This window comes from Pelecanus crispus, chromosome 9 (assembly GCF_030463565.1).
Source record: "Pelecanus crispus isolate bPelCri1 chromosome 9, bPelCri1.pri, whole genome shotgun sequence".
Taxonomy (NCBI): domain Eukaryota; kingdom Metazoa; phylum Chordata; class Aves; order Pelecaniformes; family Pelecanidae; genus Pelecanus; species Pelecanus crispus.
This window is the reverse complement of record NC_134651.1, coordinates 24,719,930-24,791,131: the sequence shown is the minus strand read 5'-3', so window position 1 is coordinate 24,791,131 and position 71,202 is coordinate 24,719,930. Positions and strand designations below refer to the sequence as shown.

Below are 71,202 nucleotides of genomic sequence, written 5' to 3'. Positions count from 1 at the left end.
ACAGTGAAGAGCGTCACTTTGAAACTGTCAGATAAACTAACCAAGGCGAACAGTATACATCTATGTAGTTAACTGGCCAAGGAACTCTCCATGGTTTCTGTGTGTGCATTATATGAAATAAAGGTTTTCTAGTTCACATCCCTAGCAGTCTTCTTCAGAGGATTGTATATCCAAGGTCAGCATGTCTTTCTGGACAACTGGGTACCTTTAATGAATAACTGAACTTTAAACAGTGAATTTAATTAAAATGCGTCACTTCACTAAAGAAAATATTCAGCACTTGTGACATTATGCAGTACTGCACTCAGTGCAAAGATACAAGACAAACAAGGAACATCTGGGGTTTGTACATCACCCTGCATGACTTAACTTCCTATTACTTTCTACCTTTTTCTTTTTAAATACATATTTATATTTATATATTTAGAAGAGATTAACAGGCTAAGCAAACATTTCAGAACTGCCAACAGCTGCTCAGGTGGAAATCTTGCCATTTTGAGATTGCAACCATGCTCAACTCTTCAGAAACAAGACTTCCTTCATTAAGCGTTTGGTTGGTCTTTCCTGAAGGAGCAGCGAAATGCCAGTGCTTCTAACTTCACAACCCTGAGAAATGAAATGGGTCCGAAATGCTGCCTAAAAGTGCCTTTCATTTTTATCACTCTCAAAACCAAGATGCAACAACAGGAAAAGCCAGTAAGAATTCACCTGTTGTTTCAAAGTGTGGGAGCAGCTCATGACAGCACCTGAAAGGCAGTAGTGTAAAGCTTCATATTTTACATAATGACAAACAAGAGACACTTTACTCATCTGTTTCTTTGTGGGGAAGGCTCACACTAGAGAAAAACCAAAAACCAGGATACAACTGCTTGAACAAAATCATCAAAGAAGGCCTACAAAGGAAGCGGGCACATAACTTTTTCTCATTTTTATAATGCATAGAGGACATGAAAGGGGTTTTTCGGTAGTTCTTTCCTATTCTAAAAAGAATTTTTTGCTCCTGCTTTTCTTTTACATTAAAAATCGAAGGCTCTGAGGCAAACAGCATCAAAGACATGCACAACTCAGGATCAAGCATATTGGTAAGGGCATTTGGTTAGTGCCCATCTTGCATTGGATCCTCAAGGCTGCAGATGGAAGTCAGCAAATCTGAGGATTCAAAAACCAAACTAAACCAAACCTAGTTCAGCTGCAAGAAGTATTTTTAAAAGGCAAAAAAACCCCCCCACCTCTAAATTGCTAATGGTTTAGGTTTTTTAAAACAAACAAACAACAACAAAAAAAACCCAACAAAGCCCTCCAAAAATTCACAGCAGAGGAAACTTGTCCTTGATACCTGAAGTGAAATTAGTGATAAATAAAAACACCTTTTCATTGCCTTTGACAATAATTTATATTGATGGGTCTGTGGCTGGATATGTCTTGCAATTTGGTCTGTAGACAGTCTCTCTAGGTGTGTCTGGAAGAAGTTGCTCTTAAAGAAAAGGAATAATCAATTTGTTCATCCAGTAATATCTCCTGTGCTATTGGGACTTTCAGTGAGCAGCAGGGGGACAGTGATGGCGTAACAGCTTGGTCTGTTCTCAGGCTCCAAGAAATGCTTTAAGCTAACTTGCATCCACATATGTTTCAAAGTAGAAGTTCTGTCCCTAAGCTGTGCGGATGTAGCAGTGCTGGGCTGCTGCTGAAGACCAAGGGCTGGCCCATGACACCATGTACCCAAACCTGAACCAGAGCCACTTCTTTTGCTCAGTTCAGATCACAGGCGGGCAGGCAAGCCACCAGTTTACACTGAAGCTAGAAAAAGAAAATTACTCCAGTGTCTGGATAGGCTTGGGACCCGTTTAAGACACAAGTCTGAGACATTTGATCACAGCCTATGAGCTCAGGCCTAAAAGATGAGCTCGTATGGTCCACACAAAAACAAAAAAAAAGAGACCCATCAACACACTCTGGAAAGACACTTAAGCATTACCACATCTTGAAGTACTTCACCTGCTTTTCTCCCTCCTTTTCCCTTCCCAACATGATATTGTCTTGCACTGCCAAGTGACGTTTCCTGTCCAGAAGCCTGCTTTCTTCCCTAGGATGTGTGATAAATTGGGCAATGCTTCCATGAACAGACTTTAAGTTACCTTTTGAGACAGGCTTGAATCCCAAATCCTTTTTCTGCTGAAGGGAACGGCACTTTCTCAGTCAGCTGGTCTCTTTTCTGAGTAGAAACGCAGCAGCAGAACTGCGGGAGAAGGACTGGAGACTTTTTCTTGTGCATCAACAGAACCAACTTCAAGTCCATTGTGCCTGCAAACATGCCACATAATTTCCTCCCCTGCATACTTCTTATAGGAGGAGGAAGCCGCCTTCTCTCTCAGACTGGTTGTTGGTGAAACTATCTGCTTAAAAAAAAGCAGCATCTTCTTATTTGTAAAGCAAACACTTTGGATTTGGAAGTCAGTAATGCCGCATCTGATGACATTTTGCCAGTTTCTTTCTCAGGGTAGAACTGAGCTTTCAAAACTGAAAAATGATTATAACTTTTCCCCTGTTCTGCATGTGTGTTTTTGGTGGATTGCCTACTGCATGTTGAGTTAGGGATGCTCAGCGCCTGCTCATGTTCTCAGATTCATGTGGCTATGTTGCCCTAGTTAGGATTAAATGATCCATTACACCCCGAGTCACCCTCTGTTAATGCCTGCTATATGTCTTCTGGCATCAAGTTTTAGTATTGGAGCTGGTTGGGAATTTTCCATAGGGGAGATCTTCTGAAAGAGAATTCTGTTTCTGAGAAAACAGAAATTTTCCATGAGGGGAAAAAGGCTGTTTCTGCCAAAAAAAATTTAAAAAGGTTGGTTTGTAAAGAGCATCGAAACACAGTATTTCATTTTGAATTGACTTGGACTAACTGAACTGCGCAACGCCCCAGAGGATCCACATCAATTTTGGATACTTTCAGATGGAGACAGTCCAGCCAGAAAGCCCAGTCTCAGACAAAGCAAGAGCTGTGACTACAATTTTCAGATGGCCCCGTGTGACTGCCTCACTTCTGACAGCCACGGCCGCAAGTGTCGTGGCTGCCTGCTGTGCAGGGCAGAGGGTGGTGTTCAATAATCCTCCCCAGTTACAGAGCCGGGTAGAAGGTTACAGCAGTCCCATGCAGGGATCTCCACCTGCAAGACACAGGCCCAGGCACAAGTTTCCCAGTGATGGAGGAGGCACTTCCCAGTAATTCCCAGATGCCTTCTGAGCTAGCATTTCTATCTCCATGTCCTTTCCTCCCTGCTGGAACCACCTCCTCCTCCTCAATCCCCTTCCAGCCCTGAGCCATCCTGGAGGAGAGCATTCTCATCTCTCCCATCCCCTTTCTCTCTCAGCTCCCATCCCTGCTCCCTCACCCCTCGTACCCCAACTCCCACTCCAGAGTAACATACTTGTTGGCTGGTGCTACTCAGCAGCTCCACATTGACACTGAGAATAGTTGTAGCTGTCTCCTCCTCCCCATCCTGCTTCCTTTTCTGGATGCCTTCACCCCACAGAGGCACAAACTCTGCTTGGCATGAGTAAACTGGGCAATGCGCACATGTAAAGCCACAGCGGCCACCCCCATGCTGCTTCCCACCTGTAAGCCTATCACAGGGAACACGAATGGGGAACAAATCCATCGGAAAGCAGACTCCCTCCAGTCCTTTGGTCACAGAGCAAAAGTTTCTCCTACAGCTGGGAAGCTCCTACGGCTTGGTTTTCATTCATTTCTTTTTGCATTATAAACAAAAAAGCATGATCCTCTGTACTTGGCTAAAAGGAGGCCCTCCTCTGCCCACTCAGTACTGATCAGGAATGCCTTGAGACCTGGACTGTCCTAGAGGCCAGGTCTAAAGCCCTCCAAGCCACCAGTAATCTTCTTTTACATTTCAGCGGGCTCTGTATCAGGCCACAATATGCACAGAAACATCAAGGAAGCCAGATCCAAAACCTGAAACTGATGTCACCAGGAACAGCCAGTGTCTGGCCCAGATCTGCTTCTGTGCCCTCCACTGCTGTGGGGGCAAAAAGGGACAGAAAACTATCCCCTTAGGCACAGGAGTTTTCTCTAAGGTGTGGAGAACCTCAGATCAGAACTGCCAGTACTCTGGGTAGAGATACTTTCTCACTTACCTTCTGCCTCCTGAAGTTAAAGGCCACACTGTAAGATAAGGACAATCAGATTAAAACCATCTCCTGGATGCCACAGGATTTTTGACCCTTGATCTGTGGACTTTCTTTTCCCCCTTCCAAAGAAAGCAAAACCTCCTTGTACAGTGAATGTAAACCTGCAGACATTGCAGACCTCTCAGAAGCAGACCACACACGTCCAGAGGTTCAGCAGCTACAGGCTGAAGGACCTCACTCCAGCAGATTCCTCCAGACAGCATTATTTCCAGCAGCCTTCAAACAGCTCTGAACTGTGCCATAGGATAAGGTTGGAGTGGTGTGGAAATGTTGGCACAAAAAACAGTTTCACTCAAGAAAAACAGTGACATGGGTATCATCACCCAGTGCTCTCCAGGAGAGGCTGCAGGCCAGTCCTGAGAACAGCCTTCAGGTCAGGCCATGAAGCCAGTTGTCTGGGCAATGTTTCGAGCTCATTTGTCCCTTTGGTGTACCAATTTAAACACTGTTCAATTTGTAATTGCCTTTTCTTGGCCTGAGAGCGCTAATGAATAAGACAGACAGACAAGACAGGGTCTGGTTGAGATATTTACCTTGCATGCAAATTGCAAAGGTCAGTCTGAACCTAGGCACGAAGAACATAGATTAGTCCTTAAACCTGTCACTTCTGGTAGCAGCACAGCAAATCAAACTGCTGCAGCAGAAACAGTCTTTGTAAGGACTAACTGACCGAGAGAATAGGAAATCAAAGATCTGATCTCCTCCGCCGAGTTCAGAAGATTCAGTGCAGACTGCTGTCTAGTCACAGGATGACACAGACACCATTTCACTGTTTGGAGAGCAAGGTTCACCTGTAATAACACCCTGCCAGCTAGCCAGAGATCAGAAGGAGACTGTCCTAGCCACCTACCTACAGCACAGAAGTGACAGGAAAGACTGCAGAAGCTCACTTGCTGACAGAGCCCATCATTGACAGCAGAAACCCAAATATAGGGCTTATACAAACAGGGCAGCAATTTGAAAGCAGAGGTAAAACACTGGCTGCTTTATAAATCTGTTAATCAACTCCAGGTATTTATAGTGCCCCACACAGCTGTGGTGTGGGTGTTGATAGCACCTGGCTTCCTAACATTACCTGGTCAACCAACCCCCATGCCAAACCTGTGACACCTCAACCGTTAGTAAGATTCACCCTGGTCAAACTATGCTATTTGTTCTCATCCCTCTCCACATCACCATCAAAATTCACGTGTGCCTGACACAGTGCTGTGAGCCCCATATGTGCTACACTCATAATCTACTCTCGCTTTGCCTATTCGCTATTTGCTAATGATATACAAGTAATGGCCTATAGGAAACCACATGTTGCCTGCAGCAATGATATCAGATGATAAACTCTTTACAACTGGAGAAAAAATTATTAGACATAAATAACTGCACTTATTACCTGAGATTCAGCAATTACAGAACATTTCCCAAAATATCTGAAAGAGCCCCTTGGAAAAAGGGCTGAAAAGACAAATGGCAGAAATTGGAAGGGAAGGGCAAGAGTGGAAAGAAGTGATTTGCCAAGAGGATTGGGATTTTGTAAGCAAAGAATCAGACTCGGTAAGAAAGGGATTAAGTAACAGAAAACAGAGCTGCAGAAAATATTCTTTTATGGACTTGGAAGTTCAGAAGCAAGGAGTGGGAGCACCAGAAGAGATAAATTAGATTTACAAACTATCATATCCCCAGACCAGAAACAGTCCAGCTCATGTGGCTGACTAAACACATTTATCTGAGTCAACGACAGGTAACACAAAACTGCTGTTCATGCTGCAGTGCTGTGTAATGAGAATGTTGACAGCTTGGCTGCAAAACTGGGTCTTTTCTGACCCTTTGCTTCACTGCCTTATCTTGCTCCATGTTCTTCTCCTGGTGGTTTTTATCTGATGTGGAAGAAGTCTGTGGGATGAGGCACAGCCAGGTCAGCCAGGAGACTGCAGAAAGGTGACTCCACAGCACAGGGCAGTTGTAGTGGCAGCAGTGCCAACTCTCCTCTGCCCAGGAGCTGGCAACAGAGCCTATGCAGCTGGTGGAAGCAAGCTGAAACCACAAGCCACACAGTAGTATTTCACCTTGGGTGTTACCTGCCTAGCAGATGTTTTTCAAAACTGGATTATGGTTTACTGCTCATTCTGAAGAGCCATCAGCCAACATAAATATCAATGCAATTATTAGCAATTCCTAGGTTTTGCACATCTTTATTAGTAAAATAAGACAGACTTTCTTTTTGGAAATGGGAAGTCTAAAACTGTCAGTAACTCACTGTACTCATGAATTTAGCCTACTTGCTTTTTCCCATATCAACCTTATACTAGAGCACACTACAAACTACAACACCACCTGTGCACAACTGTCATGTGTTACTAACTACTAAAAGTGCAATGTGCAGTCAAGGGAAATTTTATTTACACCAGTCAAGGCTAGAAGAAAAAACCCACAGCTCAGAAGAAACATTCAGCTAAAGGAAATGAACTCACAAGTTAATGCTTTTTAGAAAGGTTCTGTACAAAAGTTTAAATCACCCCATGCTACCTTTCAGTTCACTCTTGTATCAAAGATACAAAGGGGAAACATTTCAAAATTGTAAAGTAGCAGTAAAGAAGGATGCATGTGGTTTTCCATGATATTTTAGTAATTTCGTTTTGGTCACCATGCCTCTCCCCTTCCACCTGTAGGTTTCACCCAAACTGGGTGAATACCCAAGAGAAGGGAAGACTGGCATTAGAAATTGGAGAGCTGGGCTCCAGCTTCCCAAATTAACACCAAGAAGCAAGAATACTTTCAGCCACTGTCCATCATAGCTCTTTCACTCTTTGTTCTTCCTAAAATATCTGCTTCTTACATTAGATAAACTGAAGCCAAAATTCCAATCCTGTCTGTATAGTGAGTACCATATTACATATACTGCACTCTGATGGCCTACAACCTAGTATGGCAAACCATTTCATCTTTTAAATTAAAACCCAGATATTTACAAGCTATTCACAACCTCCAATTATCTTATGCTTCTCTGTAGGTTTGTAACTGTTCCTGCTATGTTAGCCTTATCTGTGCTTTTGTTCTTTATAGAACATTGCTCCGATATAACTTACAACTAAGATTCAACCCTAACCTGCATGTCTGTATTTCATAAGGGCTCCTTAAATATGAAGCATGTGCACCATCACAAAGCTAAGCCTAAAGGATTTCCCTACTGTTCTAACAGTCTGAAGAAACATTACAAAAAACTAGCTCTGCCCATACACTGGTTTTGTTTGTGAGATTGTTCTCCTACTTCTTTAAGAAATCATTTCCACGGCAAAAACGTTTTATGTAAAAAATGTAAAAATGTAGTACTACTGTAAATCCTTAAATGTGATTCATGTAATTTGGTATTAGCTGGCATGACCCAGCACTCTGTAATTCCAGAGATGGAAAAAGATGAGGAAATTCAGCTGCTGCAAGCAAGTTTTACAGCCAGGTGAACCTTTGCACCTTTTAGTTTCTCCAGACTGTATTTCTCAACCTGTCTAGATGCCTAGAAGCCTGCAATACAGTCTGATTTCTCTTAGTGACACATTTTCTTTTAATTCCATACAATCTGTAGAGGCTGTTAAAGAATTGAGGCCAAAAACTTGGCTTGCTTACACCTCAGTTTTTTAAACACTGTACTACACATACTGCATACCTTATTTAGATGCCCTGAGTTATAGTTACAAAGGCTTATATATTAATGTTAGAATACACAACACTCTTAAACTTGCCAAAACAGCCTAAAAATCTATACAGCTTCTATTCTTGTTTTTCACTCAAAGTAAATGCAAACCTAATCTCTCCTGCAAGTCTCTAAATAACACTAAGCAATATTAAATTCAGTTCAACATCTGTTTTAATAGTAGAATCTTGTTAAGCAACACTCACATTTTTATCACCCTGAGTTTCTTCATGGTGGGATGTGAGGCATTCCCAAAGGCTGCCACAAGAAGAAGAAACAAGAACTGTAACGGAATCCTCCATGACAGCTCAGTACAAGGAATTTGCTGGGGAAGAAATGGAAAAACACCTACTGTTGATTTAATTTTACGCAAGAAGAGCGGACAACTACAGTCATAATCACTTACCTTAAATAGTACATACATAGCTGTTCCAACAGATATACAAAGTAGCATATATATTTATCACTTGTTTTTTCCAAACACATCTAAACACATCCCCTCTAAAACATATCTAAACTATATCTTTATATTGCAGCACATTGTTTTTCTTCCTTCACTCCAAACATGCCCTCTTGATCAATTCTTCAGTGTTAACCATTATTAGGAACACGTAAGGCAATTCAGCTAGTGTCACCTCCAGACGTGTGACACTGTCCCTTGGTGGATGCAGTCCTGCGTACCGGAGTTATGCTCAGCCCCACCACAACACAGCTGAAAAACTCTCCTGTGATAGATGGTGAGGAAACCTTTAGCATGAAGGCTCCATTTATGAAAAGTGACAGGAAGTCAGTTCTGGCCAGGGCATTTCTGAGCAAGAAAACAAAATATCCTTACTTTTGTTGTGTAAGCCAGAATCCAGTATGAACCCTCTAAAAAAAGAGCTTGCCTTTATATTTTGTTGTGAATGACACTTACCAAAAATCTAATTATATGTTGGCTGTAGAACTCAGGGGTTTGTGGTGGTGTTTTTTTTAAATAGAGGCGAGTCAACAGATATCTTTAAATAGCAAGCAGGTCTTTTCTCTCATGAAACAGCCAATTTCCTTCAAAGAATGCAGTATTTTGAAGTGTACCTCTCCTCCCTCAAGTTCCTTCCATATTTTTTTTTTTTTTTTATTTTGACCTGCCTCCAGTCACATGAGGTTTAAACTGGATCTACCCAGGAACACTTGTAAATACAGATTACGTACACCAGAAACAACTCTTCACAAGTTCAATGTGATCAGATTAAGCTGAACACTGATTTAAAGAGATAACATGCAAAAGAATAGGGTTATTTTGTCCTCATTATGATACTAACCATTAACTTGAATTGCAATATGCTGAAAAGCTAAAAGAAACAGCACTTAAAACAGCCTTACAAATGCCAAAACCTTTGGAGAATGGAGTGTGGATATATCACGAGAAATAACCAAAATGATGACAGAAAATAAAGGTACTACACCCAACAAGATGGCACCAGCTCAAGTAAACAGCCATGTAAGGGAAAGCAATACGGACAGGAAAATTATTCAACAAAGCAGCTAGCAAAGGTCTAGAATAAAGGGGAAAAAAAAGGGTAGCAACAAAAGGAAAACCAACGAAGTTGCCTGATAGGAATGACTTGGCAGGCCACAAACAGAAGCAAACTTACTGAAAGCTGCTTTGTCCATGACCCGCTCCCATGGGCTCGGAGGGCAACTTTTACTCTGGTTCCTGGAGATGGCAGCTCATAAGGCAGGTCCTGCTGATCAACTCTGTGCAGAAAACAAAGTTTCAGAACTCAGTGCAACATCTCCTTGCATTTCCCATACCTCCTCCCCCTGGGGCCGTTTCGCCCAAACTCCCAGTCAAGTACCCAACTTGACGACTCTTAATTAAAATTCGCAATTTGTTTGACTACAAGTCTAAACTACTCCTTCCCCTTGTAACCTGTGATCTTACTGTCAGTGAGTGAGAAAAATACTAACATTTTACATAAAGGCTCAAACAGGTGTAGCCTCTAGTGGGGGCTATAAAAGACCAAATATTTTTGTCTACAAGGTAAGTACGTTCCTGGCAGGAAACCAGATTTTTCAGTAATTTTGCTAAACAAAAGCATCTGAAGATTCTGCATCAAATGCTGCTGAATGTTTGGGTTTTTTTGTTTTAAATGTAACACACTCTCATGACGTTTGCTACCCTGCATAACTTGGGGCGTTACCTGTGAAAAAGGGACAGAGGCAGACAGCTTCAATGGCAAAGAGACCACAGGATTTCCTAAGGGAAGAGTTACCAGTTGCACGCACTTTCAGCTCCTGAAATTTAGAGAGAAGGGAAGGGCCAAAACTTATCAAGAATTCACTTCCACTAATCCTATCAGGCTCTGTCTCTAGATGTGATGCAGGAAATAGCATCTCCTCTCTTTGCCCTTGGTCACGCCAAAAAGGAATAGGATCAGCAAATAATGCTACAAATAGGCAAGAGAGGCTACCAACAATTAATTAAAATTGATTATATCTCTAATACAGCACTTTGTCTTAATTCCTTAAAAATGTTTTTGCAAGCCAGAGTTTTCAATAATTTAAAATTATTTCACACTTAGAAGGGAGAAAGCTGAACCCCTCTAAGGCAATCAAAGAGAACAGATACACATCCACAGGAAACTCATCCTCTTCAGTAATACAGTAAAGAACACACATTTTTCTTCAAAATTTTATTTCAATTTAAATTATGGGGCCAGCCAGATTTTTTGGATAAGAAATGCATTTTCCTCAGGACAAATGAAATGCTACCATGGAAGTAGACTTACAATTCTATACATCTCTTTTTTTTTTAAAAAAAAAGGCAAAACCAAAAACCGCTCACATTTAAATAACTTTTAGTAATATCCTTAAGCCTTCAAGCAGATAAGAAACCACTTCCAGAACAACAGTTTTTTTTAATACAAAGAGCACGTCAAATGAGCTTTAATTTAAATACAACTTCTTTTCAAAAGCCAACATTCAAATGTTTCCACATATTAAAAAAGTCACCATAGCCATTGTTTCCAAGGCCTAATATAGAGTAAACTCTATCCCAGTCCAAATGTTTTCACTTCTTTACATATACAAACCTTTAGCACATCTACGTTTTTCTAGAGAGGAAGCCTTATATGTTATGGTGAGTAACTTGGCAAATAATGTTCTCCTCCACTCAGCTATGATAAACCAAAATATAATAGACTGTTAGTACTGAACTATAATACCACCAACATGGCCAATTCTGCCTGCCTGTGTAAGTGATCTTCAGTAAAAGCAAGCTATTTTCTTTCCTGTAGGCAAAATGAATCCGTTTGCAAAGGACACATTAAGAACCTTTAAAAGACCAATTATAATGTTAAGAGCAATTTTAAACAACAGAGTGAAAACACTCATTTTTCTGGAGCTATTTGACCTCCCTTGTGAAGGCTTTCAAATCAGCTTAAACATCACTATACATGTTTCATCTTGCTGATTGCGCAGTATTTTAATTAGGAAGAGGACAGAAAGCAACAAACATTTTCTATAGCATTCTCAATCAGATTCAGCCATGCAGAATTTGAACTTTCAGCCTCCAATCCATAAGTTTGCTTGGTTGTGATCTTAGCATTACTATATGATGGATAGATATAATTCTAATAACATCATTTAGCTATACTTAGTAGATTCCTTTTGTATGGTCACAGTAACAAAAACATGGTGCAAAATCAGTTGGTTTTTTTTATAAATACTGATAGTTTGCAGCATTAAAGAACAAAATCAACAAAATTAAATAATTTTGTTACACTAGGACATCTATGAAATTGTTTCTTGAAGTTGGAGGGAATTATATCATTCACTTTCACAACTACCGTACTGAGTTATTTACTGTAAGAAAGAAATGATGCACTGCAGGCTCCCTAGAAGTAAGAGGAATTGACACTAATTTAGCATAATCTTTGCCATTTGCAGAGCTGCTGAACACAATGCTAGTTTAATTGAATAAGGCCAATATTATCCAGTAAGAATGTAGTATAAAGGGTTCCAGTTCTCTATTTCAGCCTAGCCTAATTGATGGCACCCCATTAGATAAGTGAATACAAAGAATTTGTTTGGGTGTTTTCTCCTTTTAATGCTGCAGTACTTAAGATTGTTAAATCAGCATTTCCATGTGATCTGAAGTATTCAATTACATATGAGCATTCATTTTGCAAAACTTAATATTAGGTAATAGTTACAGACTAATACAATAACATTCCTCTGCTGTACAAATTAAATCATATTTTAAAGAAATGAGCAGCCTAGGAGTTATATACAAAAGAAACCAGCAAGCATTGTTGAAATGAAATGCAAAATGTCACTGCTAGGTCTACTGTCTGAAATACCTTTAAAGTAAAATTAACAAAAACCCTTAGAACATATTTCCAAGTTTACAAGTCAATTCTCAGAAAAATCAAATCTTGTCAAAAAAAATTCTATAAAGCAGTGAAAGGCATATATACATTTTCCTTAGGAACCTTGAGATTTCGCCCTTTTAAAAGTTGCTAAGTTTCAATATCAGTTTATTTGCAAGACAACTGTTTATCCCAATAAGCCACATCTTAGATACATTTCCCCTTTGATTACAAATAAAGCACTGCGCATTTTTTTTTAAAATCAAGGCATATAATCTTATACTATGGTGCCAGGTACGCACAGGTCACATTGTGCTCATATCTCAAACAAGGTAAGTGCAAACATACAGATTTATTCAGATTTGCAAGCATGCAACCTGTTACTTAACTACATTAATACCTTCTCTCCTAAACCAAACTAGTATCTATATGTTTGCTTTCACGAACCTAGAATCTTTCTTTTCAGGACTCCTAAAACAAGCAGTGTCTTTGAATTCTGAAATGACACAAATATCAAGAAAGTCCACATTGTGCAAGAAAGCAGCAGCTATGTTTTTCAACTTGGACTAAAAAAGAAAAGAGAAAAACAAAAACCGTTCACTGAACAGCAGATTAGCAGTAATGTTCCTCATGAATCGATAAGAGTGCCTGATGCTGAATATCTAACAGCAAATGCTGAATTTGGGTTTAATATTTTAAGGGTTTATTGGAGATTAAGCTTCTTGCTGTGCTGGTCTCTTCAAATCCCTGATCTGTTTAACTAAATACGTCTTCTCATCATTAAATTGTTCATCCTCGGTCCTGTCATTCTGAAACTTGCTGAGGAACTCAATAAGTTTGGTCTGGTTCTTTAGAAGGATGTCTAATATAGGCTGTGTCTTGTTAGGATTGGCTACAAACACCTACAAGAAAATAAAAGGCATTTAGCATAACAGTAGGAAACAGAAGATTTAAGTTAAAAAACATACCTAGACAACAAAACACTGATGACAGTAACTTAAAATGATGTTTTAATTATTCCATATTCCAGTATCTCGGCAGAAAAATAATGGAGTAAATGCAAGTTTTAAAATAAAATTACTCTTTTTTTTAAATTATTAGAAGCTGAACACCAGTACCAAAGTAAATTCGTGGTAGGTGATCAGCCACAACACCCTCTGCAAAAACCACTGAAGACCCTCTGCAAAACCACTGAAGACACCTCACCATTAAATGCTGTAGCAAATGCATGGTTTCATATTATATACAGCATCAGATTTGTATCAAAGTTCACTGAAAATATATATATTTTTATACCTCAAATTATATCTCCAAGCTTTTAGCTATTTGGTTGTCTGCTGCTAAGTCAGAACGTATCTGTTATAATGTGCAAACTACAATTTAGGCTTTGAAATTTAGATGACTTGACTAAAATACTGCTATCCTTCATAGATCATGCAGCATGATGAAAACACTTTTGAACTCCAAGATGCTTCATGATTTCACATGAAATCATGCATTCCTCCTTACCTTACTGCGCTTCATCTTTCTTAATTCCAAAATTTTCTGAGAGAGGTTACACTGACAATCATATGAAAGTCCCTAAGTGGTTTCGAAACAATTTTCAAGAGATACAAAAATAGCTGTTTGTAAGGATGGATCATAATAAAGACAAACATTAGCTCGCTCTCTATTTAACCACTTAGCACACATTAAGATAAGCTTCATTTAGGCTCAGCTAAGTAGTTTACTCAACTGAACAACTTCTGGTGGGGTTTTGTTGTTTCTTTCACTGTGGGTTTTAAACATACCTTAAACACGTGAAAGGCCTCAAACTGAATGTTACGACTCTTGTCTCGTAGAAGGTTCATCATTAGTTTGAGATTTTCAGGTTTACTGATGTACTTCGTCATAATTGTGAAGTTGTGTCTGTCCAACAACAATTCACCAAGAAGCTAAAAGTCAAAAACAAGCCCGAATGAACAAATGACTGACACTGGACATAAGAAACAACTTTTTCATAAGTGCTTTGAAACACTCTGACGAGTTGACACCAGTCTATAAATACAGTAACAAAGAACTCAAATGTCCGGAATTTCTAAGTGCAGGGTGCATTTTCCTCTTATTTCGATGATGCAGTTTCTCCTTTTTCTCAACAAGTGAAAAAACTGCCTTTTGCTCCCCCCTTGCTATGAACTGGAATTGAAAGAAAAGTCTTTTTCATTCTTTTTTCCCCATGATTTCATTATTTTTTTCATTTATACAGAAGCTATATATCACCAATAAGAATGTGGTTTTAAAAAACAAAAACCCAAACAAACAAAAAAAGAGTTAGTACATCAAATGAGAAATATTCACACTTCTTTTGCTACCTTCTTTGTCCAGAAGGCAGTAAAAGGATATTCCCCACAAGTACTGCCCTTGCTACAAGTTATGTATTTTGTTTACATTCACTATTTCTGACCTACTTGAATGTAAGATTAGTATTGCTCTAGTCACACCATGTGAATCTGTATTAAATTATTTAAATGTGTCCAGATTTACTGAAGGAAAAAACCCAACAAAAATAAATATAGTTGCATATAGCCATTCCTGCATAGGGACAGAAATGACTTGGTGTGTGCTAGACACTAAGTAATGGAAGGACTGGACTAAAGAAAACTAGCTGATCCCAAGAATGAAAACATATGAAAAATTAAAATAAACACTATCCAAGGCAGTTACTGAAGCCATTTCAATTAAAGTCAACCCACCTTGAAATTAAAGGAATTATCTAACTTTACATTTAAGAAGAAAATAAAATTGCCTTACCTTAAGTGACTGTCTCTTTGTCACATAATTTTCCGAATGAAGTAACTTCTCATATTCACTGAAGAACTAAACACAGAATAAAGAGAAGGGTTAGGACCTTTCCAAGTGTCATATGCACTCTTTTTGCAAATGATTATAACAAACTGGAGAAGATGCAAATCCATAACAAAAATGTAAACAAAACCTGAAATCTCAGTAGGTTCCTGTAAGTTGCTACTGCTTAAACATTGTATATGCTTTAAAAAACAATTATTTACTCTTCTAGGAGCCTTTAATGTTTAGATTGCAATATGGTGGAAGTATTTATCTCATTATTTCTTAAACTGTAATAGTTCTTGGTACTGAACACTGTTCATTGATTTCAGGAGTCCGCAGCAGGTGGAAGAGGGCTATCTTGTATTCTTTGGTTGTTATGGGTTAGTACGGACAAAAGAAAAAGACAAGGAAAGGGTTCCCTCTAGTGGAAAAATCAGATCTAGTCTTCACAGAACTAGATTTCTGCTGCCTTCTCTTGTTTGAACACCTTTCTACTTTCAACAATAAGGTCCTGATCTTAATTTTACTGCTTGGCAGAAATTACTGTAAGTTCAAGTGGTTTAATATTGTATGTAGATTTTCCAAAACAAAGCTAAACAAGGAATGAAAATACTGATTTCTTCAAATAAGCTACACAGCACTAGAAATTTCTGAATATTAAAACATATCTGCTCACCCTATCATAATGCTGTTCCAAAAATTCTGCACTTAGCAACTTGTGTCTTGTAAGCAAATCCTGTAAAAGAGCACAAACCCAATATTTTTACTAAAATATTTAAACAATACATATACATTCTCATTAAACAGTAAGTACACGTAAGACATCCAATAGAAAATTTTGCAACTGCACTAAATGAAGAAATTTAGGACATGAATGCCGTTACCTGGACGTTGCAAAGAATCTTGGCATCACTTAGGAAAGGTCTGCTACATGTTATGTTAATTCACACAGGCAAATAGCCTGTGGAATTATCGCTGAAGAATGCCATTTATGGATTAAGGCTATGCTCTGCACAGAACTATACACAATCAAGGTTAAGACCCACTGATCAATATTATGCTTATAGTCCCATAACTGGTTGGTTTAGGACAGAAAAAAAATTCCCCAGACAAAGCATTAGCATCAAATATACTCAGGTTTGTAGCAGAATGAAAAGGAGTTTGCTCACTTGAGGAGCTGGAGACACAGATTTGAAAGTCCCTGGAACGGAAGTGCACATATATTCAGCTAACACATGATAGTTTAAATCTTGCTTTCTGGAATAAAAGTTATTTGGAACATAGTATATATATATTCAAAGGAATGTCTTGCATTCTGAGAAATAAGGAAGAATAGTGTCCAGCTTACCCATTTGCATTACACCTAGTTTTTTTCCTTCTCCCTAGTTCTGTTTTGCCCAAGAATGTAACACACAACATCTGGGTTCACATAGCAGAGAACTACAGAAATAGTAAGTCAAATGTTGTAGGTAAATTACCTTGAATGTGGCAAATGCATCCGAAGCAATGTCAAATGTTGACATTTCCACATATCTGAAGAAATCATAGAATTGTTCTGACCACAAGATTATTTTAGCAAGTGGTTCATGCCTGATGCATTCTCTAAGCATTATTCCACAATTTAGAGCAATTTCTGGAGATTCGTACCTATTTGAAAAAAAAAAAAACAAAACCCAAAACAACCAAAAAACAAAAAACACACAACAAAGTTTCGTTATAAATACTTTCACAAGTTAGCATTGCAGCACCCCACTGCTAATTATGGTTTTCAGTGCCATAAACAAAATTTTGGAAAACTAGAGGTACTTATTAAACTCCACTTATAAATACTTCTAGGAAATATTAATGAAATCATTGCCAGTTAAATGCAAAATTATAGCCAATACAAATGACTTTCACAAACTAAGAAACAAGACTACATAAAAAGATTTTCTTAATACTCAAAATCAGTTTTCTTTTTTCATATTGGTGGGATTGCAGACATCTGGAAAAGCAATGATTTCTGTCTTGAAAGCTGTTTGCTTAAACGTAACAGCAATTTACATAAAACCATCCATAATATGAGCATCAAGGGTTAGTAATACTGGACATAAATTCATGTCTCCTCTTTCACTAAACCATTTTTCAGCATCACTGGCTACTCTACATATCACAGGCTTCAAGCTTGAAATGCTGACAACAGTGTCCTCTGGCTGCAAGGACAATATTGAACACCTTCTCTGCGCCTGAGTCTTTATTGCCTCAGGCAAAGTATCTGCACCTTCTTACAAGAGACCTCTGGAACACATCCATCACCAGTTTGATGGAAGTGATGACACCATCCCTGATGGCTTCATTTAGATATTGTCGCTACATATTCTTGGCAGGCTTTCTTGCTCAAATACCACAGGGTTCTCTCGGCTGATTTTAGCATATGCCAACAGCAGCTGCCAAAATCTCACAACTGTGTGTTTAAGACACATTTGATAGAAATACACCTTTGTACTTGCTACTACCTCCTCGTTTTCCCAAGCAAGCTCATAGCAGGACCCTGGAAGAAGATGGGACTGCCCTTCCAAACCAAGAACTCATCTCAGCCTGCAATATAAGCTACCCCAGTCTACAGAAAAGTTAGTTAGTGTGGCCAGCAGGAGCAGGGAAGTGATTGTCCCCCTGTACTCAGCACTGGTGAGGCCGCACCTCGAATACTGTGTCCAGTTTTGGGCCCCTCACTACAAGAAAGACATTGAGGTGCTGGATCGTGTTGAGAGAAGGGCAACAAAGCTGGTGAAGGGTCTGGAGCACAGACCTTATGAGGAGCGGCTGAGGGAACTGGGGTTGTTTAGTCTGGAGAAGAGGAGGCTGAGGGGAGACCTTATCACTCTCTACAACTACCTGAAAGGAGGTTGTAGTGAGGTGGGTGTTGGTCTCTTCTCCCAAGTAGATAGCGATAGGACGAGAGGAAATGGGCTCAAGCTGCGTCAGAGGAGGTTTAGATTGGATATTAGGAAAAATTTCTTCATGAAAAGGGTAGTCAAGCATTGGAAGAGGCTGCCCAGAGAGGTGGTGGAGTCACCATCCCTGGAAGTGTTCAAAAAATGGGTAGACGTGGCACTTTGGGACATGGTTTAGTGGGCATGGTGCTGTTGGGTTGATGGTTGGAATGATGATCTTAGAGGTCCTTTCCAATCTTAATGACTTACTTTCATTATAAATAATCCAGCCACCAAGCCAGGAAACATGAAATTGCTACTGTACCCTTAATTGGTTTAGTGATGGACTTGGTAGTGTTAGGTTAATGGTTGGACTGGATGATCTTAAAGGTCTTTTCCAACCTAAAGGATTCTATGATTCTATGCATGCTCTTTCTAACTGGTTCTGGAGCAGTCAAAGCTTCTTATATACCTTCCTGCCTCCCACCTGAAGAATCTTTCATCCTATACCATTGGAAGCTAATTTAAATTCAACAGAATAATTCAGGAGTAAAGCATCATTGTGCATACTAAGCACTAAATATATTACCATACAAAAACATTTTCTTATGAATTAATTTTTATGTTAAATCCTGCAATACTCTCCCATTTAACTTGTCATGGAGATTTGAAATCTACTGAACTTCTTGCAACTCACCCCATAGTTTAAATTTACATAAATTTCACTCAGTTGGATACCAGATGTAACATTTAAGTTATTAACGCTAACTAAATGCCCATTTCAAACATCCTGACTTATGAATATGTGTTTCAACAAACCCTGTCAGAATAATGCTCTCTGGACAACACAGGCTGAAAATTAGGACAAATGTGTTACAGCCCTCATTCAGTCACATATCAATGAGAGCATGCTGAGAATGTAGCTTCATCTCTCTGCACTTCAAATGTCTTTGCCTCCTTCTGTAAGTTATTTTGAAGAAGTACTGAATCAATGTTTTCTTTTGTGTTATGCCACAATTAATAATCCTTTTGCCCCTCTAACATTTAAATCTCGTTTCCCCTAAAATCAGGGCTGTAATGCAAGGGAAAAAAAAAACAACAGAGCACTCCTGGCAGATGACTGTACACCTTACATTCGTACAAACTGAAGCAAATATTCCATACTGCTTCTAGTGCTAAACCTTTGGAGTCAGAATGAAACTAAAAGATGTAAAACTCCTGCTTTCTCCACAGAGAAAGTTTCTTGTATGATCCATTTTCCAGTGGCTTACACAAATGGCCAGGATTAAGTAAACATAGAGATAAATACAATAAAATAGCCTAATACGCCACGTATGTGGCAGGTTAGTCAGCATCTCTAATTGCTACTATCAACTAGGGAGAGGGAAAAGGAAAAACACAGTAAAGCTTCCTGCTTAAATGTTGAAAAATATACTTGATTATCCTGTACATCTCAGTGCTACCAACATAACACAGGCAAGTACCTCAATGAGAAGCATGGCCTTTTCATACATCCTCTAGCTATCCCAGTAGGTAGAAGAAGTAGTCATCAACTGCAGTAAGCTTACCCAGCAGCTTTAACACAAACTATAAAACTAGTATTTGAAATAACTGCATTTTTTTAAATGGTTTATTAGTATTTGATGAACTTTTCTATCCCAAAATAACACCCTGGAAGTGCAATTTTCAGAACTTTCTTAGTTAATGTTATTACAAACATGAACAATTCTTTTCAAATGGAGAGAGCACATCGTCGATTTTTTTTTTTTAAATCTTATTTTAACACGAAAATTTTAACACCTTTCTACTTTCATGTGTTTGAGACCCACAGCTCTACATGTGCAACCACATATTCAGTATGGAATGATTCTCCGATATCCAGCACACCAAATAATACAAGAATAGAGGCAGAATCAGCCACCTGGCACGCACCATATGCCCCAAATCATTCTTTGGTTGGTCAAGTTTGAGTTGGTGCATTTGTGTCACTACAGGAATATAAATCACTATGAATAAAAAGTCTAAAAGCAAATCAAGACCAGAGGATAGGACAGAAAACTGGAAATGACAGTGGTTAAAGGAAAAAACCAGCCTTTAACTCTTGATGAAGGAGTAGGTTCACAAGGAAACAGTTTAAATAGAATCAAATAGTATTCTGAAAGGAAAATGCCTGCACTACCCCAGTAAGAATATTTTAGATTACTAACAGTTCTCAATTTTCAGTCATATTTCATGCAAAAGTATATTTTTGGTGGTTTATTACTCAAATTTTCCTTTACTTAGGGGAATTACAGGCTCCCCCCCCCAAAAAAGCCCAACAAAAAAATCAAACATACTGCAAAGGAAGAAAAAACATTTCAGAACTCACTGCTTCTCCGTGAATTTAAAAACTTCTTACTTCATGTAAAACCATATTTATGCTTCACAGTGTACATACCCTTTTAATAGCATGAACAATATATTCTGTTGAGTGCAGATGTATTCAACTGTGGGAGTTCTTGTACCAATTTGCCGTCTGAGAATGTTGTTGAAAATTTGCGCAACATCTTTTTTGCCCTGTCAAAAACATTAGCAGTTGAACACATAATATTTAAGTCCACTAGGCAAGTAACAATTAAACATTATCATCACCTCATGCATTCATACCGTGTGAGTTCTGCAGTTCAGTCAGCCTCTGTACTCTGATCGTAAAGAGATCAAATATTCTCTTTCTTTATACCCATTTCAAATATGCCAAAGCACTCAAAACATTACATCACGTTGCAGCAAGATCACGGGTAATTTACATTAAGTAGTAAAGCCAGTTGATGTTTCATCAGATACTTCTATGTAACATCAATCTCCTGGGCTTGTTTTATACTTGTTTTTGCTAATAACATACCAGTTTTTAACTGTGCTCTTGCCTGCAAGTGTGTTTCTTCAATACTCCATTACCCTCTCCCCTTGCCTAGGAAAACGTAATGCCACCATTAAGAGTGTGCAGAGCATTTCTGACTGCAGTGTTAACACACAACTTAAAACTGTAACTTATGGAAGTTAAACAAGTAAATAAAAACTACAAAGAGAAATCATCCACTGACTTAAAATGCAAGACTCACATTTTTCAATAGACAAAAGAAGTATAAATAAGACCAAGATGCTGGAATTTAGCACAGATTATACACAAGGCTAGCACCAGACAGTATAAAAGGAGCTGGGAACGTTCTCTGTTGAATATATACACATCTCCTATTTATTTCTTCTGTCAGACCATAGCTAAAGATGACAAATTGGTATGGGTATCTGACAAAAAGCTTATTATAAATATAAGTACTTTTTACTGTCATTCACATACACCATTTAAAAGCCAGATTTCTGCTATTAACTTTCCATTTTGGATTGCCATGAAGGCAACTTCAGAACTATGCGTTATCGGATCTACTCCAGAAAAAGCTTAGGCAAACTTGTATTAAGCCTGGACTTGCAAATAAAGGCCTACTAAGCAACTCCTGCTGAAGGTTCTCTGAATGTTATACACAAAAAACATACATAGATAATGTTTCTTAACAATCTCTAGCTGTACTATAAATCCCGAGCAACAACAGCAAGCTTTTGAGTGAAATGCAAGGCATATTTAACTAGCAAGAATTTTAAAAACAACAGCAATTATTCAAAATTATTTCAGTTTGCTAATCAACATCAAGAAGACTGCCTAAGAAAAAAATTGAATGTTTATAAAAATGTAGGACTGTAGTTTTACAAATGGCATGTTTGTGAATTACCATGGACAGTTTTGTTAGAGTGTTGTTTTCAGGATATAAGAGTTTGTTTGTAAACGCTTGTTTTCTCAATTACAATTCCATTGAAAGCCCGCCCAAAGCAACACCAGAACTCTTTGTTCTGAAATGAGTAGAGCAGTGTTTCCAGAAATTGCTTTACTCAAACTCCACATAATATAGTCATCAACTCTCATTCACTAACATTGCCAATTTTGCGCTGGATCTCACAACTTGCTTTGGATTCACCAGCAAGAACAGCATTTCCTTATTATGCACATAATTGAACTGATAGTGGTACACAGTAATACCAAAGCTAGTTATTGTTAAAAGGATGCATTGCTAAGTGATCTCATGGCCTAAGAACAGCAAACAGACACTGAACCCTGTGCCAATAGTCACGGCTGCAAGAGGTGAGAGGGCCACTGTGCTAGTATTGTCTTCCAAGCAGAAGGATTCAGGCTCCCTTATGCAAAAGGCGTTTTTGTTTTTTAGTGTTTTCCTTCATTTAAAAAAACAAGAACAAAAAATAACAGTTCCGCAAGGGATACTATCTCTCCTACAGACACACTAATGCAAACCTGCAGGAGATAACTGGCAAGTTTCTAAGACTGGTAAGTAGATGGTTGGGTTGACTGCTTTACTTGGAAAGCAAGCTTCCAGATAAGGGTATCATTTTAAAGAGGCCGTTACATACAGCAAGGCCTGGACAGTCAGTCAGTTTCTCAATTAAAACATTACATTTGTTACTTTTATGGGGTTTTTTACCATACTATTCAAATTCAAATACATTTGAGACAGTTTAAGAGTGAACAGTCCCTGTCTATTAATTAGCTGTCTATTCCTGTTCTACAAGGAAACCTTCTTCAGGAATTAGAGTGACGTTTTGGGGGGGGGGGGGCGGGCAGTGGGAAGACATTTCCTTCATTGTTGAATGACCTGAAGCTGTGGTGGGGCACCAGAAGGAACAAATGCTAGACCAACTCTTCAAGTTTAGGAACCAACAGGAAATCAAGTTCATATCTCCATCGGTAATGGCGAAATCCTTTCCAATGCAGTAAACCCTCAAGCATAGAGATTTGGGATATCAAAGCCAACATTTGATTGACTTTGTAACAGCTGGGAAGCTAGTGTGGGTTTGGAGCACAGGTGTGCTGACATTAATTCTAGGTAACAACAATAGCTGGACAGTCTGCCAGATCCCATCCTTAAAAAGCAGACATGGTCCAGCCTAGAAAGCTGTGTGAATGACTTGTTCTCTCTCAAGGGGGAACCGTCATATCCTCGTGTAACAAAGCAGCAGAAAGTCCACAAGCAGGAAACTACTCGCAATCTTTTCAAGTCCCCTTAGAATAAAATGAATAGTTCTCCTTAATGAGAGCAAGCCTGTACAAATTGTTATCATTCTTCATTACCAGGAGATAATGAAGGTTTCCTTCGCTAATAATGAAGCTGAGTAAACATCAAGCTGATAAGAATCTAGAGGTCAGCAGAATCCAGATGACGTTTCATGATTTCCTTTCTTCAGCAATTAAAGGCCATCACATTTCAGCATTCCCTCTCAGCTTTCCCAGGTCTCCTTGCTTATTTAACAACCTGAATGTTTTATATTTGATATAAACAGTTGTTTGGGTAAGGAAAAAATACCACCATATTAAAATTAAACACAAATCAGAGGGAGTTATGGGTGGGGTGGAGGGGAAGAGAAGAAAGAACAGGGAAGAAAGCTATTGTGTTTTGAATGTCAACCTACAACTTAAACTGTTGTGTTTGCATCATGAACAACTTGTTCATGAACAATACCATTTTTAAACAACCTTAAGTGGGATGGTCTTTACGGTCAAGGCTGTGGAATGAGATACATGGGTTTTCCTAGACAACCACACGCTTCTTGCAGGACCTCAGGGAAAATAGGAAAATCCAATTGTACTGCAATTTCTTTTAACTAAACAGGGTGATTTTTCACTATGGCACCAGGAAGCTAAATTATTCCATGTGATGTGCTGACAAATGCCAGATAGAGGTTTGTGTAGAGATATGTTTGAACACAAATAAGTATTGCTATTTTGAAGTCATCAATAAAAACTTGGGTTTCTTGGGTTTTTTATGAACAGAAAAAACATCAGGAAAACAGAAAAAAGGCTGCATCACTTGTTTCTAATGGGAGAGAGAAATAGTGGACTGTTATTAAAACTACCAGCTTTACCTTAAATATTTAAAATTCTTCATAAATGCTACGATAATTCTCTTACTCTTCCAAGCAATTTAATTTAACAAGATGAGAATACAGACATGCCTTGTAGTATTATAGCTTGTGTTCACTATGGTATTTCTACTAAGAGATTAACCCTTCTGTGCACACAATTAAGAACTACTCCATAATTTTAACAGAACTGTGATCATCAGGATTAGAGGTTTACCTACTTTGATTCTGTGTGGTTTATGTGCCTAAATTCACAGATTTCATATTCTATATTTGCTTAATTTTCTAGGTAGTTAGGAACAATGAGTTCTCTATCTAATGGTTCTGGTCCCAGCCAGAAAAAATAAGGTGAAGATCGAGAAGATGTCTTAACCAATTAAAGTGGCAGGAATTCAGGTGTGTCTATTTTAACATATACAATGTAAAAAGTATCAAACTTCTTTTCTTACCTCAAAATCAATTAGCTGCAAGTCAGCTACTAGGGTACTAAGAAGACCACTGTTGTACAGCTCTTGAGCAAGCTGTGCCACAGCTTCTGTCTGTGGTTCTTTTTCATTTGTGCCATACAAGATTTCTTTCATGGCAACAAGGTTTTTTGAGACCTCCTCAGTGGCCTGAAGAAAATGGGAAAAGACTACAGTTAGAGCACAATGTAATTTGTCTTTGTAACAGTACACTCTATTATTCTTATAATCTGCAAACTTCCGGCGGGGGGCAGGGGGGAATCAGGAAATGACAACTTGTTTAAAAAAAAAAAACAAACCAGATAATCTTTCTGCAAAGAAGTCTGTTATATGTTATTTAAAAAAAAAAAAGCAGAGGCAAGACACACACAATTTATTTGACAAGTTACCAAAAGTACAAATCTCTTCCTTTTTACTGCCTTTAAACTTCCCATTCAAAAATCCCCTAAAGAATAGCAGTGGGATGAGAAGAATCTGACAAAACTTCCGTTCTCTAAAACAGAGGTATGCAGGATCAGATAGGAAAACGTGACATGGAGACACATGCCTGTCTCTAGTGAACTGCTCAGAGAGACCAAATGTACCCCTCCTACAGATTTCGCACTCATCAGGTTTCGTCAAATACTAGGCCCCCATTCCAGTGGGGATGAAATTTTCCCTGTCCAACTAACAAAACCTCAAAGAGAACCTCCTTTAACTTTCAGGTTATCTCAGTATACAAGAATAAACTGGCAAACAGACCCAGAAAGAGGTGCACTCAAAAGAACACAGTGATACAGGAGACAATTAAAAGTCTTAAGATGCTTCCATTTGAAGTTCATCTTACGGAAGACAGACAGGTCTGACCTCTCACTTGGGGAAGCCAGCGTAAGGAATTCCTAAGTTGCCGTGAGGGGCTGGAGCAACATTTAGCAGTGGAAGGAGAGTTATCTCATGAGTAAAACTAAAAAAAGAAAAAAAAAGATCAACAAGAACTCTTCTACACACCCACTTCTGGATCTTAAAACACAGTTATCTTGGAGAAAAAAAAACCTACTCCTTTCAAAATATATGTTTACATAGCTTAGGGGCAAAACGCTGAAAATGATCATCATAAAATAGCCAGTTTAATTATATTGTATTAGTTCTTCATGTGCCTAAAAAGTATGAATGGTTTGTAAGTGCACTAATTTTTAGTAATTAGATGAACCTGCCAACAAGGTATGTATACACTTTAATGTAAAGTATTTATGCTTGGTAGCACATGGGAAATTAATGAAGTGAAAAAATTAACACTTTCTGGATATTGTCTGTCTTATAAGGGGTATTGCCTGTCTTATAAGGGGTATGTAAAAAGATTTCTCATTTGTGTGTTACATCTAGAGAGGCTTAAGATCAGCATGACCCATGCACTATTCAAGCCAAAGCCACTCCAGCTTTGCTAGGTATGCAAGTAAGGATCCCATGACCTTTAAGGAGGCTCCATATCGTTTTTAGGTCCTCCACAACTTTCCACTCCCCACTGCCTCTCTTTTCTTGCTAACTGCAGTTCCTAGTCCCAGTTGTCTCCTCCTTAATTGAAATTCCAGAGGATCTTCTGTGCACTGTTAGTAAGACAGCAAGAAGCAGGTGCTCAATATGACTGCTTAGATTCATGACAGCTCCTGAAGATGTAAACTGAGAAAGCCAGCTCACCATATTGTAATAGTACTACACCCCACAACTGTTCTATTTCTTTAAAATTCAGAAGAAATATCTCTTTACTAGGAAAAGAACAGGAACATGTGTCAAACGTGGAGATATGAAGAGATGCCTTTGAAGCACAGCTACCAAGAAAAGAGGAAGCAGCAATAAAAATGCTATTGCAGTTTGTCCCTGCACACTAATTTAGAAAGCAAGATGAAAGAGGAAGAAAGGCAGGAGTTCAAGTAGCTACCTAATTTTAAGTAAGACAGTGGCAATATTGAGGGCAAGCCTGCAATTAAGAAGAATGCCAGTGGAGAAGTTTTCATACCAAAACCCAAGAAGACAGAACAACCCCCAAAAAACTTTAATAATCACACTTAAAGGCTCTCCCTCACCACCACCCCAAGAAAGATGCTAGTAATGGAAATGCTTACAAACCAGACGGAAAAAAATAGTGTTTCCAAACAACGAGTGCTTTTTTTTTTTAAAAAAAAAAAAAAGCCTTCTGGCCTAACATGAACATACCACTCAGTAACTTCAAGAAGAGACACCAGGACTTTAATTTATTTCCCACGCTCTTCGCAACTGTCAAGACCATCTGAATGTGCTTCACTTGAACTTGGAATGACACACACCTTTAGTGAGAAGTAATGGTTAGAGACACAGACACATAGAACAGCTTAGGTGGGAAAGTCAAGTTGCTCAGGAGGTCATCAGGGTCCAACCACCTGCTCAAGGCAGGGCCAACCTCAACATCCTATCAGGATGATCAGACTCATGGCCAGCCATGCTCTGAACAGCTCCAGGAATGGATACTCCACAACCTCTCTAGGCAACCTGTACCAATGTCTGACCATCTTCATCATGAAAAGACACTTGCTTGTCATCACTTCAACTTAGGCCAAACTACCATTTCTGGATACATACTACAAATACAGAAATAGGAGGTTTTCTGAAAGTATTGTATCAACAACCAAGGCCTTTTGATGCACTACACTTCCATAAAATATGACATTTCTATGTTCCCCGCCTCTTCTACTCTAAAACTCAACATCAAAAGGACTAGAAATAGATTCTTACAAACTTTTTCTAGAATCTCTCTACTCTTCTGTATTGCATGAACTCTCTAACATATTCCAAACACATGATGTGTAGAGCTATTTTTGCCATTTCAGATGCAGAATGGAATTTACACCTGAAAATATAATGCTACATTAAATATCAATGTAAAGAGCTAAGTGAAAAACTAGTAAAAGAAAAAAAATCCAAAAAGACAAAAGAAGGCTAGCTAGCATTTCTTGCAAGATTTCCTAAGATGCTGAGATCTAAAGAATTGCCTAATGTGCTTCCTTCTTTTAACAGAACAAAAAAAATCTCTAGAGAAAAATCAAATGCGCAATAAAGTTCATCCAACAACCCATGATCAAAGGGACAGTGGAATTAATAATCAGACACCATATATATATAAAAAATATATATTCTAATATAATACATAAGCAGGGTATATTTTATATATACACACAGAATATATAAAATACTATTTTTAACACACATATGTATATATCTTTCATGTATTTTTATATATATATTTTCTCAGTACTGAGAAGCAGCAACCATGGAGCAACCTGAGTTTTAGAGAAAAATTCTGTGACAAGTCACATTCAAAATTCAGTGGTACCAAACAATCGGTAACATTTGAGGACAAGCCAGACTATAAATGTAAAATGTAAAGTAAAGAAAATAAACAAAGTACTTATTTCTCTATTTTTATCAAAGACAAGAAGGCAATTATTTAAAAATAAAATTAGACACCATGAAGTCACATGTATGATTGTCACACCAGAATCAGTTGCATGTCGTTATAGCTATGAACCATCATGGTATATTCCAGTCTCGAGGGTATTTCACAGATACTCCCAAAATTTACTGTTTTCTTAAATGCTAAGCAGTTCAAATACCAAATACTACATATAGACTTGTACAGCTGGAGTATTTGAGTTTTATGAAGCAACACTTGCCTTTACTTAGAAAAACAGTAGTAAAAGCTAAAGAACAGTCCTGAAGTATTTCAGGCGAGCTCAGCAGGCTCTGGGTCTACGGCTAGGGGTTCTATCCACATCAATAATGCAATTACATAAATTGCACCATTAATGAAAACATCAAAAAGGTAAACTAGCTATAGTTTTGAGCCTGTACTTGGTCAGTATTTTTACTAGTCTAGGGCAGCATCTATCATAAGTAACAAACCCCATTTTAATAATTCTATCTAAATTGACTGGATTTCAAAACGCTTACAAAAACATGCAATTCAGTAAATACATGATTATCTACATCAGTGCCACTAGTTTATTTTAAAGGCCAAAAATTATTTTCAGCAGACATCTGCACCAAGACATCATTAAAGAAAGGCTGAGAGTACTGGGTTTGTCCAGCCTTGAGGAAAGGCTTAGGGGAGACCTTATCACCATGTTCTAGTGTTTAAAGGATGGCTAAAAAGAAGATGGAGACTCCCTTTTTACAAGGAGTCACACGGAAAAGCCAAAGGGTAATGGGTACAAGTTACTGCTGGGGAGATTCCACTTGGACACAAGAGAAAAATTTTTCACAGTGAGAACAATCAGCCATTGGAATAATCTCCCCAGGGAAGTAGTGGATTCCCCAGTGTTGGACACTTTTAAGATTCAGCTGGACAGTGTGCTGGGTCATCTTGTCTAGACTGTGCTTTTGCCAAGAAAGGTTGGACTAGATGACCCTTGAGGTCCCTTCCAAACTGGTATTCTATGATTCTATGATTAAAGAGCTAAGTTCAATTAGAAGAGAAGTATTTCTTCTCACCCATTACTTCCAGAAGAAGCCCCAACTTTACCCTTTGAGTAACAGCCCCATGCAGAAGGCAAGGCAGATTACTTAACCTTTAGCCTTCCTTCAATCACAAATTAATTGTACACATGTGCATAACAAATTTAAAATTTTACTGCTTTGACAGCATTAACTCACTGAATGAAATCTGACCTACGCCTATGGCAACATGACATAATATTACAGTTGGACAGCTGAATCAAAATAGCATATTGCATTGTCATATAGTATACTGTCCGTTGTATAGAACTGGTAACTTAAAGAAGAGAGACCAAGCATGCCTGCAATAGTCAACCCACACAGGTTAAACATGGCTGAAACAATTATCCAAAAGCTAAAACCAAAGCTGTTCTGAGCAGGTTAACCCAAGGTCAGAGGGTAGGGAAGAACAAGTTTATTACATGAGTAAATATTTACCTTCACAACAGTAAATGTGTGCCACAAACCAAGTGAACTGGTAGTATAAAAATAAATGCTGATGTCAGCCAAAGAGGAGGAAGAGATGCGAATAAAAGACTAACTAATGGGCTAGATCAAGGGTAGGTCCCATTTATATGAAAGTTTTCCTTCCCCTTCCCTTTAGCCCCCCCTTTCTGAAAAAATACAAGTAATAGAAAACTAACAGCATATGTGATGAACACATTTTCAGTTATAAAGCACTTGTTATTTCAAGTTCCCCTTCCAAAATACTAACAGACAGCAAGCTATCGCCTCTATCCTAAGCACAAGACTGCAGCCAACAAGCAGCCGGAGTTGCGGCACACAAGGCAGACCGTCAGCAGCAAGATACAGCCCAGCTTTTACAGCCACTTCAGATCCCAGTTCCTAAGCAGATACTACGAACTTAAAGAACATTTCAAAATTACCTGGAGAACTACCTGGTTAATTTTTCTCCAGTATTCAGAGTTCAAAAAAAAAAAAGGTAGACTAACATGCAACCATAATTCACTTTCTGAATTTCAGATTTTTATTTATAAAACAACTTTTCCAGTATTACAGGGCACAATGTTTCGTAAATGACCAAGCTGCATCGTGATCACTACCATTGTTTTACATCTTTTGCTTTGAAGAATCTCTTCCATTGTGATTATAAAGAACATACAGGAACACACACTATCCAAGCTTTAAAAATCTTTCTTGCTTCATTTGCTCTTTCTTCCTTTCACAAAACATTAAAGGTTTTACATTTCAGTCTAAGCGCTGAAAAAAACTGAGGTATTCTGTTCAAACATAATTAATTACAATTTTGATTTCTAGGGAAAATTATTTGTCTAATTTTCTTACAAATCTGTACTTCCAAGTGTGTTAGGAAACTGCTGAAGAGCATGCTCTACATAGTACCAAACTAAATATTTTCATAACAGCATTGTGCTGCTACTGCATGGTAGGAACTACAGTGAACTACATATTAAAAACACTGTGGTACTGCAGTAGAAAAGTCCTAGTTTGTCTTTGGAACCTCAGCCAGCCATAAGGTATAAAACAAAAGGGCATTTACAATTCATTTCATTTTGTGGAAGAAATATTGAAAACAACAATTAAATGTTGAAACGTTCAGTTCACTTCAACATCTGCTGAAATTTTTTTTAGTCTAATCTACATACACATTTCAAATTCCATATGTTCAAGAATAAAGCAAATATGCAACTCTGTGTACTTAATTTTAAGAAACAAAGTAGCGTAGGAAAAGTAAGCATTCCCTGCACCCAAAAGGCTGTCTTGACCACAACATTATCAACACTGAATATGTACCATGCTGCTTAGCCTTGAAAGTTCCTTGTTGTTATTTGACAGGCTACAAAAGCACACCCCTGTATTAAACAGCAACAATGAAGCAGACATTACTGAGAGAGAGAGAGACCAACTGTATTTTATAGAAGTCTAATCACTACTAAAATGGAGCTATAAAAAAAGAATAACACTGGCATTCTTCTCCCCTTTTCCTAAAGGGTAATAACGTTTTGCACTTTATGTGCAGTGAGTTTTTCTATTTCTGTTCCACTACTAGCCACAGAACACACTCTTTCATCAGCACAGAATTCTTCTCCAAAGGAGGCTGGAAAGTTACATTGCAGAAAGGATCATAATAATAAAAGGGGTAGTGAAAGATAAAAAGATGCCTAAATATTGAGATACTGCTCAGACCCTTGCTGTCTTTTAACTCCAAAGTTACTCCAGTCATTTCTATAGACTGGATGGGAAGATGGGAGGAATTCAGGGTGTTTAATCAGAGCTGTACCCTCAAAGATGTGATGACTGGTCCATAAGATATTGAAAAACTTTCTCTATCAAACCAGCAAACAATCTGAGATAAACTGCCACAACCACCTTCATGGAAGTCTTGGCTTGCCAATGAAACAACTATTTCCTGAAGAATCTCTGTATGGAGATGTGGACACTGGTGGTGTGAATGTGCAGATTCATCAACTGGTCTCCTTTGTGAATAACGAGGATGACAGAGGCCAGTACTACCATACCCAGCTCAGCCTTGTGAATGTCAGTATTTAAACTTCCTCACATTTAACCTAGTGAATGGGTTGCCTTCTTTTCTCCTTTGAGCAGAATGTGTTGCTTTCTATACGACACAGGAGAAAAAATTCTACAGGCTTAGCACATTTTCTTGTCAAAGCAGCAGCCTCACATAAACGAGATCTTTAAAGAAGACGGAGGTATGGGATTAAAGGCCAGCAAGATGCAAATGGTATATAATAATCTTAGCTACAGCATCAAGAACACAGGCATGTGATACAGTGCACAGCTACGCACAATGGAATGAAGCTGGGTTGTTCCCCATTAGAGCAAAAAGAAAAAGACGACACAAAAGAGCACAAATTTTAAGATCAAGCCACATCTCCAGGAATTAATAACAAGGCTGAGATGAAGGAGGCAGTGCCATGTCTCATCACAGACTCTTCAGAATGCACCTACCCCTCCTCTCCTGACAGATGTCTTTATTAGAGGAAGAAGAAAAGCAGCAGCAAATGAAAATCCTCCCAGCTTCCACACAGGCCTGCACAACAGGCCACAACATTTTTTTCCTCCAGCAAGAGAGAAAAAAGCATCAGGGAAAAATACTATGGGACACTGCAAGAGACCTGGAACGTACCGTGCACTGGCATTGGGGTAGAAGATGCTGATTTTAAAGAATATCAGGATAAAGATGGCAATTCAGTTAAGACCCAGATTCTCCTGCACTTAAAGTAGTAGTGCCAAATCTAGGTGAAACTGGATGCAGAGAAGCTGGCCACACTCTGCTTAAAAATACCGAACATGAAAAAGATTGTGACTAACTCCTACACGTGACTCTGTAAGGATGCCAAGAATGGCACAGAACAGTTAAATAATGCTGGGAGAGGATCCAAGGAGGGTATCATAGCCTGCTTCAAAAGCTGGTAGATTGGAGAGGGAGATGTTTTGTTCGCTTGTTTGTTTGGTTTGGTTTTGGGGGTTTTTTGGAAGTATTGAAATCTGTGCCCTTGTGCTGAGTTTATCAGGGAAAACTTCATCTGAACAGTAAATACCCCTACCATACAAGTCACTATATGGGATGCAGCTTCACACAGGCTGAACTTTTAGTAAAGCTATCAAGACTACCAGTTGAGAAGCAAATGGCTGTCGACAGGTACAGATCCTGAAGTAGGAAACCATCCTATCTAAAAGAAGCTGCACCAGCACAGGAACTTTTCTCATCTTCCTGTGGGCTGAAGAACAGGCAAGGAAAGGTAAAAGCATATGCTCTAGTGACACCCACGGAGACAGAAAGTTCCTCAGTTTCAGTAAGAGAGACACTCTGCTCTGTGAACGTTTGCATGCACAAGCACAGACAGAACTACTGTACAGTAGTAAAGCCGCTACGGTGGACACGAGCACCAGAACACTGCATGGCTGTAAGCTGCTGATTAAAGAATGCAATGTGCTACATTTCCAAACAAAGTTATTTTAAGTATCATATCAGCTGCCAGTGGCATGAAAATGCAAAGCCAACCAACATGATACACACCTGTTCAAAGGTACATAATAACTTACCCTTTATGAGCATATGAAACCCAGAAATAATTCCTAATTGATTCAGTTTCAACAGCTGTAAATTTCTTTCTTTTTTCCCCTTTCAATTACTGTTTAGCAATTGGAAAGTCCCAACTGTACCTTTTCTGCCTTTTTGTCAGAGATATCTTGCTTTTCTAGAACTGCCATACTTTCCTTCAGGTTCTTCACTATGTCTGCAGGAGACTTGTGGGACTTGCCAAAAGGGAATGGCATGATTGCAAGCCACAAGGTCTTCTTTCTACAGCTCCTGCTTCACCTGGAAAAGACGGAGGAAAAAGGCATGTCAAAAATAGAAACATGAGGTCAGCATAACAACACACGTGAAGATCAAGAGAGAGTAGCAAAGGTATTCGTATGTGGAATAACCATCCTTGACAGCTGAACTAGAGCTTGGCATGACAAGCTTAAATACTTGCATTTCTCATTCTTTTCAAACACAAGATACAGAATCTAAGAACTCACATTAAGATCATTATCTTATGCTACAGGAACAAATTAAAGAGTACATTAATTACATCCAAAGCCACATACTGTACAAATGCCACATATGGGCAAGACTAACAAGGATAAATTATTCCAATTAATGCTGTCAAACAAAATGCCTTCTTATATTAGGTCTTTGACACACAAGTCATCATGTCTCAGTGGCTCTTCAATGACTGTCCAGGTACATGCTTTTACCCGTATTCACTCCATAACAAATGCAAAGTAGACCGCAAAGCTACAAGCATGATGCAGACAAGGCTACAGACAGCAGCTTATTCCTCTGTCAAAACACTTGGTATGTCCTGGCTTTTTCATATCAATACTATTGTAACTTCATACTGAAATATAGTCTCACCCCTGCTCATTTAATGGGAAACAAAATTTGTCACCAGTAGCAGGGATGTAAATAAGACACTTGAAAACATTAAAACCAAACACCTGATAGGTATCTTTTTCAAAAAGATAAAGCTTCTCTTACAGGAGCAATTTTCCTTCCCTAAAAACATTTGGCTCTTGAATCCAAATACATTCATTCCTCTGTGTATTTACATATGTTTGCTTTTACACACACACACACACATTCACTTCTGTGTACAAAATAGAAAAGTATTATTACAAATGAGTATACAAAGCTTTTGTTACTAAACACATACACCCCCATTTAAATAATAATAAAAACTTCTTACAAGTGAATTCCATAAAGCATACTTCTAGAACCCTAATCTAGACAGAAAAGAACAGGAAATCCTGCATTAAAAATGCTGACAGTGCTACTTCTGCTAGACACAAAAGACAGCTGAAGCTGACAGAGCAGAGATTTCACTGTCATTACAAAGAAGGGATATTACCCTGAAAGTTAGTAATTTCTATCTCCATACAATGTCCATGAAGTTAGTAACAAGTCAGCTATAACCAGTACATGTTAAAGTTTCTTATCTAATACCATGCACTTCGATCCTTGATTAAAATACCAGCTCATTCACCATGAACTCCAAAATGTTAATCCTGATCTTATTCAATCATGTTTTGATCAAGGATTAAAAATACCAATTTCATGCTATTTTTGAGTTATTTTTGATTTTTAACACAAACAAGTTGGGCTGGCCCAAGGGCAACAATTTAAAGGTGGAGAACAGAAGCACTCAAGATCTTTAGCCAAGAAAATTTCCATAAATAGGTTTCAGGTAACCAGCTACAGAGATCATACCTTCACTGTTTCATGCCTGCAACTGACCTAACAGCTGATAAAAAGCATGAGGTAGGTAGTTTTTAATCACTTTACTTTCAGATAAAAGTATAAGCATGAAGGTTGAAACAAGACCTTCCACCAGCCATTTCCATTCTTTAACAGATCACAAGGACTTTGTTGGTTTTATTTTGTACTATAATAATTGTCTTACTATAGTAATCTCGTGTTCATAATCTGCACAAAGAAGGGGTTGTAACACTGACATTACAAACGCAGGACTGGTACCCTAAGAGATAAAAAAGTGCCCACAGGTCACTCCTTAGACAAGAGAATATTATGCCTCAACTTTGTCACATGCAGTGGAACAGAAACCTACCTTTAAGAAAAGCATGACTACTCACTGTTATTTAATGAAAATGTAATGGCATTTAAAACCATGTTTAATGAAAATTACATTATTTTCACACAGGAATTTTTTTTCTAGAAAGAGACAGGTGTGAAAATAAGTACCGTTTCCCCATGACATGGATGACATACCTTGAGCATCACAGCAACATTTGAAATGTTCCCTTTATCTCTCCCTTTGATTACTACTCCTGCCAAATTAAGATGAGCCCTGGAAACAAAGCTGGATTCTTTCACACTTGCATATCATTACTGATAACAACAGTATTTAACAACTACTCAGCATATTCATTCTGGAAGATGGCTATGCCCACATAACAGAGCAGGACTGGCTCAAAAAGTTGCTAGTCTTAATTCCTTGGATTATGTGTTAAAACAGAATAAAATCCAGTAGGAGTCAAACCAGTTTTTTCAGAGAATAAAAATATTACATGGAATCCCCAAATCTGCAATTACAGCAATATACAAAGAAAAGAAATCAAACCCAGCAAAATGTATCTCATTTTCCTGATCACAATCATGTTACTTCTAAACTAAAAGACTACAGTAGGATAACTTGTAGAAATACAAAATAATGACAAACAACTGTCCTCGTAGTGTGCCCAAAGTCTAGGTTTGCAAAACTTCATTTCTCTCCAGATAGTGCTCAATTTCTTCTTTAAATTAAAAATAGTCTACCACTTTGACTTATTCATGAAACCTCCCAGGTTCTGCATAAATCAGATACACCTACATGCATACACAAGTCATACACAAGTTCTACTGCATGTACTACCATATCTAATAGAAAATAATCAATTAATAACAGTTCACTAGCATATATTTATACTAAACATTTTTTCCCAATTCAGGTAAGTTCCTGTATGAATTTCTCATAAGCAGTTTAGAAAAATCAGGAAAGACTGCCAGCACCAGTAAGAAGGAAATCCACATCCTTGATTACTGAAGGGGACATTTTGCTTCAAGGTATTTAATTTATTATATAAAATTGAATAAATGCATTGTTTCTGCTATTTCAATTTTATCAGTGGAAGGAATGCAGTGGCACTGCCAGAAACTTCATCTGGGGCCTCAAGACTGAAGACCCCACCAACCCTGAAGCAAAACTCTATTACTGAAGAACCTGTGCCACATCCTGCCAAAAAAAAGCAGGAGCAGTCCTTTGTCTCTCAGAGCTGTACTTCATGCAGTGAAGAGAACATAGACAGGCTGTTCCCTTTTCAGCCCAGCAAAACTACCCCAAGCAGCACTCTGTGCACAATAGACAATGACAACATCTGTGTGAGATCGGAAAGAACTGCAACCACCCACATCTGCAAAATGAGAAAAAAAGGAAACAACATCAAATGACATCTTCTGTAAATAAGAATAGACCTTACATCGTGTCAAATGATAACTGTTTCACATTACCAGCACCTGGTTGCCTTGCAAATTCACAATAAAATTTTGATTGTGGCTTAAGAAAGGGATCACAGGACTCTTGAAAAGTTAAACTGCAACAAGTACACGGACAGCTCTGTGCTCTGATGGGCTGCTTTGCTTTATCTTACCTTCCCAGAAACCTCACTGCTTTTATCCACTTGTTAAAAGACACCATGAATGACATTATACAAAACTCAGGCTTTCTTAGACATGCATTTTATTTCACCAACACTCAGGCATGCCAAACATAACAAAATCTAAGGTCCTCAAAGCATTGGTGTCACGGCCACATTTAGAAATCTTAAGTGACGTTATAAATCCAAATGGACTGTCAAACAATGTGGCATGCAGCCAAATACCCAGGCATTTAAGCTGGACTGACAGAGCAACTGACACACACTCAGGCACACTAGGACATTCGGGCTTTTGATAACAAGAGATAGTAGTCCCACTGTTTCAGATAGTGTATAATTTCCAGCTCTGTCAATGCAGCATGCATCCATGCAGTTTGCTTTATGTATAAGGCTTTACATTTTTTTTTTTATTCACTGCATTGACCACACAATCAATTCATGTCCAACTTAAAACTAGTGTGTTCCATATATAAGATTGTTTTTTTTAACTAAGCAGATAACACTTAAAAGCATTCCTCTGTGAGGACAGCCCTCTCGCAGCAAAAAAATGCTGCAAGAACAAATATAGAAGCATGATAAACAAATCCCTCTCTTTTAGTGAATTTTAATTCTCTAAAGAACAGATTCACTAGCCTGGAATATGCTCTCTCTTGTAATTGTTAACTTTTTCTTATTTGAAGGGTCAGAAAATGTGCTACCTATGTAACAGAAATGTGTGCTACGGTTTAAAAACTGGTTACTTAACAGTAGAAGGGATTTCTTTGTTGTAGGTGGTGTGGTGTGGTTTGGTTTGGTATTTTTTTTAAATGAAGCATATTGTAAGATGCCTGCTTGGCTATTTTCAAGAAAAATACCGGTACAAGAAATTGCACAGTAACGCTCATGACCGCAGTGACATGTGCAAAGCGTTACTCCACAGACAAATGAATTACTGGCACTGAAGTCTCACCGACACAGGCTTTTAAAGCTATAATGAAGGTAAAGGAATACTAGCTGTATAAGCAAAGACACAAAAGCAAACTCAGCCTTTCTGCTTATGATATACCATGAATTACCACAACATAAAAAAGTTGTAACTTTTTTTCTCTGCACAGAAGTATAATCCATAAATAAAGCATCAAATGAATTCAAGCACTCATACTATTCCAGCTCAGGAGAGCAAACGTCCACCTTTTCCCCCATACAAACTGCTGCTTAAATAAGGTACAAAAACCCCCTACGTTCCCAATTTTGTGAAACAACCAGGTACATAAACGCAATTTCTTATTCTATTGTAGGCCTCACAGTTTAAGTGCACTACATTAAGTCTTCAGCTAGATCTTGTTGCCTTGTTTACACACCAAGAGTGACTGCTGCTAGTAAGCTCCTAATGAGGAGGAAAAGAAGAGGAAAAAACCCTTCAGCCACTTCTTGGCTACAATTGCATGTTAAAAAAATCCAAACCTAGTGAAAAAGCACATGTTAACATCCCATTAATATGCACATAAGAAGAAAACTGCTGAAGATCAAACAAAATCAACATAATTTTAATAAGGCCAAATAATTAATGGTAAGGTTCCCCAAGACAAATGAGCCAACCCAACAGCTAGTCACCGCCAACGGGTAGGTCCCATTCCCCAGCTGCTCCCAGCACTGCACTCCTTCCCCTGCCTTTACGCCAGGGCCAGCTGACCCATCCATCAACTGATTCAACTCACTAAGCTATCAGAAAACTAACACGTAAAAGGAAAGTAAGCAATGAGTAGTGTAGGGAATGTAGAAGAAAACATCCCTTTGACCAGCAAGTAGTTGTGAATCAGCTCCCCCATCTCATGATCTCACCATCGGGGCACTTCATGGTAAGGCTGGAGCTGAATCAACAGCAGGACTGAAGGGGGAAGGTCACTCTCCATCAGTTATTTTGAGTGGTCTGACAATTCGCCTGAATGCCCAGTGTGCCAACTGAACTCAAAATGGCAGAAGACAAACCCTCCCCCCAACTCCCCGCCCCCAAAACCCAACCCAAACAAACAAACAAAAGACTTTTGAAAGGTTCTTAGACAAACACAAGTACAAGGCACTCTCAGCTGTGAGCTAGAACCAGCCCAAGAAAGGGAGGAGAGGAGAGGGCTGTGGCAGGTAGGAGGGAAGGGCACACCACCTCCTCCTCCAGGTAGAGGGAGGCTGCCAACCTCTATCCTGAAATCAAACTATGTGTCAATTACATTCAACAGAGTTAATAACACATAGGAGATTGACTTAAGCAAATACAGTTAAATAAGTTTGTAAGTCAACAAAAGGCAAAATACCTAGATTCACAATAAACAGTTGGGTCTACTCTGTATACAGAGTTTTAATTGACAATTTGCCAGCCTATTACTGACAAAACATGCTGCATCTTGCTAAAGAGAGGCATGTTTGTATTAAAAATACAATGCAGCGAGTGAGTGTTTGTCCCAATAGAACTGATTTCCCCCCAGAACCTGTCCTTTTGTTGTATGCCTCTTGGATTAACAAGATCATTACGCCAGTATTGAAAACAGTAATGTAAATCAGTGTTCATCAGGTCTTACTGTTACAAGCAGCTGTTAGTTCAGCTAGAATTCACCGCTGTGAAGTCTGGTTGGAACAATAAAACCAGAAACAGATCAAGAAATGATGCATTTTTAAAAGCACTGCCTCACTCTCAGACATGCCCAGCATCCAGAAGGAAGACTGACAGCCATTCCTTTGATCTGAGAACCATTTTTTATGCAAGCTATCATGCTCCTTGGAAAAGAATACTCAAATACTTCAAAGCCAGAAGCAGACACTGTATTAGCTATTCAGCCCTCTTGTACAAGATTATAGAATTTTACTGGTTATCAGAGTATTTAGCCAGACTTAAGTTACTGACTGTACTTTCTGTAAGTACCATTAACAACAAGAGCAGCAGCTGCCCTGCACTGCACCGGGGCACGTATCACAGCTGGCATGACAGGACAGCAGCCAGGTGCCACTCTGAAGCATCCGAAACACTACTGCCAGCTCACCGCTGCAAATTCCTGGCTATAGCACATCTTCCTGAAAGGCCTTACCACTTCTAATTGCGGAAGTATAGTGGACCAAAGGCAGCATCCATCATTTCCTTCAATATATTATTTGAGTACTCACATTCATCATTAAAACATTCTTCCACGTCTTTCACGTGCTGTTGTCTACTACATCTTTCAGTACCCTGGTTCTGGATATGCGGTTTCCCACTAGATTAAAGAATTTTCTAGAGCCTCAGCATTGTACCAAAATAATTTTTCAAATTTCTTTTTGATATGCTAAACAAATTGAAACATGACAGCCTCTCATCCAAAATACATGTCTAAATAGCATATTTATTAATACAAACTCACATGCAAAACCTCCCTATCATGGAGGAAATGAGACTGATAAAGAGCAGAAGCCACCCCTCAGTCTATTTCAGGGCTTCAGCATGAACTATTTCGTATAAAATGGCTTTACCTGCTTACGCATGCCATAACAGATGGCTATGGTTGTAAGTGGTAATTACTGGCACTACCAGCTGGCAAATTTATTAAGAGTACACTACAGCTCTAAGGCATTCTTGCTATCCTCTAAATACTTCTGCACATCTTTTCAGCATTTCTTCCAACATAACTTTAAAACATGGATAGAAGGACTGCATCAACTGTCTCACACATAAGAAATAAAACTTTTGACATACTAAATGGCTAAAGCAATCAATGATCTATTTGGATCTGTTGTGATATTTTGTGAGGAACATAATTTATACATACAAGTTTTCTTGCAAGACAGGCATGTTCATCTCATACCTGGCATGTCCCACCCACAACTGAACACTAGCATCTTCCTTAAAACTCACTATTAACTTGTTCTATCAAGTCTGCAGCACACAAAAGCTTTAATCTGATTCAAAAGCAGTTTCACAACTCTGCAGAGTTATTTGTGGTGTGACCCACTTAAAGATTAAAATGGAAAAAAAAAAAATCCCCTATCTAAGAATGGTAACTTAATTCAGAGAAAAATGAAAATTGTTTAGAAAAAAATTCTCTGCTGTAACAAGGATGAACAATTAAGTGAACAAAAGATCAATTAAATGGATTCAGAAAAAAGGAAAATTGGAAAATAAATTTCTAAGTAAAAATGAAATACATAATGTGAGATACCACTTACAACCATAGCCTTTCTGAAAATTTCAAAGCAATTAAGACCCCAGCAGTCTCCCTGCTTGTTTCTTTAGCGCCAAATGCCAGCTGATTCCTTTCATTAAGCAGGCTTCTCTCTTGCCATTCAATTACTTTACTGACCCTTCTGCCTCTTCAAGAGCAGACTTCTCCAGCAGACACCTGCACCATGCTGCGGGAAGAGAAGGGCAGCTACTGCTATTAGGCTCTAGTAGCTGACTGCAGCCCCCCAAAATGTTATACTTGTACAGTATTATATTCATTACAGTTTAACACACAGCTACAGAGCTTTTGCAGAAACTTAAGTAGAAATTGGTTTTAGATAAGGGTGCTGCCTTTAAGGGGCTTCAGAGATCCAGCATAAGCACAAAAGATTGTTAATACTAATGCTTAGTATCTGAGATCCCAGCTCTTTCTCCATATTCAGGGAAATCTTATGACTCAGCTTCTTTCCCTGGTGGACTGTTTAGAGTTACCCCACCCATTCATTTCCCCACAAACCTTACTGCTATATTGCAATATGGTATACAGACAAGCATATAAATGCCTCACCCAATCCTTGGTAATTATATTTTTAAAAAAATAATAATCACGAGTTTCACCACAAAAAGTAACTACTATCTCTAACACACTGCACACAAAAAAGAACTTACTTCAAACTTCAAGAAAAGTTGTCAGGCGTTATGCCCACTTCTGGCCAGGTTGAAGCTCAAATAATTTTCGCATAACCTGGCATTACAGTCAATCCTCTGTTGGCTCAGATGCCTTTACCGCATCATCACAAAACCCAGAATATTTGTTACATGACAAAAAACACTGCAATTATGTACGTGCCATTCTACCCACCCTTGGAACCAAAAATGCAAAGCAAAAGAGTCTCCTTTGTAACTATTTCTATTCCTTGGTAAACATTATTCCGATTCCTTTCCAAAAGTTTTCTCTTTGCATCAGATTTCTGGTATACACCTAAGGGTTAATTTTGAGAGTGAAGAAGTGGCAAAAGGGGAGGCAGAAAGTACGCTGCAGTTTAATCTCTGACTTCATTTCACATAATGCAATATGGTCTATAGTTAACATGTTCCAACAACTGAAGACAGCTGTATGGATATCAGAAAACCGCACAGGCGAAGGACAGGAAACCCCAGTAGAACCACAGCATCAGCATTTAGTTTTAACCAGAAAGCTGGTGCAATGGACAGAGGAAAAATAGATTATCTAAAACATTAATTAGTTATGTAAAGAAGGAGAATGAGAATCATAAGTACTAGCACAAGATAGGAAGGGAAATGCACGTGCGCTTTTTGGGCATTTTGTTTTGAAGAGAAGTTGAGAACAATCAAACTGCAATCAAACTGAATGGTCCTGGGATTGCTCCAGGTGCAATCCTCTAAGGTGCAATCTTCTTTAGAGATTATTCTCTCAATAAACAAAAAACTACATTCAATAAAGCCATTCTCTAGAAGCACAAGTAACAAAGCTAGGGGAAAAAAAATCAAAATGGATATTTACCAAAATGTAGCTTCGATAAGAACAGTGTCATAGTATTACTTTTAAAAATAACATTTAAGAAAATCAACAATATTTTTCCCATGGTTCCTTTACTTCCTTTGGAGACCAAATTCTTTGGCCTGCTAGAAACTTCTAATGTTCAGCCTAAGTTTATCTAAGTTCAACACATCATAGCTCTTCATCTAATTTATCTGAAGAACAACAGATCTTTAATAAACATAACCTACAAAGGAACAAGATCACTTAAGGAACAACAACATTGAAGCACGAGGTTAATGGGCTCTAAAACAGTGATCCCAACGTAGCTCAGGAACATCCTAAAAATACTGCCTTAAGAACTGGGAAGATACATCAAGGAGTATCCATCTTCCCTAACTGATTACTACTGGCCCCTGCCATAGGCAGAATATAACAAATTACATCAGTCTCTGCTTTGACGTATTACACCTGTGAAGGCTGCCCTTCCAAAATAATCCATTTGGGAGTTCACAATTAAAGACTATTTATGTTAAACTACTGTACAACTCACCTCAGTCCCAACAGCCTTTTACAAACTAGCCGAGATGGCATGCAGTCAAGCACAGCTTAATGTCTCCGGGTTTACTTCTGTGCATTAGCTTGACATAACTAGGGCTGAAACCCAAAACCAAAAGGCATAGCAAGCTCCGCTGCAAAAAGATGTCAATTGGTCAGACTCCTGAGAGGTGACTCTGAGACCACAGATGACTCCTCAATTCTGCCATTTTTACCTCTATTGAGAGATCTCATTGGAATGAAACAAACACTAAAATGTAAATTATTCTGAGATAAACTCTCATGAATCCAAGCTGATTCTTGCTACACGAAACCAAGATAACTTGGCACATTATTCAATGATTACATATTTCCTCTGTGAAAGGGAGTTCCTGACAAATAACCTATGGGAGTTATGTACTGAGTCACAGAGAAAGCAGGAGCGGGCAATCAATAAATGACTCGGAAACGTGACCCCACGATTACTGTGAATCCTTTCCTTCTAGTTCATTACATCCTCATTCAGGAAAAGGAAAAAGTTGTTCAGTTAGGTTTTTTTTCCTTAAATTATCTCTTACCTAGTACAAGGAGCTGACGTGCAGGCAATATCTGAACTGATCCATAAGGTCATTTGACAAATTTGCTTTCTGTCAAACTATTTTTTTGCCATGGTCCCTGGCAATTAAAACACAGCTTTGATAACAATACAAACGGTTTACTGACACAGTTCTGTTGGTAAATCCTACTAGTGCAGATACAGCTTAAATTAATAAAAAACACAACCTCTGACCATAATAACTGCAACTGTGCTAGGGCTTTACTGGTTAAGTACCTTTATTAACAGTGCTCTTTCCTTCCCACTGCCAACTAACATCAGTACCACCATAAATCAAGTGTCCGATTTTCCCAAGCTAGCTGTGTGGAGGTATCTTTTATCATGGAACTTTCACCAAGCTTATCCTCAGATGAAAATCCCTACTTCCTCTTGAGTACGCTGTACCAAGGACAACGTGCTAGATGGGAAAACAGCGCAAAGATCAGCAAAATCAGAAGCTAGCCAGGAGAAACTTCTCTTTTTCCCTAAATACTCAAGATCAAGAATTAGTTTCATGGGCATCACTTGAAACAGGGGGGAAAAAAAAAAATTCCACACATTATAGGCCAGAACACACCGATAATATTCAGACATACATCTCATTGCTACCAAGACACCAGTGTGTTTGTAAGAAATAAACTTATGAGAAGTAGCTGGCTGAAATTTAGCCTGAACAAAACTGCCATGGGTTCAGGAAAGAGAAAATATATTGATAATATTATCTCCCTTTTCAACTAAACTAGAAGTCATTACTGAATTGATGATTAAACTGTGTGCCATGATAATAAGAAATAAACAAACAAGCAAACAAAACCTTAAAGGATAATTCACTGCATTCTCCTAAGAAAAGAACCAGCCATGGCAATACAGAAATTCCACATAAATAATTTCAAGATCACAATATACCTAAAGCGGCTGTAAAAAAGTGTCCTTTACACAGTTCCCTCAAACCACCTCTGTTTCTCCTACTAGTTCACATTTGGTCTAAATCTTCAAAGTCACTAATGGATTCAATTTCTGATACGTAAACCACATCGCACCTCAACTGCCAAGACAGGTGCGTTCCTTTGGGGCAAGGCAGATCACAGAGCATAGAAAGATACATTTAAGGGCAGAGATGATGTATACAAGGGTTAGGAGAACTATCCATGGCACAAACCTTCAGGAGAGATGAGGCGAAAGCCAAGCACCATACCACTGTATTTTCCTTTTGTAGCAAATATTTTGAGACAGAGGGAGAGGAGTTTCAACTTAATCCTGAATTCCACTTCATGCTAAAAAATGCTATGCAGCATAGCAATCAAGAAGGGGTAATGATCTAGACTGCCCCCCAAAATGAGTCTAAGCTCTTGTCATGCCAACCTAAGAGTCCTTCTGATGATTCACAAGTTGCCAGTCCAAAGATCTAAGATACAGCAGGATACGTCAGCATACACACTCTGAAAAGCCAGATATTCCTGAAAAACCCACATGAAAGTCCTCTTCCCTCCTGACACCACCTCAGAGTTCCAGTTACTGAAAGTTACTTGTACATTAAATAGAAATAGAATAGAAACAATGTGCCAGATGCCTGTGGTGATCCATCAGATATACATACATGCTACATTTCATCTCTCTTTCCCTTTTGGGAACGCTTGAGTTATCTTTACAGGCAGATCCCATCATGGCAAGCGAAACTTCTCTGCTTCCATCAGAGTAACAAATACAAGAAAATAACAACCTTGGGACAGGCAGGTAGAAGGTCCTAATCAAAAGTTTAACATTTAAATTTATTCCACCCAAAACTCACAAGAAAATACCTTACAGTTCCTGCTTGCTAGAACTAAGACAAGTTGCCCAGAAGTTTCAAAAGGCATTTTTGCATTAAAAAAGGGGGAGGCAGGGCTAACACCACAGCAGAAAGGTGCCTTTCCAAAAGGAAGATTTTCCAACTGATTTTACTTCAAAGTAGCTAGCAATAGCTGTTGTAGATGTGATTCTCCAAGGCAGAACAGCCCAGAGAGTTCACAAAACGTAACTAAAACTAGCACTGTTGTTATTTTCTATATAGGAGTCAGCATCTATCCTGCAACACAGCTAGAGGTCCAGAAACAAAAAATGTTTGAGAGCTACCATTCTAGAGACAGCAAGTAAAAAATGAGGCTTGTAACAAGAAGCAATTCATATTAGGCCAACTAACACAGTGGAAAAACTGAAGCATCTCTGAAGGACAGTTCCTTTATCTGATCTGCTAAGAAGAGTTGGACTGGAAAAAGGAACTATCGAATTGTTTCGCAATACTAAAATAAGAGTTCCTAACTTTCCTCTAATGCAATTACTGTGTAACACTACCAAGAGAAACTTGAACAGTACCAGAAGACGTTATCTTCTCTACAAGTTTACCCAAGGAATGATCACACATCACCTCTGTAACTACTGAAAAAATCATTCCCAAGGACCGAAGATCTTCCAAAGGGCGGACACCAAGCTCAAGTGGAAATGCTTGCATTTTAGCTGATACTTATACTCCTACACTGCGTATTACTAATTATTTCAACTATGTCGGTATCCTGTCAACCCCTTCTCTTCCTTAGGGCTTTGTGGAAAAAACAAACTAACAAAAAAAAAAAACCCAAAACCAACCTTTAAACTTACTAATTGGTGCACCAGCTTAACACTAATTATATTTAAATACGGGATTCTAAAAATTACTTTGATAGGAATTGAAAACAGTATAATGTCATTGCTTTCTGCATCACCAAGAGGCTTCAATAAAACAACAGCCCTTAAATCAAACAATCAAATACTCTAGAAATAAAAATTTGCAGCTACCAAAATTCACAGACTTGGTAAACTCTGAAGTTACTCAAAAGCTTTAATTGTTTAAAACAAATAAAAATCTTTTCTATGTTAAAAGACTTGTTCTAATTACAAAGGGATGCCAAAAGAAATCACAATTCTCAAAAAAAATTTCTATGCTGGAGTTCCATTTTCAACAACAAAAGTAATCAACATATCAGGAAAAAGCTAAATTTAAAAGGGGAAGGTAAGGTTATGCTTTCAAGACTCTGGTTTAAAACTATAACCTAAGGTTTGACTGCAGTCAAAATGTACTACTGGTTATAAATTCTGTAAAATAATCCGCAATGGTATCTTTAAAAATTCTGCAAATAACAAAAATAAAATGCATGCAGTAACAATTTTGGAATCTGATGAACCACCCATTAGATACAGAAGTACATCAGGGGACTTCACAGAATTCAGGTATCTACTAAAATAATTTTTTTCACTACTAACTCAAACAAGATTTAAATAAACTATGTGAAAGACACTATACTTTAATGCTTTTCAAACTATCCAGATTTCCCTTTTAGCTGCTAAAATACAGATTTTAATTTTCCCATTCACCATCAAGTAGTTTAGTTTGGTTATCTAATTTAGGGACTTGATGAAAGTCCAGATTTTCTCAATTTTTGTATAAATCTCAGAGCATGAATCCACAACACTGAAAGTTAGAGTACCATAATAAATAGAAGTGATAAGTTATAGAAACTTCTGCTGTACTTACTAAGACTCTTCAATGCTTGTAAGTAATTCTGAAAGTTAAAAATAACCCATTTAGAGAGGAAAGATTCTGTATTTCTGGCCAACAATCCTTCTCGTTGTTCGTGAATGAGCTCAAGAATGGCTAATTCTGAAACACAAATTTGATACTGTTAAGCCCGCAACCTACATAAATACATGAGGGGCAACTGCCGATGCCAGAGGGAGAGCAGAACTACTCTTCAGACTCCACTCCACAACTCAACCGCAGCAATGCTGAGACCTTATTCAGTGTGATTCCTAACAGAAGCAAAAAGCCTTGCATGGTCAGTCTCAAAGGAAAAAAACATAATCCATCTTCTGTTGGATGACACTATAAATCTATGCCTATATCACTGTTAACACTTTTTATTTATACATATGCATACACACATAAATATAAAAAAAGTTCCCTAACAAGAATGAAAGCTCACTAAACAGGGTTAATTTCTCTTTAAGATAGATAAAAATGTATATATACAGGTAGGAAGGAATAACTACAATCACCAGTTAGAAAGCTGGCGGGGTGGAGGCTGTTTTTTCCAAGTTAAAGGCATGAAGAAAACTGACATGCAATTTGTTCACAGAATTTAAAACTTCAATACATTCATAAGTTTGTACCATGCACAAATGCCCTGAAGTTTTTGTGACTTTTTTTCAAAATATTCCATAACCCTGAAATAAAGAGGCTCTTTTGGATCTAAGAATGTTAATGCTCTCACCATAACACATGGGTTAAGAGTAACACCAGTCAGACTGGACAGCTATGCCAGGACTCTGCCCAAAATGCTCTGTGAATGGATGCAGTTCCTAACAGAAAAACTGTTTACTCCAGCTCCACCCTATTACAGAGTTAGCAGAGTTTAAATATTGCTCAATGTCAATTATAGATGTAAAACGGAACTATGTTAGTCAATACCGATGAGTCAATATACTGCTTTTCTTAGAGATTACAAATCTAAATAATCAGGTCCAGAACAGCACTTGTTTAGAAAACGTATAATGTTTTCAAGAAGCTTCCTTCGTTGTCAATCATCATCTATGAAATCCATGGGAAAAGGCTATTCCACCTTGTCGCTGGAGCTCGTGTTTGCTTTCAGACCATATTTTAACACAATTTAACTTCTCGTGTTCAATTAGCAAGGCCCTCAAGTCCAACACCCAACACTTTGAGATTTAACGTTTTCTAATTACCTTGATTATTTTAGTTTTTCTCAATTGTACTTTTTTTAAGAGAAGCCTTCATTCATTCCACTGACAAACTATACCAGGCTACAAAAAAGACAGATTTTCCATAGGAACTTTTCCTTATTTGATTTTGAAGTTGGAAAGCTTGCAACAACACAGAGGACAGCAAAACCAGGTCCCTCAGGCAAGACTCTCAAGTACCACCCTGGACAGCAGAATTCTACCCCCAATCTTCCTTTCTCATTAGGCAAGACATGTTAAGTACCCACCCTCTTCTGGGAGCCCAAAATGAGATTCTGAGAGTAACAACTAATACCATGGCAGCAATTCAGGTGCCTGAATGACGAACAGCACTGCAAATGGACTAGAACAGCACAGCTGGTCTCCAACTGCCCCTTCAGAAAATCACTAACCTCCTACCTGTCTTGGGCAGATGCCTTGGAGCATCTAAAATAATACTAGGTGTCTATGTTTAGGCAACTGAATCTCACATCACGAATGGATGCCACTGGAAAAAAAGCTTTGGAAGTACAAGCTCTCAAGTGCTCCACCAGACAACACACACAATGGCACACACTCAAACACAGGAGAAAATTCTCTGTGCTTAAGCATCATTACCTGAAAAAAAGGGGGAGAATCACCACACTGCTGAAGAACACTGTGAAATGTACTTTCATTAGTATCTGTGAACCAATGAAAAACTCACAAGGACCTGAATACTCCTATCTTCAGAGAACTAAGTTTTATGCAACAAAGCAAAAGACCGAATACCACATTGTGACTAAACAAGTACACGCAAGGGATGCCCCTTCACTGCGCGTTCTCTTGTGCACTGACAGAACAAAAGGTCCTACTGAAAAAAAAAAAATTAAAACAATCATATAATCAAACTTTTAGTACCAAATCAGCATAAGCAAAGTGAGCTTCTGAATATTTGTTAACTTCTGAGATATTAACTTCGCTTTCCTAGTATTTTTCTAATATAGTACTGAGCATATGCAAAGTCTTTATCAAGAACTGTGCCTCAACTCTCTCCCCTACAAGGTATCTCTTTAAATTCCTCCATAAAGTTTCTCCATCACCACCAATCTCCAGTCAGAAGAAACTTAGGACTTGAATAGCAGGTGTTACAGGTTAGAAGAACGATGTATTCATAAACTGTGTGGGAGAGACTTCGCAGTGCTCACCTGTGTTACACTCAGTGCACGACTGTATCACTAAGGTCTCATTTAGGTAGAATAAAACACATTTTCTTTTCTAAAATCTTACTTCTCTGTGAACAAACTTTTCTTTTGCTTTTTCTTTGTCTGTACATGATATCCAATAAAGTCAAAATGTTATATGCTGGTTGATTTTATAAACTGTTAAAATACATCAGGAAAAAAAAAACCCAATCTTTTGACATATATTAGGAATGATAAGGAATATCATCTACCAAAGCAGTAAAGGGCATACTTCACATGTAACAGTCAAAGTAAAAGGTAATGACACAAGTGACTTTTGCCTCATTTCTACAACTGTAGCAAAAACTCTTGAAACTGCTTACCCAGAGGAAGAGATCAGAGACTCCATTGCAGCAGGATGCTCTGAATGTGTGCCATCAGCACACACATCTACCACACCATACAAGATGCTACTGATAATTCAAAGTCTACAGATTTTTTAACCTCCTCAGCAGATGAGCTGGGAAGCTGGCGTGGCTCTCAACAAATACTTGAAAAAAAAAAGGTATCCGTCCATGGTAAGCCTTTCCAGGTGAGCTCTTGTCCAGGAGAGTAAAGAGAAAAACAACAGGGAAAGTCGCACAGTCGACTTCTGCCTGGCAAAATCCGAAGTGGCACCAGACACAAAAGCTGGCCAGCAAGACAGAGGGGCCTTCCGCAACTGTCTCTTCAACAGGCTTTCTACATATTTCTGTGCACTAGCATGCTTTACTTAAAAGTGAGTAAATAAAAACTTTTCAGAAAGGAATTTCTTCAGATGTCAGATGTTTGTCTGGGCACCTCTAGCAGCCAGAAAAAGATTATGCATTCCACATTTCTGGGAACACTTCTCTATTTTTTCTTTATACGTTTTAACACAGATAACTTCAAAGAAGATAAGGCATTTCACACACACAAACGACTGAACATAAGTACTTCTCACAATCACGCATATTCAACTCCCTGAAAAGTTGACATTCATTCAATTTAATTTATAGCCAAGTTCTATCTTAGCTATTTTTAAGTGTCACATTTCAAATCTTCCAGGGTTTGCAGTTAAACTTTTAGTTACATTCTTTTAGTAAGAAAAATGAATTTGTTATCAATACAAATTGATAACCCCCCCCACACACAGACAACAGGGTACGGATCAAAAGCAGCACACAGCAATTTTTCACTGATGCAGCCGTTTCACAGTGAAACACTCAACAGTATACCTGAGTATTTTAAAATAACTCCAAGTAGTAACTCCTAAATAACTTCATCCAAAGATGTTTCTTAACTTAGAAAAACATGTTACATTAACACTACAGTTCTGTAGTAATTATAACTTCTCAGTTTTTGAACTGTCTTGCTATATGTAACTTTTTAGTGATGAATTCTCTGCTTTAAGGGGAGGGAAGAATTACAGAGCAAACAGATCTTTAGAAAGGAACTAGGTATTTTACTAGAAGTAGCAGATTTCAAATAAACAGAAAGATTAGCTACAACATTCAGCGATTTCCCCCAGAACTTTATGCCCTTGTGGACAGGCTTAAAATTTGCTTCCTTTTAGCATATTTAAAGTCCACAGTCAGGAACTTTTTATAGTGTCTTTTGACTATATGAAGTATTAGCTAGAATACTCAAAACAAGGGAGTTAGAAAGCAAATTGCAGTTGTTTATTTAAACCTAAGCAATTTACTTTCTAAATTGATGTTGTCTGAAAAAAGCAGGCCATGAAAGCTGCTGAGGAAGGACCACAGTTATTCCTTTAAACACACAGTATTTTGGCTGCTCTCAGTTTGGATTGATCCTGAAGTAAATCCTTTATAAAGTGTATTTAAACAGGGACAAATAAATGTACCATTTTATCAATAAGGTGGAATAATGAAAGCACATAAATCTGCTCAGGCTAAAGAAAGGCCAAACTCACACGACACCAGTTTAAGCCTTAGGTACTCCTGAAGCATGCATTTAAAAGCCTAGCTCAAGTCCGTTAAAATAATTCAAGACAGCCTCATCTTCTAATTTAACCTTTGTATTTGCACTTCGGGGGGGGGGAGGGATCTCAGCATAAAGTTTCATGTTCTAACTGAAGACATTCAGCTTCCTTCTGTCTCACACATCTACATCTTGTGGTGCAAGAAGCATGATACTGAGAGAAGACACAGGGAAAGAGAGCCCAGACATAAGGGAATGAGAGCTGAACTTGCAAACAATGCAGACTAATAAACACCCTAAATTAGACAACAACCTGGGGAAGTAGCATTTTAAAAGTTCTCCTGTTAGAACAGCACAACCTTGAGCACTAATAGCAAAAGGAATTTTTCATCTCGCTTGAGGTTTATCTACAGCTACAAAAATACAGTTACAGTGAACACTGTGACTTAGGATGACTGAACAACTAAAAAGGTTTTTGTCCAACGTGATTAATATCTGGCTTCAGCTTGCACCTAAGAAGTGGTAAAAATGCATGTAGCCCACTGTTTCCTTACCAGAAATTGCTACATTTACAAGATTTCAACTGCACGATGTAGAAAATACAGTATTCAAAATTCAACTCATTTTTGCTTTGCACATTATTCACATAAATAACTGCAGGCTGTTGCAGTACTATTAATTTTGAAGGTGCAGATGAGTCAAATCTTATTTTTGATAGAAAGCTGCAAGATGCCTCCAATTAGACAAAGGTAATCATACTTTAATAGCTGCTCTTGTAATTAAACCATATTATAAAGTGTCAGGGGTACAGAAAATCAGGGCCAGAAGGGAATTCAAAAGGTCATCTAGGCTCCTTCCTGCCCCCTGCTTCAAACCAGCATCAACTATTAGAGCACCATTCCAAATCTCTATATGCAGTACAAAAAAAGACATCATTTTAGCAAGTGTCTAAAGCCTCTAAGCACATTACAGAGATTATCAAAGCTTTCAAAAAGATTTTACACAAAAATTAAGGCTGCAAACATCTCATTAAAATATCTGCAAAAACTCAATACAGAATTGATTCGAAGGGAGGACACTGGTCAGTAATTCTAATATTCACAAAAATGCCATAAAAAAACCTAGAAAGTACAGCATGTACAACGCAACAGGAAGGTGTCGTTCGACTACCGTCCATTAACAAATAAGAGACTAATGCATTAGCTTCCACGATAGAATGCGAAAACAAAATCCCTCCTGAATAAATGTTTCATAAAAGCAATCAAGGAATTCCAAGAGTGGAGTTTTCTTAATATTATCACACCCCACTGGGAATACACATTTGTCTGCGCTTGATAATACCCAAAGAGCATAATTATCTCTCAAAGACATATTGTCACAAAGTATTGCTTAACAGGCACTTTTATTTAGTATCCTTTATCTGTATAAATACATGTATCTTAAAAAAATATGAATTCTGTTTTACAATTCTCCATCTACAACCATGCATTAGATGCCTACTGAACGCATCAAAGTTTCAGAACTCCGCACCAACATAAGAGAATGCAATTAACTTGAAAAAAAAAAAAAATCAATGCTATCAGCATTTAGAAATATTCAGCAGCATGTTAGTCCATACATACAAACTTACATTACAAGACCTTTATTCCGCTTGCTCCCAACACGACCAGACACAATCTCCTCCTGTAGTAAGGTACTTTTTCTGTCTGATGAAGAAAAGTCCCCAATGACATGTATATCCCACTATCATCGAGGTTACAGTTTAAATACAAGTAAATTTCAGTCAAGCATATACTAGCTGGCTGACTCAACAGTTTCTCACGTCACAAGACAAACATGAAGCTAATTGTAAAATACAATATTCTTACAACAGCGAGTCCGTGACAGACAGAATCCTACCATGACACAGTGCCATGGGGCATCATGCCATTCTTACAGATCACATAAGCTGTCAGTTCATACAGGACAATTAAAAAAAAAAGAAAAATCAAGTTATTTCTGATTCTGAAACAGGCACCATGCTTATTCTAATTCTCAGAATATTTCTGGGCCTTTTTTTTTTCTCTGCAGTTAAAGGCATGTGCCACATCAACAGGTATTAGGTAATGGGTATTAACTCAAGGTACACAGTGTTTTAAATGGTAAAAATCTATTATTTAAAAGCTTAGATGCCAAGGCACAAGCTCAGGATGTTAAATTTCCTCTGACAGTATATGATTTTGTGAGCTCTTCGTGTTAAAAAGGAAGACACATTTCCTGATGATGAACTACATTGCTGAAAGGGAAACACAGGGCCTTGAATTAGTTTCTAACAGGTAAATTTAAAAAAACACACACATGCAGAACTTTACAATATTTTGATGCTAATCAAATTTCTTTTCTGATCTACATTTAAACTGTTCTTCCAAGCATTGTTAATTGCCTCACTGAAACTAAAGCGCCTAGGTCATGTAATTTAATCTTTGACTCATCATGCAAATTAAATCACACCATTCCCATAAGACAGCATATAGGTTTTAAATAAATCCTATGGCCCTACACGATCACTTACTAAAAATTAAACTTTTTAAAAAAAAAAAAAAGATACATCCTAGTTTCAACACTACTAGTATTTCACAGATGTGCAAGAAAAACCAATGAAAAAAATATTTTTCTTTTATGGAACACAGAGATCATGCTGTGTCAGCTTTCTATGGAGTAGTTTGCAGAAGAAATTAGGATCTTGACAGCCCTCACATACGGCTATTTCTGCACAGAAGCCTATCAGGACTAGGAACACGAATAACAATTGTAGGAAGAGGCCTTAGACCTGGACACCGAGAGGACTGCTTAAGTTAGTGCCTGCTCCGCACCTCCAATCAATTCATGCCATAAAGGCCATAACGAAGAAGAGGTTTTAACTGGGTGTTCTCCTCACCAAAAGGCTAACTCGGGTGACGAGTGGCCACCCGCGCTTCCCCCTGCCGCTTGGCTGAGACAGGGCATTCCCCTCCATGCCCATCCCAGGAGGTGCCGTGCAGCAGCGGCTGCCTCCCACCCCAGAAGCCGCTCCGTTCCTGCGGGCTGAGGTAAACCCTGCGCAGTTTTGCATATTAACTCGTTACCCGGCTACGGCATTTGAGGAACTTCGGGATAAAAGGCGCTGTCGCACCAGCGAAACGCAGGCACTGGTCTGTACCCCTCCCCTTCAGACTGCCTCCGGCTTTTACGAAACCTGCGGACACCACCCCCCCAAAGGGCACAGACCCCGCCGTGAAGGCACTACCAGCCGGGAACGGGCCCCCTCCCCCGGCCGCCAGCGAGCCCCAGGGAGGCAGCGCCGCCTCCGAGGCCGATGTGGCCGGCAGGACGCGGCCGGTCCCTCCCCGCACCGGCCGCCGCCGAGCGGGGAGACGGGGCCGGCAAGCGGCGGGCACCGGCCGGGCCAGGCCGCGTTCTCCGGCGGCCTCCGCGGCCCGCAGGGCCCGGCCCTGCCCCGAGCGGCCGCCCCGCACGCACCGGCCGCGGCGGCGCCGCCTCCCGGCCCGGCCCCGCGCCGGGGGCAGCGGCGGACAATGCGCGTCGGGCCCGGCGGCCTTCGCCCCCCCCCCCCCCCCCCCCCCGCCTCACGCACCGCCCGCCGCGCCGGGCCTGGGCCCGACCCGCCGCCGGCCTTCCCCCCCGCCCCGCCGCCTCGGTACCTCGCTGCGGAGCGCGGCCTCCTCGGCGGCGTGTCCGGCGGGGCCTGCCTGGCGGCCCGACCGCCCCGGCTCCGGCGGCTGGCGGCGCGGTTCCGGCGGCTGCAGGCAGAGGCGCGGCGCGGCCCCGGCTCGCCCGGCCCCCTCCCCCCCCCCCCGCCCCGCGCTCTGCTGCGTCGCAGCGGCCCTTCCCTCGCCCGGCGGCGGAGCGCGGCGGCGGCGGCGGCGGCGGGCGGCGGAGCGCGGCGACGCTTCCGCCCGCTGCCGCACGCCAGCGCCCCCTGCCGGCGCGGAGGGCCGAGGGCGGCGCCCCCGCGGTCCTGCGCTAGGAGTGTTTCACGTGTATCGTTAGCCCTTCTATTATTGCTTAACTTTTATCATATATTACTGCTGCTAGTCTTTGTTATTATTCTTTTGTTCCTTCTTAGTACTGAGCATTCTTTTCTTTACACTGTATTATTTAGCATTCTTTTAATACTAAATAATTTTAATAATTTTTACTTCTTGTTTTTCCCCCCTCTCCTCTTTGCCCTAACCTCCTGCAGACCCTTTGCACCCTCTGCACTCGCAGAAAACTTCTTCCATGGCGCGAACCTCGGGGCTCAGATGTGGGGCTGTGACGCGGCATCGTGCCTTGGACTTGGACTTCAGCCGGCCCCGCGCGTCAGGTTGCCGGTGAACTATGGTTCAAAGGTTTTCTGCTAGTTCCCATCGCGGCGTGGAAGGGCTTCGGGCTGTTTCTGTATCCCTGGTAGGTAATACTCAGTCTCGCCGTGACAAATGCAGATTAGCCTGGATCGAAAAAAGCACACATCTCTCCCAGCACAGATCAAGTCGGTATTGTCCATTACTGCAGTATAATACACAACATGATTTCAAAGGAGAAAAATATGTTTTTATGGAACAAGTCATGAATTTCTTACAAGCCGTGAGGTGAAACCTTGCCCCCGCGGCTCTGATGCATTAGTGCTGTGCAGCAGTGTGGGACTTGCTGGCCTGGTTTCCCGAAGCATCCTTAAGCTCCCCATGCTCTGCTGCACTGTACAGCTCCAGCTGACAGCTTCTCTATTCAGCTGCTTTTTAATTATGTGTCTCCACGTCCCTTTCCTGCACTTCCCCATCACATCGCTGGGGAGGGTTTGGGTCAGGCTCTCGATGCCGTCATTTTTTCCTGCGGCAGCATGTTGCTGCTCTGAACTTCACGTGTCACGGTTGCCTTGTCTGCTGTACAAAAAGCAAGCGGCACTGGGTGGGCAAAGCTGCCTCCCGTCCCACAGGCTCCCACCAGGACGCTGCACTGGACACGGAAACTTTTGCTGGGTGGCTTGGAGAGCTAGGTACGGATGAGCTGAAGCTCCTCTCACCTAGACTCTGCTCACAGTTAAGCAAGCTCATGTTATACAGAGTGAGAAATTACACTAGCCACGGTGAGGTGCCTGGGCGGGTGAAAAACAAAAGCCATTTCTGTAGCGACACCTGAATTAGTGCAGTGGGGGTTACACAGGGTGCTGGACCTACACACTCCCTGGGGACTGCAGGGTCTTCTCTCTTCCCCCACACCCGGCAGTCATTCCCTTCCCCCGAGCTGGAAGTTTACCAAATTTTAAAAAAAAAGAAACTCAAAATGTAAGCAAAAATAGTCTTCATACCCAGACAACAAATACCATCCCCAGCTGTCCCAGAAATCACAGCGGTCTGGCAGCGCTTGGGTGGTGTGCCCGAGCAGCGTGCTTGGCCATTGTGCTGCCCCACGCGTTGCATTTTCAGATGTATATCCCGTGTATTCTGCTGTGTCTTTTAGCAGCCTGGCAGCAACCTCCAGTATTTCACAGTCTGTCTTCTCATCTCTGTGAGATGGATTTTTACTCCTGGACCCTTTGCATGTCACCGCTTGCAACATCCCATTGGCTTTGCTGCCCAAAGTCCCCTTGTTCTCCTCCAGCTTCCACCCTGGTAGCTCCCTGGGTTTCACTGCGACGTCCTGCGGGAAACGACTCTTAACAGCGGAAGAACAGGTTGATTAAAGGCCAAGTAAGATTCCTGGTGCCATCTCTGATGTGGAAAGACCTCACGGAACATGTGAAATGCTCAGCCAAGAGGTCTTCTGCATGTGTGGCACTGCCCATGTGAATCAGCTTGCTGTGTGCTATGGCTTGGACGCAGAAGAATGTTTCTAACCACACTTGCAACCGTCCCGGTGTAGGACAGCATGGAAGTGCAGAGGAATTTGCACTGGGCGGTGAGGCTGGGCAGCTGCAGCAGTGCTGGTTTGGTGGGGATGCTTCCCTGGACTGGCACCGTAGGCTCCAGGTCCAGCCTGGCAGCGTGCCGGTGCCACTGGGGGCTACCCCAGCCAGCCCTGCTGTGGTCAGCACCTCACCAGATAGGACATGCAGGTATAAGCAAGTGTGTGTACATATATAAACATATTTTATATATATATAAAAAAAGATGTAAGAGCAAGTGTGTGTGTGTATATATATTTTTATATATATATTTATATATATATTTATTATATATATATTTATATATACTTGCTTATATCCCCCATATATATATCTTGCTCTTATATATATATATAAGATATAAGAGATGAAGCAGCTCTGGACCTGGAGCAGGCAGGGGGACACGCTGCCTGTGAAAGGTGACAGGGCCTTGGGGAACAGCTTGCCGAGCTTGCCTGGGCCCACGGCATGCAGTTAGTGAAACATTGGCAGTTCATATATCTCGCTTGTGAGCTGGGAATAATTGTTTTCAAAGCCAACATGGGAAGGGTGTGTGTGTGCCTGTGTTCAAATTGTTAACCTGTAATTATGCTGAAAACATTCAAGTTTAAACAGATAATATTCAGGGTACTGACTAGAGAGAAGAAGGAATTAAAGGCAAGCGCCAGTACAGGGACTCGACACCAGCTCCTGAAAAATAGACACTACTGCCTTACAAATGACCATTGGAAAAAAGATCATGCAAGTAATGGGTTCAGTGCAATTACCATTCCCATATGGTATATGGCAAGGAAATCCGCGAGCAGAGAGAGCATGCTTTTTCTAAGCTCGTAGAAGCAGGAATTAAATTCAACGTGTGAGAGAGCTCGTAGTACACCAGCAATTCACTAATTCCCAGCCACGACTGAGATAGCCATTGTGAATTAATTAATTCTTGCAAATTAGGACATGAATAAACATGATTAAAAAATCCAAGTTACTTCACTGAAAAAAAAAAAGGTAGTTAGAAAGCCAAGTACTCAGGTGGTTTGCTCAGGAGGGACAGACAGCTGAATGGGATCCTAGGGCTTTTTGCTGCTGGTTTGAGGTCCCAGGGAGCTCTGCAGCTCAGGTTCAGCTTTTCTAATCACCATCCTGCACCAACAAATGGCAAAAGCGGGGAAAAATAATATGTCATCCTGTGAAATCAATCCTCCTTCGAGCAGCTCTGTTTTGCTCACCTCTTTTCGTCCTTTGACCATACCTTACGTAGAGCCCCCGTGCCCTGCACGGGATGCCGGGTCCTGCATGGCAGCAGCTGGCTCTCCAGGAGCAGCCTCCCTCAGCTCTCCTCGAGGCCAAGGGCGGATGAAGGCAGGGAGGCTGCCAAGGGCACCACGGGCTCCTGCGGTTCAGCCGAAAACCAGGCTGAGCCAATGCATCCTTGCAAGAGCATCACACTTGCAGGTTTCTTTAAGAGAGTGGCGACACAACTGCCTCTCAAATACGATTTTAAAGTAGGTCCCCAGCAGCCCTGGAGTTCTGTGTCCCACCCCATCACCAGGCATCAAGGCTTATTTCTTAATCCCTCTGCTGCACCTTCCTCTTCCTCAGTACTTCACGCAGGGGAAGTAACTCATCGCCTGGTTTATCTTTTCTCTTTTCCAGGGCTGTGATGCAGTAGGACACGCACGCCCTTTCTCTTTGGAGGGTGTTTCCTCCTCCCCCCCACCACCCTGCTGCAGGGGCAGGTCCTGAGTGCCTCTCATCATGTCCCACACAGCGTCCCCCCAGGTCTTGCAGCCTGCCACACACTTTTGGATGTCACTGCCCATAGCCCAAATGGGCACAATCCCAAGCAAGGTAAATGTCACTTGTACAAAAAGTCCCGCACTGAGTTTTACTGGCAGTGGTGCATGTGAGAGCAGGAGTCCCATTTGCACAGAGCCCAAACTGTCATGGGAAAGCAGGGCAGGGAGCAGAAAGGTAGAAATAACTGCCCGTACCTTGAGCATGTCATCACCTTGTCATGCGATGAGTACGGAGATGTTCCTGCCAACTACATGGCCATCTTAATAGGCACGACATGGACCATTTGAAAACATAATCTGGGTCTTCTTGCCAGCTGCCTTGACAAATACACAAAGAGAAAAGAACATTACCAACATCCAGGTTATGTTTTAATTGGGCACGGGCATGCATTGGTGTGATTCACAGACCAGAGCCTGGGTTCCTGGTCCCCGACAAAGCGTTTCAGGGAAAAGGCTTTGGGGAGGAAATATTAGGAGTAGAGACAACTGTAGTTATGCTGAGTATCTTAAAGTTTGGAAGAACAAGACTCCTCAGTCTTTCTGTGGACTTTGGACCAAGCTGAAGTGGCTGAATTTAATCACCCAGGTTTCACAAGTGCCTGTGATTGTTCCTGAAACTCCCATTTCTCCTGTTACCAGCTGGGAATGTTCACTGCAGACTCTCGAAGCTTTTCTCAAAGAAACATCTCTGGGTGAGCATTTTATTACCTTTCAGTTCATTCAATTAATACATAATGAACAGACCCCACCCCCCCCAACCTATTTACAGTAGAAAGCACAAATAAATGTAATTGTCATCCATATCAGTTGGGTTTTTTCCTCACAGGGTTGCCATGCTTTATCCTCAATTCAAGGTGCCATTTCAGAATGAAAACACATTTTTAAAATATTATTACAAATCACAAGAACTAAGGGTAGCATGTAAAGATTGTCAGAAAAGAAAAACAATTGCCAGAAGAATCATAGGAAAAAAATCTGCTGCAAATTCCTTTCCTGGAAGCAAGAAGAGCAGTATGTCATTCTGCAGAACCATGTCCTTGTAATAAACTTTTTATTACTGTGGAACAACTGAAAGTTATCTATAAAGCGCAGCATCCATTCCAGCGAGAATCTACTACTAAAGCCAAAACCAGATTTCCATCAGCATCGTAAACATGAAAGGAAATAACAGAAGTTGCCCTGAAAAACAGCCCTGTAGAAGAATGTATTTCCTGAATTAAAAAAAAAAAAAAAAAAGGCAAAAAAAGTCAAATGCATCCATTAATTCAATAGAACTGGAAGCAAATACATCTACGAATCCCAAATCATGCAGGAAAGACACGAGGCTGTGAACACTGGTGAAATGATTAGAAAGGATATTCCATATATTGGCAGGAGTCTTTAGTTTTCATCCTTTCAACACTTGTAAGCAATGGCAGAAGACAGCCTAGGTCCAGGAACCTGTGCGTGTGCTCCCAGTGGGTGATGTTTTGCTCCGCTGGTCACCCAACATGCCTGAATGACCATCATCGCCGTGAGCCGGCCTCGCTCCATGTGTCCATGCAAGGGCTAGCTGCCATGTAAAAATTTCACAAGGCTTTGGGAGAAGAGAGGCTGAGCTACCACAGATGTACTACAAGAGCTTGCTCTACCAGCCTGAATTTACCCACCTATCTTTCCGAAAGGACTGCTTTTCTTCTATTATTTCTCAGCACTTTTATTCTCCTGCTTTTACCAAATCAATTCTAAAATTGAAAATTATCGAAGGAGAAAGGTTTTTCCTGGCTATGCCAGTAGGCTAAGGTTGAAAGCCAGGGAAGGGGAACTGGAAGCCAACTGCTCATCTGCCAGAGAGCTGGCTTGTTTCAGTGACTCTTCCTTAGGCTTAGCACTACCAAAACGACTGGTGGGGTTTTTTTTCAGATGCTTTCCCTGTTCTTTCACATTTTAAAGAAATTATGAACCAAGTTTACTAACTCAGTTCATATTTAAGTAGCGCCTGTTAAGCTTTGAAGCCCACACCCTCTAGAGAACGCTGCTATGCACTTACTTAGCACTTTACCCCTTCAAAGGACTTTGCAGAAACTAATTAATTAGCTCTTCCAGCAGAAAACTGCTGCAGCGAATGGCATGGGGGTAGTGCTGCTGTTCAGCTGGATTCGGTCTCAGCTGCTGTGGGGCTGAGTGAGCACAGGAGCCATTGCCATGTTGCTTGACACTTAAATCTATGTCAAGCTACTCCAGCAAATATGTGCAGGGATCTTCCCCAAGACTCCCCAAGGCTTTTCTGTGCCTCTCCTCCTCCTCCTCCTCTTCCTCCTCCCAATGGGATCCCTGGCTTCCGAGGAGCAGGGCACTCCAGAGTCCTGCCTGTCCCCACCTTCAATGTCAGGCACTGCTTTTGGGAAGGGCTGAGCCCCTTTCCCCCAGCTCAGCAGGATCCACCTTTGAAAGTGAGTTCATTTACATTCTACAGCAAAATGCGTATCTTCTGAAAATCCTCTGTGTGCAGGTCTGCAAGTGAGTTGCTGTCTGCACATGTGTATATGTACGCACCAGGAATGGGGAGATGGGAAGAAACATCACCTTCGAAACACAACAAAACACCCAGCCGATCACAAGTATTCTTCTGGAAAACTCCTCGGGGAGCTCATGTGTGTTGTGGCCTTTTTTGTTTTTTGACAGAGTGAACCCAGAACAAAACTCCTAATGTTAAAAATAGACAAGAAAGAAATAAAGGGTTGTGGCGGTGGGGCTTTTGTTATTATTCTTACATGCCTCATTATGGAGAAGCTGAAATGAGTGCAAGCTCTTCTTTTCCCCTTCCCAGAGTGGCTTGTGGAGCATCACCCATCTTCTCGCAGCTCCTGGCTGCTCCCTCACCCTGCGGGGGCTGTGGGCATCCTTCCACCGAGCGACCGTGCCCCAGGAGATAGCAGGACTTCCTACACCCTTTGGTTCCTCCAAAGGAATAAGAAATATTCATCTCTATAAAAGGGACAGTCTCCTAAATATATTTGGAAAGGAAAAAATTGAATAAATTAAAGAGGAGAGAGAAAGTTAAAACCACAGAGTGTTTATAAAACAAAAAGCAGTATAAAAGTTCTTGCTTTAATTGGTAAAAAATGTAGATATAAAAATGCAGATACAGAAAAATTAGCTCAGAGAGCCAGATGTGTACAATTTATGTACAATCCAGGCTGGACTCGGCTCGCAAGGACCAGAGACCCGGCGGCTCATGCCCTCCTATCCTAAACCCTGGCATTTTCTGCTGTCCCAGCAGCAGCCAGGCTGCACTGAGACTGAACCAGCAAGTGCAAAAAAACCAGGCGAGTGTTTCCCCACTTCCTCGGGTGCTGCAATCCCAGCCCTGCAGCACCAGAAATGAGCGGCACGTAGGAAGCACGGCTGATAAGCCTGGTGCCCTCCCAGCTGTCCTGCTGTCCCCCGCAGCAGCGGCCCACCTGCCCATGGCCCAGGGCGCCGTGCCGGCGGCAGGGCTGCTAGTCACGCTCCCCTGCAGAGCATTAGCAACGACCAGGCTCGTTGCCTCGTTCGTGCTGACAAGGTATTTTGTGTCAGAGGGTCAGGATGTGGTGTCAGTACACGTATACCCGCGCACTATAAAAAGAAAGCTGCTGTTGGCGTGTGGCCAAGCAGGGAGGAAAGCCGTGTTTACTCACAGTCACAGAAGACAGTATTTGTCTCACAAAGGTGAAACTTAACCCAGAGCTTGGGAACCAAGAAGCTAAGACGAAACGGGCTGTGTGGGATGCGCAGGGGCTGGGTGTACGGGGCGTGCAGGGGCTGGGATATGGGGTGTGCAGGGGCTGGGGTACAGGGGTGCTGAGCCCCAGTTTCCAACATTTGGGGAGCCAGGCACCCATGCAGAGGTTGCTGTGCACGTGAAGCTTACCGAATAAACCAAGCACTTGCTGCATTATAGATGTGGCTTGTTATCAGGGGACATCTGGTAACGTTACACACACCGAGAGTGAGAAAGAGCCCAGAGCTGCCCTACTGAATGAAACAATTCCTGGGATGCCCAATGGGGAAAGTTCAAGAACCCCCTTAAATACTCCCTTAAAGCCCCCTACACCACGCTTGGGTCTTTCCCCTCATACCACTGCTTTGGCATGGGCAAGGGGCTAACCCTTATCAGCGTGTCACCACCCACACGGCTTATCAGATTTTCTTCTTCCTATAAGGCAGCACTCTTGGCCTAGGAGCCGTGTTGCAAGCAGCAACTTTCTGGCTGCAAAGCAGCAGATAAGACTTCGTAAGACTTCCTCCAGGGCCAGGAGCACTGCTAATCCGCCAGACAGGAGCTGTCTTGAGCAATGGCAAGAGCATCAGCTGATCCTTAACACGAAGGCTGAAGGGGGGGTGTGAAAGAAAAGCTGAGAATTACTCAGCTGGTACCAGCCTTGTAATTATTTCCTGTCCCAGGAGTCTGCCTCCAAAGATGGTAGAGCCAGCTGGTAGGAAGAAAGCTGAGCTAGGGCTAGCGAGGTTTCGTGCACTTAGTAAAGGAGCTGCATCGAGCGACATGAACAGCATTTCCAGAAGTTGTCCAATGACACTTCTGGAGCTGGACTTCCCCTATGATGAAAATACTGCAGGTAGCACTGTCCAATGCCATACATGTCCTCTCTCTCTCCACCTGTAAATGTCTCTGGAGCAGGTGAAGCTTCAGCTGTGCTCCTACCCCTGTCTACACCATGGTGAATTGCATAGGACATTGCCTTGACAGGCCACCACTTGACCACAGACATCAAGACTCATTTCCAGATCCCGTCTGCCTCTTCCCTGCTTGCCACACAACTCTTGCCCAGCCACAAACCCTCCCAGCCCTCTGCCAAAAACCATGACCTGGTACAGGCAGTGTCACCCCAGCCACAAGGATTTAACTGATACAGCCTTCCAATGCAGAAAGTCTCTGGAGCAGCCTTCCACAACATAGCCGCAGCTCCCCTTGCTGCAAACTCTGAGGGTGCATTCGGTCCCATGTCCCATCGTGGATTGTGTCTGCTGCATCGGGGCTGTGCTCTCAGACAACTCTCATTGTAATAGCAAATGACTGCAAATGCTCTTCTCCACGCCCCAAGCACAGATAAATCACCATTTGCTTTTCTGCCCCAGCTTATTTCCAGTGCTATCCTGGCCTGGCCGGGCTGATGGACATGTGGTCCCCCTGCAGACCAAGCTGTGCCAGCCTGAGATGGGACACGGTGGGTCCCAAACGGAGGCCAGGCTGGATACTTAGCCCTGGTCGCCCCAGGCAATCCAGCAGTGAGTAATCTCAGAGCGGCTGCGGTTTACACGCCTGCACGCCGGGAGCCAGCCTGCCTGCCCAGGCATTGCCTGCACCCTCCGGACCTGGCGCATCCAGTCACCGCGCTGGCATGTCCTGCTGCTCCTCACATTCCTCTCTTGCTGTAACACTTTGGGAGCAAACCGCCCCTGGGTGACACAGGGCTTCGGGACAGACTGCTTGGGATTTACAGCTATCGAGAAACCTGCAGATTTAAACCCTTTAATGGAGCGCTTTACCCCTCATTTTTAAACCTCAGTCTTGAACCAGAAATAACCTTCTGAAAAACCCCAGGTGAAAAACTCTTGTAATGACTAAAGCCCCTGTAAAAACAGCCTCTCCTCAGTGAGTGTTTGCTTACGGCAAGGCGGGTCTGGAGCCCGTCCCCGACGGAGAGAACGCAGGGTGCAGAGGGTGCACTGAACTTGCACAGCAGGGCTGACCCACATCCGTGCTGGAGGCGGCTGCTGCCCCCACCTTACCCTGCCCGCTGCCCACTCCCACAGCTCCCAAACCCGCGCTTTGCTCCTTGCTTCTCAAACCCTGCTCTACTGCCTGTGCCTGTGGTGGGTTGACCCGGGATGGATGCCAAGTGCCCACCAAAGCCACTCTATTGCTCCCCTTCTGAACTGGACAGGGGAGAAAAAATACAAGAAAAAAGCTCATGGGTTGAGCTAAGGGGGATCATTCAGCAATTATCATCACAGGCAGAACAGACTCGCCTTGGGGAAAATCAGTATAATTTATTGCCAATCAAAACTGAGTAGGGTAATGAGAAAATAAAACCAAATCTTAAAACACCTTCCCCCCACCCCTCCCTTCTTCCTGGGCTCAACTTCACTCCCAATTTTCTCTACCTCCTCCCCCCGAGCGGTGCAGGGGGATGGGGAATGGGGGTTGTGGTCAGTTCATCACACACCATCTCTGCTGCTCCTTCCTCCTCAGGGGGAGGACTCCTCGCACTCTTCCCCTGCTCCAGTGTGGGGTCCCTCCCACAGGAGACAGTCCTTCATGGACTTCTCCAGCGTGGGTCCCTCCCACAGGCTACAGTTCTTCACAAGCTGCTCCAGCGTGGGTCCTTCCCACGGGGTGCAGCCCTTCAGGAGCAGACTGCTCCAGCGTGGGTCCCCCACGGGGTCACAAGTCCTACCAGCAAACCTGCTCCAGCGTGGGCTCCTCTCTCCACGGGTCCACAGGTCCTGCCAGGACCCTGTTCCAGCGTGGGCTTCCCACAGGGTCACAGCCTCCTTTGGGCACATACACCTGCTCCAACATGGGGTCCTCCCCAGGCTGCAGGTGGATATCTGCTCCACCATGGACCTCCATGGGCTGCAGGGGCACAGCTGCCTCACCATGGGCTGCACCAGGGGCTGCAGGGGAATCTCTGCTCTGGTGCCTGGAGCACCTCCGCCCCCTCCTTCTTCACTGACCTTGGTGTCTGCAGAGTCATTCCTCTCACATATTCTCACTCCTCACTCCAGCTGCAGTTTATGTCGCAGTGCTTTTTGGTTTGGTTTTTTTTTTTCCCTTCTTAACTATGTTATCACAGAGGTGCTACCACCATTGCTGACTGGCTCAGCCTTGGCCAGCATTGGTCCATCTTGGAGCTGGCTGGCATTGGCTCTATCGGACATAGTGGAAGCTTCTAGCAGCTTCTCACAGAAATCACCCCTGTAGCCCCCTGGCTCCCAAAACCTTGCCATGCAAACCCAATACAGTGCCAAAGGAAAAGCCCCTGTGATAAAAGCAGACCCAGTAAAAACACTCACAGCTGGGAGAACTGGAGGGGGCAGGACATCCCGAGCATCCCCTCTGTCCGCCTGGCAGCCTGCCCACTGGCACCTCCTGTGGGCCAGGGACCCACGCTCATACACTTCAGAAGAGGGACAAGCAGTTGCCTAACTGGGGACAAATCCAGTCCAGGTGTGTCCCCAGCCTGGAGGGGAGAGGTGGTCCTGCTATGAGCCCCATGTGCAGCACATTGGGTAGTGTTCAGGAGCACCTGCTCATCTCTCTTCCCCTGCTCCCACCACTATCCCACAGCAAATCCATCCCTGCAAAAGGCTTGGCTATGTTAACGAGGCCGTTTCGTTAGCCAGCCATGGGCTTGGGCTGGACTCGGGGGCCACCCCAGCGCCGCACAGGCCTCCTGGTTAGTCCTACCAGGTTGTGAGCTGGTGTCCACAGCACCAACCTGAGTCGCAAGACACAGGAGGGACCGGCCTGAGTGGGTGCGCAGGTGACACACAGCATCCTTCCTGCAGCGTGGGGCTGCTCAGCTGAGATGGCTCCTGCTTCCCAGCCAGCACACAGGAAGGGCTCTGCTGATAGCAGGAACACAGGGGACACCCACAGCAGGGGTTTGGGCTCTTGCCCCAGCACTTGACCTTTAGGACAAGAGGAAATGGGCTTAAGCTGCGCCAGGTGAGATTTAGGTTGGAAATTAGGAAAAATTTCTTTATGGAAAGGGTGGTCAAGAATTGGAACAGGCTGTCCAGAGAGGTGGTGGAGTCCCCATCCCTGGAATTGTTCAAAAAACGGGTAGATGTGGCACTTCGGGACATGGTTTAGTCTAGTCTACCCTTGATTGGCTTAGAGTAGACTTGGTAGTGTAGGTTAATGGTTGGACTGGATGATCTTAAAGGTCTTTTCCAACCTAAACAATTCTATGATTCTACGACCTCCAAAGAGGCAACACGGCTCCATCTCACTGGGCTTTCCCCTCCAGCCCCAAGAAGGGAAGCGGCACGGCCACTCCAGCACAGGGCAGCCTTGCTGGCAGGAATGGCTCTGCCCTGGCCAGAGCCCAGGGAAAAAGGATCGGGACAGAGATAAGGCAGAACAAAATTGGAGGAATTAGAGGAATAATCATGGAGCGCCTCAGCTTTAGCAGCAAACCACAATTATTTACTTGCTTATGGGAATTTTCTTGGCTCTGCTCCCTTTTCTCTACTTCTCACTTTTTTCCTATCAAGTGTCTAAACTAAAATATTACCAGCTCTCATGGCAAAAACATATTTTGAATTGTGTTATTTTACCAGCCAGAGAGAAGGGGAGAGGGTCAATGAAAGGTTCATAGAAAATACTTTTTTCTCTCAATGTTTTTGCTTTCCATTAAAAAAATCTTCCTTCCTCAAAATCAGTTTCACAGGGATCTTTCAACTGGTCCTAATCAATAGGGTTGTTTTTTTTTTTTTTAAATTATTATCTTGGCAGAACTTTTTATTTAAAAGCTTAATTAAATATGTGTACAAAGTCTTGCCACATCCTTGCTGTCCCGTAGTTGCCTCTCTCCTGCTGACTTGGCCGGGGGGCTCGCCGGTGCCTTGGCCAGTGCGTGTAGGATGGACAGCCCAGCCCAGCGGCAGGTACCTGCCCTCCATCTCCTCTGCTGCCCTGATGCCATGGGGCAGCCAGCTCCTGTGCAGCTGAGTCTGCGGACCAGCTGAGACCATTTAGCACCTCTAGAAAGACGGTCCTTGGCCACAGTGCCACGTTGGATGCTCCAGAGGGAGCAGGCAGGGGGCAAGGAGGGCACACCCCTGTTTGCAGTCCTGGGGACGCAGCGAAATCCCCTCGTCCCATGGCCCGTGGCCCCTGGCTGCCCTGAACCCCTCCCCAGCGGGGCCGGGGGCCACTGACCATTTCTCTGCTGGTTATTAGATTGTTCACGGCTCTCAGGTTTGTTTGAATAAGCCCTTTTGTTTGCTGGCGCTTTCCCACGTCCCTTCGTTCGCTAGGCAGTCGCGTGTCCCAAGTCAAAGAGGAGCCCTGGCCGCCAATCCCCAAAGAAAGTTTTTTTCAGAGCAAGACATCTGCGTCGGAGGGAACCTGCCAACATCTGCCACACTTTCCCCCTTTTCAGGAGCCTTTCTTTCCCTCTTAAAAAGTGCAGGAACAGATGTTAAAAGTTGTTTTCTTTCTCCAGGGTGTGAAATGTAGACAAATAGCAAAAAAGAAAACTCTAAGCAGCACTGACCCCTTTCTCTTTCCTTTCTTTTTTGGAAGGCCCAGGGAAAAAGGGAGGCTTTGTTTACGACGGAGAATCCCCTTTTCAGTGAAACCTGGCAGTGGGCAATGCAAAAGGAAAGCGGGAATTTGCAGAAAGCTGCCTTTAATGCTCATTTGCATTGGCCTGTGGTGTCCCTACAATCCAAGGCACAGATGTCAGCCTTCCCCCAAAGGCAAGGCAGCTCTCTCGCCCGCACTCCCCCCCGCCTCCAAAATAAAGGCCTTTGCCCTGACTGAGAGGTGTAAAATAACTGTTTACAGCAAACGCCGCTCTTCTTTTTCACTACGGTGCTGTCTTACAAATGAACCTTGAAATGAGCTCACCCGGAGCAGACGCCAGCAGGCAAGCCAAGGGTCTTGCCCTGCTGAGGCTGGGGGCTCAGCTACCCCCCATGGGCTGGGCACGGACCGTGGCTGGGCACCGGGGGCCACTGTGCTGTTCTTGGCCCCCCCATCACACCCGGCTGTCCCCAGCACCCACTGCCTCGCCACCAGCATCCCCCTGCCTGCTTGCTTCATGGAAGCCACTTTCCCAGGGAAGCCTGTGCGTGACCCTCTCACTGAGGGGTCTCCCCCTTGCCTGGCAGCTCAGTGGCACCTCGCAGGGCAAGGAAAGCAGGAAGGAGGGTAAGGCAGAAGCAGCAAGTCCAGGCCAAGGAGGAAAGGGAGGGCAAGGGAGGAGGTGCCACCACCACAGACACCAGAGAGACCTTTCCTGGTGGCGCTCCGGCTGGGGAGCCCCTGGGCCACTAACAAGGGGGGCACACACAGCACCCCAGAGCCGTGCCTGGACGGGGAGGGGGGATGCCAATGGGCATGGGACATGTTTTTCAGAGCTTTTAGGCAATTCTGCATTCGCTGACACCTCCGCAATGCTCAGCTGGGCCAGCAGCCTAGATGGTCTCAGGCTTCCCCCTGCTGCCCTGACTTGCCTCAGGAAGGTGGCTCTTTCTGCACAAGGTGCTGGTGGAGGGGTGTTTGGGGGGACGAGGGACTTCTCCTCTTTCTCACCCACCAATCAGGCCAAACCCAGCTAGAAGCTGTGTGCCCAGGTGATGGGCAGGTGCTTCCAGCCTTGAGCACTCTAGCAAACTGCCCAGAGCCAGGGGTGCACCCACTGCAACCCACTCACTGCTTCTTCCATGCCGAGCTGCTGGAGTCATGTGGTGATACAGATGCCTCAGCTATGCCTTTTATAAATACCAGCAACGCTCCACTTCCCCAGGTGGTCTGGAAAAAGCTTGAAAAACTAAAGGAGTCTTCGCTCACGAGCAGCCAGGGCTGGCTGATGTGAGGGGCTCCCACACAGGTCGGTGGGACCTCCTTTCTCTGTCTGTGCAGGGGACACACCTGAGATAAGGAGCCCATCCCTTTACCTGGCAGAAAGGACAAATTAATAACCTTCCCCTCCCAAACCCTCCTCTCCCAGTGCAACAACCGCACCGGCCCATCTCAGGCTCTCCGCTGTAAGCCCTTGCCAAGTAGGGCACTTACAAAACCAAGTAACTGCACCCCAGCTCTGCATTTGACTGACAAACATCCTCTGCCTGCGAGATACCATGTCTGGGGACACGTTTTCATGGAGAGCCCAGACAGCAGGGCGTATAGACATACTGCAAGTATGTTTGCATTTACACACAGGCAACCACACACCCACGCAGCGTTTACGCAAGGGACGTGATGTCCTCGCTTTTATTGCTAGGGTACATCCCCACCCACGGCTGGAGGTAGGGAGAGAGTGCTCTGCAGCCGTGACGCTATGCCAGGTGCTGGGAAATCCCACCGGTGGGTCGGGATGGCTTGCGGTTCTTCTGAACCGCTGCAGCCGCTTCCTCTCCATTTCAATAAGGTGACACATTCAACACCAACCCAAAGGGCTTCACCTGCAGGACTCAACAGGACACTGCCAAATCCTGCAAAGAGACTGTCAGAAAGCAAAAGCACAGTCATGAAAAAAAGCCTTCATACTCCCCGCCCCAGACCAGGCAGAAGTGAGGAAGCATAAAAGTGCATTCTCATCCTGTGCCAAGTCTCCTCCAAAGGCTCGTCTGCTTCTGCACTAGCATTTCAGAGGGGCAAACTGAAAAACACCCTTCCCCCCAAAGCCACCCAAGACTCCTTGCAGCACGGGGGAAAAAATCAAAGAAGTAAAAATCCCACAGAACTAACTCACCTCTAGGTTCGTTTGCATCTGCAATGGCCTGTAAGTTTAATATTAAATTGTACACAGCAACCAAAAACTAGAAGAGTTAACGTTATTTCCTACATCCAGCTGTGTGCAACAGAGAATTCAGGTTCCCAAGAGGTAAATAAAGTTCCTGTGTTTTCCCTAGAGGATTTCTGTGAGGGAAACAACCTTCCTACGGGCGTCTGCTGTCAACAGTTTTTAATCGATCATCATTACCTTGTAGTAATAATACCTGGGAGCAGGAACTCCTAGCTCAAGTACTCTATTATTAAATTAAGAGGCTGCTTCAAAGATGTGAAATGGCTGGGGTTTGGGTTAGCAGGTAAAAAGAGGCATTGCTTCAAGGAGATAAAGGGGAAAATGATGGGTAGAAGGCATTTTCCCAGGTGTAAGTCAACCGCTTCCCGGCTATTGTTTCCCTCCCTGGGAATCTGTGCAAATTGAGCAAGGAGCTGTGCAAGCTGCTCCAAGCGCGCCCATTTTCCTTCCCTTCTTCCCTAACAAAAGAGCCCTCCAAAGCCGGCGTCGGAGGCTGGACATCTGTCGCCGTTTGGGGGGGCCGACGTGGTCATTGAAAAGAAGCAGTGACCTGTCAGCTTTGATTGATGGCCACAAACCTGCAGGCTCGACCCCTCGTGTGGGAAAAGAAGTCCCGCCAAGGAGAGTCCCCTTTCACATGCTAATTCTGGGTTATAAATACAGCCGAGGAGCAGCGGAGCAGCAAAGACCCTGTGGAGAAAAG

At 41.6% G+C, this 71,202-nt stretch overlaps 1 protein-coding gene across 5 annotated transcripts; it reads right to left on the bottom strand.

The window, feature by feature from the left end:
• Positions 1 to 10,680: 10,680 nt before the first annotated feature.
• CAB39 (calcium binding protein 39) lies at positions 10,681 to 54,992 on the bottom strand. 5 transcript variants are annotated; one of them, XM_075716622.1, is made up of 10 exons: positions 54,957 to 54,991; positions 52,907 to 52,982; positions 33,071 to 33,227; positions 24,386 to 24,550; positions 20,416 to 20,534; positions 16,545 to 16,713; positions 15,743 to 15,802; positions 15,031 to 15,096; positions 14,031 to 14,174; positions 10,681 to 13,142 (listed from the first exon to the last, which is right to left on the bottom strand). In XM_075716622.1, exons 3-10 carry the CDS (start codon positions 33,182 to 33,184, stop codon positions 12,954 to 12,956), a joined length of 1,026 nt encoding a protein of 341 aa, XP_075572737.1. In that variant the 5' UTR covers positions 33,185 to 33,227; positions 52,907 to 52,982; positions 54,957 to 54,991; the 3' UTR covers positions 10,681 to 12,953. The 5 variants fall into 5 exon arrangements, with proteins under 5 accessions (XP_075572737.1, XP_075572736.1, XP_075572738.1 ...); XM_075716621.1 differs by lacking the exon at positions 52,907 to 52,982 and having other exon boundaries at positions 54,957 to 54,992; XM_075716623.1 differs by lacking the exons at positions 52,907 to 52,982; positions 54,957 to 54,991 and adding an exon at positions 25,247 to 25,343 and having other exon boundaries at positions 33,071 to 33,109.
• Between the last annotated feature and the right edge of the window lie 16,210 nt (positions 54,993 to 71,202).

Bases quoted from the DNA above. Each gene is read 5' to 3' on its own strand.
- CAB39 (XM_075716621.1), bottom strand. From the start codon at position 33,184: ATGCCATTCCCTTTTGGCAAGTCCCACAAGTCTCCTGCAGACATAGTG. The intron at 16,714-20,415 runs GTATGTACACTG...TTTTTCAAATAG, and splicing joins TTGTTCATGCTATTAAAAGG to GTACGAATCTCCAGAAATTG. The intron at 14,175-15,030 runs GTAAGGCAATTT...TTTGACTTTTAG, and splicing joins CAAAGAGACAGTCACTTAAG to CTTCTTGGTGAATTGTTGTT.